At 35.4% G+C, this 72,089-nt stretch overlaps 2 protein-coding genes across 3 annotated transcripts; one reads left to right on the forward strand and one right to left on the reverse strand.

The window, feature by feature from the left end:
- The first annotated feature begins 31,097 nt into the window (after window positions 1-31,097).
- On the forward strand, window positions 31,098-33,742 carry LOC127134829 (uncharacterized). Of its 2 annotated transcripts, none has more exons than XM_051061832.1 (2): window positions 31,098-31,247; window positions 32,830-33,742. In XM_051061832.1, exon 2 carries the CDS (start codon window positions 32,907-32,909, stop codon window positions 33,555-33,557), a length of 651 nt encoding a protein of 216 aa, XP_050917789.1. In that variant the 5' UTR covers window positions 31,098-31,247; window positions 32,830-32,906; the 3' UTR covers window positions 33,558-33,742. The 2 variants fall into 2 exon arrangements, with proteins under 2 accessions (XP_050917789.1, XP_050917793.1); XM_051061836.1 differs by having other exon boundaries at window positions 31,117-31,257.
- A 2,141-nt stretch (window positions 33,743-35,883) lies between these two features.
- On the reverse strand, window positions 35,884-41,980 carry LOC127134672 (ent-kaurene synthase, chloroplastic). The gene is made up of 14 exons (XM_051061819.1): window positions 41,850-41,980; window positions 41,663-41,718; window positions 41,277-41,562; window positions 40,944-41,124; window positions 40,485-40,702; window positions 40,273-40,393; window positions 39,791-39,888; window positions 38,230-38,453; window positions 38,026-38,138; window positions 37,835-37,933; window positions 37,273-37,488; window positions 37,026-37,167; window positions 36,698-36,943; window positions 35,884-36,475 (listed from the first exon to the last, which is right to left on the reverse strand). Exons 1-14 carry the CDS (start codon window positions 41,899-41,901, stop codon window positions 36,131-36,133), a joined length of 2,397 nt encoding a protein of 798 aa, XP_050917776.1. The 5' UTR covers window positions 41,902-41,980; the 3' UTR covers window positions 35,884-36,130.
- Between the last annotated feature and the right edge of the window lie 30,109 nt (window positions 41,981-72,089).

Below are 72,089 nucleotides of genomic sequence, written 5' to 3' on the forward strand. Positions count from 1 at the left end.
ATCCAATTATTCATTCAACTTTGAAAATCCATTTCTCTTTCAATTTAAATCCAAAAATCATGAAACTTTTTCCATCATGTTCATGAGTGTGTCTGGTATTTAATTATGATTTTTAATCATTTTTTGTTTGACTGGATTTTAATTGACATGAAGTTTCTTGACATGTATGCATAATTGACACCCTTAGCCATTCCTTTTGTGAAATTGTCATGTTGCATCCAATGAGCTTGAAATTTTTTGTGGTGAAACTAGACTCATTGACCTTTGTTTCCATATAGAGTTTATGCATTTCTCATTTGTGATGTGTGAGCTTTGATTTTTTGAAGTGAAGTGTTGCATTTGGTACTACATGAATGATATGCATTTTCCCAATTTTTGTTCACATGCTTCCTCACATCCAAATGACCCAATTTTTTGCATGAATCACCTATCACATGTCTAGTTTGTGTATGAATTTTCTTGGAATTAATTGTGCTGGTTTTCCATTTGATTGTGAATTTTCTTCCCTGCCTAGTCTATGGTTGACTTTTTGTGCTACACATTGCCATTTCATTTGTGAAATTCTCACATCATATTGTATGACCATGAAATTTCATATGTGATAACTAGACATCTCAAGCTTTGCATTGGTGTTAATCTCACTCATTTCTCTGCTGTTTTCAAATTGATATGATTTTTTGAAGTTGACCCATGCTTGTTGACTTTCATTATGAATTTGGTTTGACTTCATGATTTTAATTGACTGCCTTCCTCTCATCCAAATGCAATGAAATTTGACATGCTTGCCATGCTAGGTGTTAGGATTGAATGTGATTTATTTGATAATTTTTGAGATTGTTTGGGTTGACTTTTGAATGAAGTCTTGCTGTTGACCTTTTTGTATGCCTCTCTTGCCATGCTTTGCATTCCTTGGTGTATGAAATGACAATGGTGCATGATTTGATTATGAATCCAATTGAGATTGCTTCTTAAATGTTTGAACATGAATTGGGTTGACTTTCCTTTGCTGTTTGACTTTTTTCTTTCATCTTTGACCCTAGGCTAGCCCTAGTGGTCTTTTGAGCTTACAATTGAGCTATTGTTTCAGGTTAAGCACCAATGCCTCAAAGATCATTCAAATTTGATTGAGTTGGATTGTATATATCATGTGCTAACCCTTGTTTTGTAGGTGTGACTCATATACTTGAGTCTTGTGCTATGCACATTGGTCCCTCTGTGGTTGACTGTTGTTTCATTTTCCTTTGATTTGAACTGTTAACTTGTCTACTAATAAGTTTGACTTTTTCAGGTACTTTAGTTGCTTAAGTTCCTTGAACTTGCTTTGCTTTGCTATTTAGCAATTGCTTTTGAGGTATAAACCTTTCTTCTTCATGTAGTCTGGAGACCCGGTCTGTTATTTGACCGGGCAAACTGTCTGAAGTCCTCCTTAAGAGGCAATGCCTGTGTGTGTTTAAAATTGTCCCAAGCAGGAAAAGTCCTTCAAGTAAGGCAATTGGTGGAAGGTAGGGATAAGCAATCTATTCCCCACTATTCAGTGTGTCCTCTCTTTGCTCCCATTATATGGTTGAAGCATTGAGATAAAAACCCAAGATCTAATCGAGTCAATAAAGGGGAAAGAGTTCCATCTTTCTGAACTCCCCCACTTTCTATTATTTGATGCTCTCTCTGATCTGAGATAGAAGCAATGAGGCACACCCCTCATCTCCTATTCATCTGCTTCACCTTAGCCTCTCAATGGCAAGGTTAAGAGCGACCTTCACCTATTACAGTGGACTTTCAAAGTCAAACCCTCTTGTGTGAGCCCCCCATTGTTTGGCTATAGAGTGTGCTGTTTGCTATTCATTGATTGATTGATTGCTTCATATGCACTTGTTTGCCTGTATGCTATGCATTTATCATCATCAATTGCCATTAATGCATGATCATCTCATTTGCTTTTGTGATGCTATCATTGTTGTTTGCCCATTGAGGACAATTGTAAGTCCATCTCTTTTGGCCATTTGCTCCTATGATATGGAAGGATAGAGTGTAAGACCTCATTGGTCACTCATAGCTTTTGTTTTGTTTGTTTGATTGTGAGGAAGCAATTGTAAGTCCCTGCAAGTTGGCATTTGCTCTCCTGTGATCATGTTGCATTGTTTGATTGTATGTGAGGATACAACTGTAAGTCCCTGCAAGTTGGCATTTGTTTCCTAGGATCATACTGTGTATGTGAGAGTAAGCCCAGACAGATTGGCATCTAACATCCATGTTTTGCTTTTGTTTGTTTATGTGAGGATGCAATTGTAAGTCCCTGCAAGTTGGCATTTGCTTTCCTATGATCATATGTTGGATATTGGTATAAGTCCAGACAGATTGGCATCCGGTATCCAAGTTTCATTTTGTTTTAGGAGATTAGTATAAGTCCATTGAGTGGCCTCTGATATCCAGTTTTGTTTTAGGAGATTGGTGTAAATCCATCTAGTGGTATCCGGTATCCGCTTTTGTTTGTGAGATTGGAGTAAGACCATTGAATGGCATCCGGTATCATTTGTTTGCTTACATTATTATTATTCATTGCCTATTCCAAAGGACACACTTGAATCATCTTCTATATGATTTCAAGAGGTGAACCTTCTAAGAAGTTTTACGATCCATCTTCATCCATTCATCCCCATTATGTCCTAAACCTTTTCATACTTTGATTTCAAACTTAACATAGATATTGTGCAAACATCTTCATGTTTTCCAAACTAAAAACCTGGACCCAAGTCCTTGACTTTTTTCAAACTTCATTTCATAATACTCATTTGAATTAATCTTAGTCATACTTTGACTCCATTTTCATAATCACAATCAATTAACTTCACCCATTCACTTGTTTTGGCTTTGTCCATTGTTAATCTTTTCACACATTAGCCATAGGTTTCAATTATCATTGTGGTTGATGTAAACCTCACCTTATCTTTAGTGAGTCGACTATAAGACTTCCGTACTGAAAACAGGGTTAACCCCTCTAGTGCGTCGAAGCTATCCTCACATGGTGGATGTTGGTCTTGGTCGAGTTTTCTCCCATTGATAATGAAAAGCCTCAGTGCTATTGTTTAAAATTGAATCCACCAACCTTTTGGAAATCTTTTAGCCGAACTACGGCGTTTTGATCCTTACCTTTGATGGAAGGTACGTAGGCAGCGGGTTCATCCGTTCAAACCCAATAATAAAATTGTATATTCTTTTCTCACCATCCCAATCATGTTTGCACAATGCTTATGTCATAACAAATAACAATTTAGTACAACAAGTGTGAAAAGGGCTCCCTAGGAGTACCTAGGACGTAGTGGGTGCCTAACACCTTCCCATTGCGTAATTTACCCCTTACCCAGACTCTCTGATCTTTTTATTAGTTTTCTACGTGTAAAACTTCTTAGGCTTTTGTTCGCTTTTTAGCCAGTCCTTTGGATAAATAAAAGTGCGGTGGCGACTCGAAAATCATTGTATGCTTTGCTTATGGTTTAATCGATAAATCATATAGCGACGAATACACCGCTACAACTTCTACATATCCTCAATGGGTGGCCAATATTATGCCTGTACCTAAAAAAGATGGAAAAGTCGAATGTGCGTGGATTACCGTGACTTGAATAAAGCTAGCCCAAAAGATGATTTTCCTCTACCACACATCGATATGTTGGTAGACAATACGACTAAATTCAATGTCTTTTCATTTATGGACGGATTTTCCGGTTATAATCAGATTAAAATGGCACCCGAGGATATGGAGAAGACAACATTCATCACACCTTGGGGACATATTTTGTTATCGAGTGATGCCCTTCGGTTTGAAGAACGCCGGAGCCACGTATCAACATGCTATGACTACCTTTTTTCATGACATGATGCACAAGGAGATCGAGGTGTATGTCGACGATATGATTGCAAAGTCGAAAATGGAAGTTGAACATGTAGAACACTTGTTGAAGCTTTTTCAGCGTTTGAGGAAGTACAAACTCCGCTTGAATCCAAACAAGTGCACATTTGGAGTCCGTTCCGGCAAGTTATTGGGCTTTATTGTCAGCGAGAGAGGTATTGAAGTTGATCCTGCCAAGGTCAAAGCAATACAAGAGATGCCTGCGCCCAAAACTGAGAAGCAAGTCTGAGGTTTTCTTGGCCGCTTGAATTACATTTCAAGATTTATATACCACATGACTGCCACATGTGTGCCTATATTCAAGCTCCTCCGGAAAGATCAATGTCATGATTGGGCCGAGGATTGCCAAAAGGCCTTTGATAGTATCAAAGAGTATCTGTCCGAGCCTCCGATTCTGTCTCCGCCTGTTGAAGGGAGACCATTGATTATGTACTTGACTGTGCTTGATGATTCCATGGGTTGTGTCCTTGGTTAGCAAGATGAATCAGGAAAGAAAGAATATGTAATATAATAGTTGAGTAAGAAGTTCACCGACTGTGAGTCTCGGTACTCAATGCTTGAGAAGACATGTTGTGCTTTGGCTTGGGCTGCTAAGCGTTTACGCCAGTATATGTTGAATCATACAACTTGGTTGATATCCAAAATGGATCCGATCAAGTACATCTTTGAGAAGCCTGCTTTAATTGGGAGAATTGCCCGTTGGCAGATGCTGTTATCTAAGTATGATATTGAGTATCAAGCTCAAAAAGCTATTAAAGGTAGTATCTTGGCTGACCATTTGGCGCATCAACCAATTGAAGATTATCAGTCTGTGCAATACGACTTCCCTGATAAGGAGATTCTGTATTTGAAAATGAAAGATCATGATGAGCCTACGCTTGATGAAGGGCCAGAGCCTGGTTCCCGATGGGGTATGGTGTTCGATGGCGCTGTCAATCAGTATGGAAATGGCATTGGGGCAGTGATTATTACTCCTCAAGGCACACATTTTCCTTTTACAGCAAGGATAACTTTCAAATGCACGAATAATATGGCGGAGTATGAGGCATGTATTATGGGTTTGGAAGAATGTGTTGATCTTAGGATCAAACATCTTGATGTTTATGGCGATTCGGCCCTTGTTGTTAATCAGATTAAGGGTGACTGGGAGACGAATCAACCTGGCCTCATCCCATATAGAGATTATGCGAGGAGGATTTCAACTTTCTTTACTAAAGTTGACTTCCATCATGTTCCTCGAGATGAGAATCGGATGGCGGATGCTCTCGCTACGCTTGCTTCAATGATTGCTGTCAATTATTGGAATGAAGTCCCAAAGATTACCGTGGTGCGCTTGGATAGACCAACTCACGTGTTTGCAGTTGAGGAGGTTAAAGATGATAAGCCATGGTATTATGATATCAAGTGCTTTCTCCAAAGTCAGACTTACCCGCCTGGGGCATCTGTTAAAGATAAGAAGACTTTGAGGAGATTATCTGACAGTTTCTACCTTAATGGTGATGTGCTTTACAAGAGAAATGTTGACATGGTTCTGCTCAGATGCGTGGATAGACACGAAGCAGACCTGTTGATGACTGAAGTCCATGAGGGTTCATTTGGTACTCATTCCAATGGACATGCCATGGCAAAAAAGATGTTGAGAGCAAGCTACTAATGGCTGACAATGGAGTCTGACTACTGCAAATACGTAAAGAAATGCCACAAGTGTCAGATTTATGCGGACAAGATTCATGTTCCCCCGACACTTCTGAATGTTATTTCCTCACCATGGCCTTTCTCCATGTGGGGAATCGACATGATTGGCATGATTGAGCCTAAGGCGTCAAACGGTCACCGTTTTATTCTCGTAACCATTGATTACTTCACCAAGTGGGTTGAAGCGGCATTGTATGCAAATGTGATCAGGCAGGTGGTTGTGAGGTTTATCAAGAACCAACTCATATGCCGATATGGTGTGCTAGACAAGATCATTACTGATAATGGATCTAACTTGAACAATAAGATGATGAAAGAGCTGTGTAGCGAGTTCAAGATTGCACATCATAATTCTTCTCCCTATAGACCCAAGATGAATGGGGATGTTGAAGCTGCTAACAAGAACATCAAGAAGATTATCCAGAAGATGGTTGTTACGTACAAAGATTTGTATGAGATGCTGCAATTTGCTTTGCATGGCTATCGTACATCCGTCCGCACTTCAACAGGAGCAACCCCTTTCTCCCTTGTATATGGCATGGAGGTTGTGCTCCCCGTAGAGGTCGAGATCCCATCAATGAGAGTCTTGATGGAAGCCAAGTTGACTGAGGCTGAATGGGTTCAGAGTCATTATGACCAACTGAATTTGATTGAAGAGAAGAGATTAACTGCCATGTGCCATGGTCAGTTATATCAATAAAGGATGAAGAAAGCCTTTGATAAAAAGGTCAAGCCTCATGTGTTCCGAGAAGGTGACCTCGTGCTCAAGAAAGTCTTGTCTTTCACGTCCGGTTCCAGGGGCAAGTGGACTCCAAACTATGAAGGTACATACGTTGTTAAGAGAGCCTTTTCAGGCGGTGCTCTGTTGCTCACAACTATGGATGAGGAGGATTTCACTCGTCCTTTGAATTCAGATGCAGTCAAGAAATACTTCGCCTAAAAAATAAAAATAGAATAGCTCGCTAAGTTGAAAACCCGAAAGGGCGGCTTAGGCAAAAATGAGCGTCTCGGTGGATTAAAAACCTGAAAGGGCGGCTTAGGCAAAAATATGCGTCTCAGTGGATTGAAAACCCAAAAGGGCGATCCAGGAAAAAGTTAGAGACATAAAAAATGAATATATATCCCGCTAGATTGAGTACCTCACCCTGGGGCAATCTAGGCAAAAATTAGGGATTTGGCAAGTAACTGCATCCTGACAAGACTTTGTTCTGCAACTGTCATCTATCAAAGATTCTCGCTCAGTCATCATCAACTGAAGTTCCGAATACAGTGGATTCAGAGTTGGTGGAGAAAAGGTCATTATGTTTAAATTTGTAAAGATCCATGGAGTCTCGCCATTTGCGGACTACCATTCTCTTAAATAAATTTGAGCTGTTATCCAATTCTTTGCACTCTTATTTGTTTCTGTTTAACAAATGTTTGCATGTTTTAATTTATGAATATCAGTGTTTTAAATAAATAAAGTTTTCATGAATAAACTGTTTTAAACAAAGTGAACATTCATAATGACGGAAAGGATAAGTGGAATGTCCTCAGTGCTTTCCCAAGGATAATATGATCACCAAAGGGTAAGACATTTGGCGTTCTTGCTCCTTATATCCTCTTCATCAACTTTCAATTGTCTCCTCAACCGAGCGCAGAAAGAATAATACATCATCAGCTTCCCAGAGAGCCTGGTATGAGAAGTTCTCCTTGACGGCAGTGGATTGATCTGTCTTATGGATTGCTTTCCCCTAGCAGGATTTTTGGATGTTCATCCAATACATTCCCGGTAGTTTGTTTGTGTATACATACTTGTTTCTCCCGCGGAGTTTTAGCAATCCATGATTGGTATATGGTTGATCTGTGAATGATCCCTTCTTTTCCAAATTTTTGCCTCGATATTTTAGAGATGTGTATCCCTCTATATCAGGCACTAGCATTTGTGTTTTATCATTTGTATGGTTGTCATCCCTTGTGTGGACTGACCTAAAATCCCTTATAGATTGATAAAAATTGATATGCTTTAAGTTGAGAATATTCCTTGTCTCATTATCCTGACTATCTACTCACGAGGAAGGTTGTCTTTCCCCAGCATGAGTAAGAATCTCCAACGGAGTAAGCATGTGTTCCTTGCAGAGCTACCTTTCCAGATGATTGTCTCCTCAGCAGGAAGTTGCCTAGTGCAATTGATGAAAGGCTTATTTCCCATTTCATTTATTTTGAAAATAGGTATCCCCGATATGTTGCTTGTTGATGAAGGATTCATTTCCAATTTCTCCAACAAGGGTAGTTTCCTCAAAAGCATTTACAGCTTGTCCCTAGTAGGGTTGCCAGATCAGAGTTTGATGTTTGTATCTCCTCTGAGTCTGAAGATTTCTTCTAGCATTAAGAGCTGGTGGTGAAAATGTTTATTTCCTTCCCCAATGGAGCAAAATGCTATTATTCCCCTTTATAGAGTTTCCTCTCCGGCAGATAAAAGGGAGTGTTTTGTTTTGATGTACATCTGATTGGTGGTTGTTCCCCACGGAGTTTCACATAATTCCTTAATAAGATTCCCCAGTAGAGTTTCTTCTCCGACGGATATTATTGTTATTTAAACCACCTGTCCCCAAGAGAGTTGATGGAAACTCCCCGATAGATTTTCTGCATCTTCCTTATGTTAGGATTGTTTGCTCCTGGAAGACTTCTCCTGTGTAGAGTGTTATCTCCTGTAGTTGGAAGCTTTGACTTTGCCTATCCCCAGCTATGGTTAAAGTCTTCCCTTGTTTACTCTTATTCCAAAGATAATCCTCATCAGAGTTGAGTTCTCTGTTTGATTATCTTCTTTCGCTGCTCCTGAATACATCTTCTTTGTATCTTCAGCGAGTGTAGCTTTCGGGATAGGGTTTGATATCCCCGATGATTTATTTTCATCCTTCTAGGGTTATTCCCAAGCTGAGTTCTCTAGTAGGCTTTGCCCTTCTTGTCGAGACGTTTGCCGAGTGTCTGTTCGTGATTCTTGGACTTGTTTGTGTTAGATATGTCTGTTTGTTAGCATTAATTATACATAAATCATGCATATACATGCATAATCATAGCATTTAGATATTCATGATGCATTCTTTGCCATATATCTTTGCTTGTTATCTCCTGCTATTGGTGAAATGTTCTTCCCCAAGAAGATGCTTGTGTCTGATCTCGCCACATAGAGTCAGACCCATAGGCAGAAAGTGTCTATCTTTCCTTCTTTCTTCCCCACTGAGTTATGTCCTCGTGGATGATTATTGTTTCAGTTTCCTCCCCAGTTGTGTATCGGGATGGAATTACTCCCCTGAGTTATATCCTCATTGGGTTGAGTCTTGTTTTTCTAGTTTGTTCCTTGATTGATTCCTTTCTTGTTATCCCCTACAGTTCCCTGTGGTTCAGTTGTTCAATTGCTCAGTAACCAGTAATTGTTCATCCTTTCCCCAACAGATTTTGTGGCCTTCTACCTAGTAACCGATAGTTGTAAATCCTATTTCTGTGGTTTTCTACCCAGTAACCGGTAGATGTAATCCCCTCTTTGTTGGTTATCTTTACCCAGTAATCGGTATTGATATTCCTTCGTTTTTGAGTATACCACCCAGTAACCGGTGATCTATCTCTTGGATAATTGCTTTTGTCAGGCAATTTATCCTTAGTGAGTCATCTTTCATTCACCCTTGTTTGGTGATGATTGTTTCTCCTTCTGATTGGTCATTATTTTATGCCCAGTAACCGGTATCCCGATGTCCTTTCTTTTCGGTCAATTTATCCTTTATTAACCCAGTAACCAGTTGCGGATAATCTTCCATGCGAGTATGTTATCTACGTTTTTACCCATATAACGGTAGTAGATAATATATCTCATGCGCTCTTCAGTCGAAGTCTTTTTCTTCCCCAGTCGAGTAAGATTCATATTTCCTTGTGGAATCGAATGTCCATCCTGTAAGTCGAGTTTTCTTTTTCAGCCCTCCTTTCGGATGATGAGTGTCTTGGATATGTTCCCAATTCACGCCTGGTTGGTCACCTATTAAATACCCAGTAACCGGTATCACTGGTGTTCCTTCCTTCTGCTCCCTATTATGACCTTTTGTCCCCTGTGGAGTCAGATTTTCCTGAGTTGAGATGTGCCTTTTGGGTCCTCCTCAGATGTTTCGGACGATTGATATCTTTCACCCTTATACCGGTCTTAGATATTCTTTCTCCCTGAGCGTGTTGTTCTCTCACCCAGTAACCGGTGTTTTGATAACATGTCTCTCTTTGATTTTATTACCCAGTAGCCGGTAATATCTCGTTGTTTCTTCCTCAGCTGAGTCCTTTGTGGACATCCCCGTCTGAATCCGGTTTTTTTTATCCGATGTATCCTTTGTGGATAGTTTTGTTGTATTGGCATATTCCCCAATACATGCATCTTTGCGTCAGCTCGAGTCTTTCCATTGATTTATTTTCATGGAATCCCTTCGTGTCTCCCAGCAAGTTTTCAAGTCGTGACCTGCTCACGCATTTTTACCTTATTTCCCCCAGAGTCTCTGTCTCTCTAGTGAGTGTGTTACTCCTATGGATCTTCAGTTCCTCCCGATTTCTTTTCCTTTGTGGAAATTATTCACCATGAAGATTTTATTTTGCATGCATACATTTGCATCATGAGGTCTCTTAGGGACCAAAATTCGTCTCTTTGCTATTATTTAAGCTCATTCTATCTCATCGAGACGAAGATTTTAACCTTCATATCTCCGGCTTGAATGACCTTAAATAGGGGCACCTGTAAGACCCTAATTTTGACCCTAAGATCCCTCATGGCATCATGTTATTGCACAAGTGCATTGCCTCAAGGATCATAGCATGTTTGGCTCCTTAACCCTAGGGTTGGGACTTGTTTGAGTGATTTGAGATCACCAAGCATGCTTGTATTGTGTTATTGCTTTTCTTATTTGATTACTAACCAAAAGCACAAAAATATGTCACTAACTCTTTTTGTTTTGAAGCTCAAATGATCATGTGCTCCACAATGCTCCTAGGAGGCTCCTAAGCCCAATGCAATGGCTAGATGAAGATGAGAAAAAGCATGACAATGGTCCACAAAGTTCCTAATCATCATATATGTATCCCAAGTATCTCAATTTTCCAATTTGATCAAGATAACCCAAACGGCTTGAAGATTTTTCCACACAATACCATGAAAGAGGGGAGACTTACACTCTCACTAACTAGAATGTTATGCCTTTTAAGTCATAAATTTAGCGCTATGTTAAGCAATCGTAATTGGACTTACGTAGAAGTCACAACTATTTGAGGTCGGGCAATAGAGTTTTGGTGTTAATGCATGTTAAGAGACATACTATTATGAAATGTGCTCATGAAACATACCACACACAAAAAGAATATGCAAAAGGTGTGGCCTAATCTCATCCATACTCATGTTAATTTTTCAATCAACTAGCTTTAGGACTTTGAGATATCATAGGTCAAATGAGATGAATGCATAAAGAAAGGGAATGAGATGAAGAGGGAGGGGAGTAGATGAAAACTCAAATTGATCAAAGGAGGACTTTTACCAAATTAATATCATTCATTCATTTTGGGAGATGGAATGTACATTCCATCAACCCCCTAAATCCAATGATATTAATTTGACAAAGTCAAATCAACCTTGACCAAGACCCAACAACAAGAGTCAAATACCAACAAGTCATCACAATTGGTCAACAAAATTATTTGGCATTTATTCCAATTAAAAATACTAAAATAATACATTTAAATTAAATATGGTTTGTCAAATTCCTAAAACCTCATCAAAACACCAAATAAATGGCCATGAGATTTATCATAGGTCAAACAAGGTCAAAGGACCTTGGAGAAAAAAATTCAGAATTTTAAAACACTTAAAAGTATTTTTAAACATTTAAAAACAAATGAAAAATCAATTAAATCATGAAAAATATTAATAATGATCCAAAAAATAATTTTAATTCAGAATATGAAAGAAGAAAATATTTGAAATTTTTTGGTGAAACTCTCATATTTTTTGGATCAATATTAAAATTAATATGAATTAATGAAAATCAAAGGAATAAAAATTAAAATCAAAAAATAAAAAAAACGTGGACCACTGATCTGCCTCATTAATTGAGGTGGCAGATCAAGTGGTGAGAAACGTGCGTTCCATGGTACACGCTAGTCAGTGCGCCACACACTTGGTCATCACAAACAACGTTCCTGATTAAAACATTTTAAATCAATCCAATGGCTCAAGACCATGCCACATCATTGCCGGAGCAAAGCGTCGGTCGTCTTCTCAGGCGACCTTGGCCGGACTGGTCCATTCATCACCTCATCAAAAATGAAAAAGGAGGACATGATCTGAAAGGAAAAATGGTGTAGATCACGAATATGACCTCAATTTTTAACTAACTCCTCACATATAGAAAGATATGAGGAGTTGAAATTTGAGGTATGTCAACTGAGTTGCTTCGATTTAACCTCTAAGCAACTCAATCTTCTTGCCTACATTGGCAGGACTTCAGACAATCAAAGAATCAAGAGAATTAAGCAAGATTGAGAGAGAATCGAAGAGATGAAATTTTCTGGAAAATACCTTCTATGCAGGTCTGGATTCAACTTTTCTTGCCTTGGCTCGTGCTTGATCTCACTCAGAATGCTTGCAGCAGTAGAATGAAAATCACAAAAGGTCTTGGATCCCTGGAGTTTTGAATCTCAAAACAGTGAGATCCAAACTCAATTTCAAGATGAAATTCTCAGGTTTATCCTCTCAAATGGAAGGGTTAGGGGTTTAGGATCAAAGTTGGCGCGAATGTCTCTTCAATTCTGATGCTAGAGGGCTCTATTTATAGTTGCAGCTCATGATATTTGCACCTTCAAATTCACTTTCCAAAATTGGCAATTGATGATGCATGGGTGCATGAGCGTGTACAGGCCCATGAGATCATTGCTTAAGGTCCACAAATGAGTGTGAGAGGGTCTGAAATCAACTTGGATTGCAAGGCAAGTGTGTGTGAAGATTTGAAGTTTGATCTTTGCCAAATGATGATACCATGTTCATGCCATGTGCAGCCCTAGTAATTCTTGTCCAAAATGGATGAACTTGGACTTTTTGGAAAGGTTAGATCAAGAGGAACAACTTTCATGTTTAACACTTTTCCATTTGAAGCTTGTATCATGATGAATTTTGAGGTGGAAATTTGGAAATTTCAACATGTTGAAATTTTTTCTAAGTGTCAAGCCATATATCTCAATATTCCACCTTGCTTAACTTTTTGTGAGCTTCAAATGAGAAACGTGTCTTCATAAAAATTGTAGCTCTTTCAAAGACCTTCAAAATGGTCACCAATTTCATGTCATTTAGATTTGAAATGATAAAGTTATGCATTTTTGAAGTTTGGAAAAATCACTTGTTCAATGGTATAGGTCAAAAGTGACCTATAATGTAGCCTCATATCACATGCTCATAAAAGTTGAATTAGCTCTCACTACCAACATAAAGGTTGAAGTAGACATCTTGAATTTGATTTTACAACTTGGAAATATTTCATCTCATAAAAATTGTGCAAGTTATGGCCTTGGGAAGTTGACTTTCAAATTAGGGTTTAGACAAAATGACCTATAATGTTTCAATATAGAAAATGATTTTCCAAGAAAAACTAGCTTTGGGTCTCAACATGAAAGTTGTTTGTAATGTAATTTATAGTAAGTTTTATCTTGGAATAATTTGCATATTATGAAAAGTGTAGGAGATAGGGTCTAGGGAGACCCAGTTTTGATCATATGAATTCATCTGGCCAACCACCATCAACCAACTTGCTAATCTTCAATTCTCTTGACTTTCTAGGCTCATGGTAGATCATATATGCATAAGATGATGAAATTTGAAGTGCCCCTTGAGAAATTTGATCAATTGGTGAGATAGCTTGTTGGAGAAGTTACTCAAGATACCCAGTCAAACTAGGGTTTCCAAGGCAAATCACCCTCAAACTCTTGAAGAAAACTTGATCAATGTAACATGTAGAAATAATTGGGACTCATATATGATGCTCATAATCATTCTTGAATCAATCCATGGTCGTGCTCTTTGTCATGAGGGTCTCAAACCCTAGATATGAACTTGATAGATCAATGGAGATCATGCCCTACCTACAAAAGAGTTAGGCAAATGCAAAGACATATTTTTGGTATTTTGGTTAGTAAAAATGATAAAATACAAGTATGATGCAATCACAAAGTTCTTGGTGATCTCTCCCAAAATAAACCCAATGAAAGAGAGGTAAGGAGGATGCCAATGTATGATCCCAATGCTAATGCTTATGATGAAATTGCATGAGGGATCTTAGGGTCAAATTTGGGGTCTTACACTATGCTTTTAGCCATAAAGTACTGGAATGCTCTGTCATATCTAATGACATAATCAGTACCAAAAGCTTCTAAGACTATTTCTTCCTCTAGTTTTGAAATTTTACTTTTCAAAGTAGAGTTCTTACTTTCTAAAGAAACTAATTTTTTATTTAGGGAAGAAATATCTTTCTCAAGCTCACTGCGAGTTTCAGAAGCAACTACTTGGACTTGTTTAAGGTCCTTGTACCTACTTTGAAGATTCTAGTACTTTTCTAGTATTTCAAAGATACATGATTCTAAATCAGAACGAGACAATTCAGAAAATACTTCTTCAGAATCAGAGTCTAATTCTAATTCTTCAAAATCTTCTAGATCAACTATAGTTACCATCAATGCAACGTTGGCTTGTTCTTCATCTGAATCTTCTTCTTCGGATTCTAAATCATCCCATGTAGCTATCAGCCCCTTCTTGCCTTTAGAAAACTTCTTCTTAGGCGTTCTATCCTTTTTCAGCTTAGGACACTCATTCTTATAGTGGCCTGGCTCCTTGCACTCAAAGAAGATAACCTCTTTACCAGAACCTTGCTTCCTCTGTCCATACGAAGAATCAGAACGACCAACAGTCCTTCTAGATACTCTAAACTCCCATTGCCCATTCTGCATATGTCTCCAGAGTCTGTTGACTTTCTTGGAGATCAAAGATAACCCATCATCATTTTTTAAGTCTTCATCAGAAACTTCTGATTCTTCCTTAACTTGATAAGCTTTTGTCTTTTTAGGCTTGGATTTTTGAGCAACTGATTTACCTTTCTTCTGAAGTTCATCTTCAACGAGTTCAATCTCGTGGCTTCTCAAAGAACTAACAAGTTATTCAAGACTAATCCTATTAGGATACCTTGATAACTTTAAATCAGTTACCATAGGTCTCCATTTTTATGGAGACTTCTGATTATCTTCTTGACATGGTCAGATGTAGAGTATCCTTTGTCTAAAACTTTCAGTCCTGCAACAAGCATCTGAAATCTTGAGAACATAGCCTTAGCGGTTTCACCATTTTCCATTCTAAATGCTTCGTACTTATGGATTAAAGCCAAAGCCTTTGTCTCCTTTACTTGAGCATTTCCCTCATGAGTCATTCTCATGGAATAAAAAATAGACTTAGTAGAATCTCTATTTGTTATCTTCTCATACTCAGTATAATAGATAACATTAAACAATATTGTTCTAGCCTTATGATGATTTTTGAAATCCTTCTTTTGTTGATCTGTCATAGCACTTCTTGCTATATTATTTCCTTCAGCATTAACTGGGTGATGTAGCCATTGACTACAAGATCCCAGAGATCAACATCGTATCCAAGAAAGAAACTTTCGATTCTATCTTTCCAGTGATCAAATTTCTCACCATCAAAGATTGGTGGTTTAACACTGTAGTGATCTCTCTCATTGTTGTTAACAATGTTAGTAGCGTTAACAGTGGCCATTGTTTCTCACACAAACTGAATTGGTACTGAACACGGTTAAGTGTTGATAATTTTTTTATCACAATCAGAATCGGAGCTCTGATGCTAATTGAAGGTGTGAAAACACAAGAAATGTGGGGGGGGGGGGGGGGGGGGGGGGTTATTTGGGTTTTAAAAACAAAAGCTTTTTACCAACTCAAGAACACGACTCAAATGTTAATAACAAAGAGATAAAAACACAAGTAATTTTATTCTGGTTCGCTTGAAACTCAAAGCTACTCCAGTCCATCCGCCAAGGTGATTTCACCTTATACACTAGGACTTAATCCACTATAATTAACTTATTACAATAATCACAAAGAATAACCTTATTTGTTTTCTCAAGGATCCGACTATACCCTAGTCTCCTTACGGAATCACAGAGAACAACTTTCTTTATCTTCTCAAGGATCTGACTATACCCTAGTCTCCTTAAGGAATCACAAAGAACAAATTTCTTTGTCTTCTCAAGGATCCGACTATGCCCTAGTCTCCTTAAGGAATTACAAATAACAAGTTTGAATCAAAGGTTTTGTGTTTACAAGATGCTTCTACACAAGAAGATTTTACACAAATGAAAAATAAACACTTAAATAAAAACTGTGTATAAAATTGATAGCTTTTCACAAAGAAATTGACTTCTCAAATTTTTGTAGCGCTTCCAGCTTTCTTGAAGTCTCAAAGTCTTACTTATATAGCATAAGAAAAGAGACCGTTGGAGGAAAAAATGGGGATACCAATAGAGCGACTTTCCACTATTGGATTGATGAAAGGAGTGATACAACGTACAGTCCTTCGCCCACAATTTCAGTGACATGTGTGATGTATAGTACTGTCCTTTGCCCACGATATTGGGTAGTGGAAGGAATATTTGATTTGTATTATGTACTATTTGATCACGTATACATTTTGATCTTATCTTAAAATTCATTGACTTCTTATGAAAGTTGATGAAGCATGAAATGAAGAAACATACAGCTGGATTCATAAACTTTAGAATCTTCAGTCAAAACCTTGACAACGTCAGTAGTCTTGCTTGAGATCTTCAGACTCTTTAGTCAGAACCTTCATAACCTCAACGTATGTCTTGAGATCTTCAGAATCTTCAGCTAAGTAACAAAATTTCATAAGCTTGCCATTCTTCAGAAGCTTGATGATCAGAGTCACATTCATAAGCATAAATCGAGAGAACGTCGCAGCAGCAACATAAGGTCTCCTCATAAACTTATTAGGAGTAAATTGGCACAGAAGCAGAAAGATCATTGCAACAGCAACTTGAACATCTTTTAGAACTTCTAATGATTAGCGCAGAAGCGGAATTGGAGCATAATGTTCAGAAATTGATGACGTTGCACGTCATATTCTCAGAATTAGAACTTGTTGTTAAAGCTACACAATAGAAAACCATTAGGGTACCAAAATTATTCTCACACAAATATAACATTGTTATCATCAAAACTCAAGGTGTAGATGCATAACTAAATCTTGTTCTAACCGGTAGGAATCATGTGGGTATTGTCAAGTTCGAGAAAGTGATGCAACAAGATCTGGCTAAAATTTTCCATCAATAGAAATAGATGGGGTACCAAAGATCTAAACAAAAATGGCTAGCTGATGGTGACGGGAATACTAAATTCTATCACATCAAAGCATTGCAAAGAAGGAGATCTAAGAATAATCAAGAATATTGGATAGAGGATGCAACTGAAATTAAAAGCATGTTTACAAACTACTTTTACAATCTTTATACCAGTGAAGTTAATGTTGATAGTTTGGATTCAAAATGTTTATTCTTATCCTCCAATCGAAGAGAATATCATCTTCAGCTTAATGAAGAGTTTAAGGATAAAGAAATAAAACAAGCAATCTTTGATATAGATCCTTGCAAGTCCACAAGGCTTGATGGTTACCCCGCTGGATAATGTTTGTAGTTTTATCCAGTATTTTTGGGCTAACCCTTGTGAGATATAAGAGATTAATCAAACTGAATTTTGTCGTATCCGAAAGATTAATACTCCTGAGCATGTTATACAATTTAGACCTATTGCGATATGTAATGCAATTATAAAGCCCTCAACAAAATTACAGTCAAGAGACTGAAGGTGTGTATGAACATAGTGGTTTCTCCAAATCAAACTGGCTTTATTCCTAATATGAACATTCATGAAATTATAGTGGTTGCTCAAGAAATTTCCCATAGCATGAACAAACTAAAAGGTAAGAAGGGGGTACTTTTCCATTAAAGTTGATTTAGAAATAGCTTATGAACTGGAAGTTTAGAGAGAAAGTGCTTATGGAACTCAATATTCGTCAACATATAAGGAGTATCATTATTGCTTCAATATCTTTTGTGAGCACGAGAACTATTTGGAATGAGCAAAAAGGAGATTTCTTCAATCTCAAGAAAGGGCTTAGGCAAGAGGACACTTTATCTCTTTACCTTTTTGTCTTGTGTATTGATAAGTTATCTCATATGATTATGGATATTATGGAGAAGAGAGAATGGGATGGCAAGAAGGTGGGGAATAATGGGCCTAAAGTGTCTCATATGATGTTTTCAGATGATTTGATTCTTTTTGGGAAAGCCACTGTTCAATAAATCACTTGCATCACCAAGGTCCTGAGGAATTTCTATGGATCTTCATGTCAAAGGGTTAGTGTGGATAAGTCTAGCATTTTGTTCTCTAAGAATACTCATACACACATTAAAAATCAGATTGTCCAAGTGTTTGGATTGAAAGAAACAGAGGAGTTTGGCATGTATTTAGGGGTGCCTTTAACAGGTCTTCACCCTAGAGTAAAGCATTATCAATACCTAATTGACAAAGTAAGGGCTCTCGCTAGTTATAAAGGTAAACATATTTCCTATGTTGGTAGAGTAACTCTTGCTAAGACTATGATAGAGGCCCTTCCAACTTATACCATGATGAGTAATAAAGCGTCTACTACATGCTTGAAGGAAATCCATAAGACTAAAAGGAATTTTATATGGGATCATAGTGAAAATGATAAAACTAATACATACTATTAGTTGGAAGGAAATTATTAAACCTAAAAAACTTGGAGGATTGGGCTTGAAAAATCTCAAAGAAACAAATGAGGCATACATTGCCAAACTAGGATTGGAGATCAAGTCTAGAGAAGATTCCTTGTGGTGTGAGGTGATTAATGGAAAATACATTAGGAAGTCTAAAGTCTTTACCAAATATTATGATTCAAGCCTTTGGAAACAAATCGTGAGTGTTTGACCTATGCTTGATAACATGTCTAAGTGGGAAGTGGGAAATGGTCAAAAAATCAAAGTCTTGTTAAATTACTGGGTTGATCAAGGAATCATACTCATTGATTCCGTGTTTACTCCTACTGATAACTGAGATCATGCCTATCTATTAACTATTATGTCTAACAATTAAAATTGGAACCAAACACTATTAAGAAATACTCTTCCTCATGATATGGTGGAAATAATTCGAGCAATAGAACCTCTACTCTGGATAGAATTGACTCTGACATGTGCATTTTGGGAGGAACTAACTTAGGATATTTTACAATATACAATGCGTTTGATCTTATTGTAGGTACAAGTAATCCAGTTCATATGGAGCATTGTAGTCTCATTTGGAAGTTGTCCATACATGAGAGAATCCGTAACTTTATCTAGATGATTCACCATAATGGAATTAAGACAAACAAGTACCTCAGTCAACTCAAACTAAGGGAGCAATATTGTGATGATTGCACTGATGATGAAGAGACTATTCTTCATGTTATAAGGAACTGCATACATGCTAAGCCAATATGAATACAATTGTTGTCAATATCTGACAATAACTTTTTTTTTGAATGTAACTTATCGGTTTGGTTGGCCCTCAACCTGCTGATTAATCATGGAGAAAAGGAGGCGAATTGGAAATTCGTTTGGGCCACTACTTGTCACCAACTCTGGCACGGGAGAAACCAGAGGATTATGTTTTAGATTTCGTTAGTCCATACAACATGGTTGATGATATAACGGAAAAACCCAGAAGTTATGATCAAATTATAGTTTTGCAGAACAAGATTCACCATAGAGCCATAACAACCTCTGCCACTGATTGGAAACAGCCTGAGAAGAATTGGGTTTGCATCAACACAGATGGCGCAGTAGCTAAGAACAAGGTAACAGGGTGTATAGGGATAACTAGGAACTGTGTGGGCAAGTAGCTGGGTGGATTCTCCAAAATTGTTGGTATTTGCAATGTCACAATCGCAATTATGGGGTGTTATGGAAAGATTAAAACTTGCCCAACCCAAAGGATAGAGATTCAAATTGATAATCAAGAAGCTGTTAATATGTTATTCATGGAAAAAAATGTCCATGTGAGTGGTATGAGCTTAATTCATAAAATCAAGATTGCAATAGAAGGCTTTTTGGAGGTTAACGTCTTGAAATTCACAGGGAATCTAATAAGAGTGTCAATGCTTTGGTAAAGTATAGTTTAAATCTTCATTGAGGCAATTTAGAGTTTATTGACTGCCCTAATTTTTTTGCTAAATGACATTACAAGCATTCATTGATTTGTTAGTTTTCGTTTTTAAGCTTTTTGTCCTCTTAAAACAAAAACAAAAATATATTATCAAAAATAACAATCAATAAAATATAATCTACTTAAATGTGACATTAAGAGATCATAATGGTGGAGAGAAAGAGATTAATTACTATACACTGTCAGTTTAAAATATTTTACACATTCGATTCATCATCATCACCCGTTTGTATTACTTTATAGAATTTTAAAATAAAAGTCAAATTTGTTTCAACATCCAACGACTATGATTAGCTGACAGTGTAAATTTTTTTTACACTATAATGTATTTCAATTAAATCCGGAGAGAAATTACAATTATTAGAAATAATTGTGGCTTGTGATTTCATCAAGATTATATGGATTGTGTTATAACTATTATTTAAGAAGAAAAAATGAATATTTAATTTTTAAATAAATTTAGATTAAACAAATATAATTAAATGACATGAAAAATATACTTAATAAATTTAGATTAAATAAATATTTTTAAACGACATGGAAAATATGATTAACCAGCTGATAATAAATATATCATATCATTTGTGCCACCTATTAAAAAAATTGACACATCATCACTTTTTTTTACCAAAAGGAAGAAAGAGTACCAAAATTGATAAAAATAAAACTGATTTCATAATAAAGTAAAATGAGAAGATCAAAAGTGGAACAACAATGTTACTCATTATCTAAAGTGGAACAACAATGTCTCAAAAATAAAAACCTTTTTAAGAAATAAAAATTGCTTGAAGGTTATTGTTTCCCCACACACATAATAGGATATTCTTATCGAAAATAATTTTATTGGGATAATTAAATTATTATTAAAATATTCCTTATAAACATACTTTAATGTTTAGTTAGGATATAAATATAAAATATAATTCAAATATATATAATATTTTTATTTAAAATTAAAATGATTTAAATTATAATTATTTTCAAGACTAAAAGAAAATTTTCAAAATAAAACTTCTGAAAAGTAATATAAATATTAAAAATTTTAGAAGTATAAATTGTTTACTCATCCATTCAAATTATGTCATATAATTTTTTTAATATCATTAATTAAAAAAACAAAATGATTTGATTTTCTAATATTTAGAATAATTATAACTTATAGAAAAATACTTTTTTATTAGAAAAACATTTATAACATTATAATAAATTTTTAAATCTTAAACGTTAACTAAACACTTTTCTATTACATTTAATATTTAAATTTTTTATAAACAGAGATTCATATGAACTTTTTTATTTGTTATAATTATGATTAATATAAGAAATTCAAATCATCTTTTGTTCAGTGTTAAATTTTAACTTGATAATTTTTGTTACAATGATTAAATTGTTACTAAAATATTGAGAGTCTTGTTTGATTTTAGAAGTAAGTATAGAATAACTTATTTATCAAATTAAATTATGAAAAAAATATATTTATAAAAAATGACAGATGCATTGTTAAAACAGTTTTGTTTATTAAATTAATTTTCTGAGTTAAGATTTTTAAGTAAATTTATTGATATAGTTTTAATACTAAGAAGATGAGTAAACAATTTATGTTACTAATTAATTTAAAATTATTATTAAGCAATTTTATTTTGAAAGTTTTCTTTTAGTCTTGAAAAATATTTATAGTTTAAATAATTTTAATTTTAAACAAAAATACTAAATATATTTGAGTTATATTTTATATTCATATCCTAAGTAAATATTAAGTATATTTATGAGAAATAATTTAGAAATATTTAATAATGATTTAGTCATTGGAATAAAATTATTTTTGTTAAGAATCTCTTTTAATGGAATTTTAAATATTAAGTTTAATAGAAAAAATTCAGTAAATTACTCTTTATTTGAAATTTTTTATTCTTAAATATTAGTTAAACATTTTTCTTTATAATTACCAATTCCTACGGATAACACTTATATATATATATATATATATATATATATATATATATATATATATATATATATATATATATATATATATATATATATATATATATATATATATATATATATATATATATATATATATATATATATATATATATATATATATATATATATATATATATATTAGGTTATTAAAAATTATTCTTTATCTTAATTATTAATTTATTTTAATTAATGATTAAAAATAGTCTATAATTAAATATGGGGAGAAAAAACAATTAGTTTTTCTAATCATGGATTGAAAACAAATTAATGGTCATGGAGTAAACTTTAATAATTGACTCTTATAGTAAGAATAAATAAATAAATAAATAAATATAAATAAATAAATATATATATATATATATATATATATATATATATATATATATATATATATATATATATAAATAAGTAAATAAATAAATAAATAAATAAATAAATAAATAAATATATATATATATATATATATATATATATATATATATATATATATATATATATATATATAATCAACTTATTCGAAGAGAAAATATTTTTATCTTACTTTAAATTAAATATAATATAATAATTAATAAAGTAAGAATATTAATTATATTAGATTTAATTTAAAAACTATGAGTTAAAAAAATTTAAAAACTTACGTTTGTAATAATTTTAACTCCACTCATATATATATATATATATATATATAATATATATATATATTATATATATATATATATATATATATATATATATATATATATATATATATATATATATATAATATATATATATATATATATATATATATATATATATATATATATATATATATATATATATATATATATATATTATATATATATATGTTTGTTAGGAAATATATTCGTACAATAATTATACATTGATTTCTTTTTCTCATTATAACGTTTTTAAAGTTTGAATATAACACTCATGATTATTTGTATAAGAGGCTAAGACTCAATTTTTCCCCTATAAAAACGCATATAATGTGTATATATTAAGGAATTAGAAAAAAAATGTATACAAGTGAAATAAAAAAACTTTGATTTATAATTTCTTTTTCAAAATAACCATAATTTTTAATTAATTTTTTGGAATAACCTATACTTCAAATAAAGTATAAAAATAATCAACTTTAAAAAAAAAATACGTAGCAAGAGGAGTAATCATGTTTGATGAGACATGTACTCAAAAATTATATATAGGCGCCATCAAGTATGGGCCACATGCAATTATTACTATTTTGTTTGGGGTTTTCTATAAGTATTGCATCCCTTCTTATTCATTTTCACCCATTTTCTAAGTCCCTCCCTCAATTTTTCTTCAAAATGTCATAATATATGTCACCTTATATTCGGTATGCCAATTTGATTCATTCAGCAGTATAGTCTCCGATGAAGATCTGACTCTAAAATACGGAGAGTTCGAGCATCTTCATAGGAGCTTGTTCCATTCGTTAGGTGGAGACATTGTAGACGGTGAAAAGATCAAAAGAATTCAAAGGCTTGTTACCGTGTATAACGACAATGGAGAAAATTGTTTCTGCGACAATGTTAAACTGATAGAGATTGTCGTATTTTGATGCATAGCATGGAGAAAATTGTCCTGATGGTTGTAATTGTATAAATATGATGTTTAGTCGTTGTATTTGTTTGTATTATTGTTTAGTTGTTAAAATTATTGTTTAGTTGTTGTTTAAATTATTGTAACTGGATCTTGTGATATTTATGAAATGAACATTGTTTTTAATATCAAATAAAATGGTGTCATATAAAATTATCTTGTGGTGCTTGCTTCAATATTGGGACAGTTTGTACGATTATATCCGAGCTGATGACATCAACTACATAATCTTACCATTTTGTTCGCCGTATCCATTTCGATTCCAATACGCGTGCTGTTAGGACGACCCTTTTTTCTTTCTTCGCATATCTTGATTGTGTCAAACTATCTCTCCTTGATATGAAGACCAATAATCCTCATTTGCTACCACCGGAAAGCTATTGTTATACATATTGCATAAGTTTATGACTTTGTAAACAACAGATTGTAAGTTGGAAGAGTCCTGACAAACCTTTGAGCATGCCACTATGACATGGAAGCAAGGCATACATAAGGCTTGGTACTTTCTACAATCGCACCAACTTCTATCTAATTATACTCGGTAGTATCCCTTTGGTCTCCCTTCATTGTGATTCGTTGTCTCATCTACACAGAATTTAAACAACAACTGAACAATAATTTAAACAACAATACAAACAAATACAATAACTAAACAACATATCTATGCGATTACAACCATCAAGGCAATTTCCTCACTGTTATGCATCATAATAAGACAATTTTTGTTAGTTTTAACATTGTCCCATGAACGACTTTCTCCATTGTCGTTGTACACGGTAATTGACCTTTAAATTCTTCTGATCTTTTCACTGTCTACAATGTCTCCATCTAACCAACTGATCAAGCTCCTCTGAAGATGCTCGAATGTCTCTATTTTCTAGAGTCAGATCTTCATCGAAGGTTTTACATTTTACTGTCGAATAAATCAAATTGACATTCCTCTTGTGAATATAAGACGACATATATGATGATATTTTGAAGAAAAATTGAGGGATAGACTTAGAAAATAGGTGAAGAATGACCAGGAGAAATGCAATATTTATTGAAAATCTCAAAGAAAGCAGTAGCCACTACTTGTGGCACATGCTCGTAGAGGATGCATGCATGCGGCACATGCAATAGCATGTTCTTTAAGCATGCGACATGCTTGGTGGCGCCTATGTACAATTTTTGAATGCATGCGCCATCACATATAGCTATTTCTCTTGCCACATATTTTTTTTAAAGATGATTATTTTGATACTTTATTTGAAATATAAAATATTTTAAATTAATTTAAAATTATGATTATTTAAAAAAAAATCATGATTTGTTGCTTGCTGAGTCATAAGGGTCGCGTCAGCAGAACAAATTCTTTTAATAAGCTCCACACATTACAATTAGTCAACATTTTGCTTCTCCGAAAGAAGCGGGTGCTTTTAACATGATACTACGAATTTTGATAACAAAATGAACATCACCTCATAAACATTAAGCTCTCGAATTTCTTTTGAATAGACCATCACATTATATACGTATAATTCAAAAAAACGATTCTTCATTTTATTATTGTTCATCTTTGGTGTATGAGGAGATTATTATATTCTGGTGATAAAGGTCTATTTGTGTCACTTTCTATAGCTTTTGCTTTGTGGGTCGAACCATAATGCTTATGACTTTTGGCCCATTGGGAGGAATCTACATGACACCCTCAATTTGAACATGTCACCTTCACATAATCTTTCATTTGACTATAACACTCATAAGCTAAAAAAAAATTGTTTTAAGATTTGCAGTCCACACGGGATATTTGCAAGTAAGTGTAGCTTTTAATTAGATTTATGCATTTATATTGATTTTTTAATTTTTTTTACTAGATATTCAATAAAAAAAAAGCATATTTACCAACTATTTTAAAATTGTCGGTGTCAAATTTTTGGTTTTATATCGACAAATTTGAAATATCTTGTATAATCTCAATTTTTGTGTGCATGCTAACAACAATTTAGAAATAATCGGTATGGATAATATATGTTTTTACTGGCAATTTTAACATTGTCGGTAAAAATACATATGTTCATATCGGATATTTATAAATTGTCGATAAAAACAAATACATTTGTACCACATATTTTAAAATTATCAGTATTTATGGGGTGGACCGAATATTTCAAAATCGTTTGTAAGTCAGTTTTTTTTTTTGTCTTTTTTTGTGTGTGTAGTGAGAAGAAAAGGAAGAGACGACAAGATCATATCTAGATTGATCAAAAGGACAGTTGTAGAGAGCTTCGGTAGAGGTGACGAAGATGATGAAGATAACCGTTTATAGACCACGGTAGGTAGAGTAGTCCCCATTGTTTCTCACTGTAGGAGGATTGAGTAATCTCGTGGACCATATACTCTCAAGCGTATATGAGGTAGATATGATCGGGCCATAGATCATGATATTGAGCCACATGTTATCGTTACTGATTAGGTTGAACTAGATGCTCAGACTGATATAAAGGCTCTTGTTTTGACAGATACAAAGGTGTCGACTCAAGCTGATACAAAGGCGTCTGTTCAGGCTGACACTGATGGAGGGTTCTCTGGAGGAACCAGTGGCTCTACCTTGCTCACTGGGTATGTCAATCATGTGACATCTAGATTATGGCAAGAGATGTATAAATATTTTAATGTAAGTTGTTTTCATTTATTAGGGATTAATCGAATGCAACCGATACTTTATGATTTATTTGTTGCAGGACCACACTCCATTAGAGGTCCCCACTCATGTGTCGAAGTTGAAGAAATTCTCAATAGTGCAAATGCCTGATCAGGTCAGGGTGATTGTTGATGATGTTGCATGATGCCATTTGTGGATTATTCATTCACCATGTTGCATAATGTAGGATGTACTATTTTAGCGGATAAGTCTCATTTATACACCGATGCCTAATACATATCCTTGTTTGCTGACTTTAAGTCTCTCCAATGGGCATGGGTTGTGATACTTTGATGATATTATATACTGCCCTTGGAGAGGCAAATGCCTTTGACACGAGATAACTTGTTGATCATATGAGTCTATTTCAAGTCTGAATATTTATTATATATTATTTATTTCCTTATTATTTATTAAAAACATTTAGTATATCTAGTTTTTTTTATTATGATCTATTTTACTGCAGTGTTGTGTATACGAGCATTTCCCGTGCATTTGTGGCAGGCGTGATTGTGGTCCTATCACTTATGGCTCTCCACGGGTCACCAGATGGAGTTCAAAGCATTCTCATTCAGGTGGTCTTCTAGAGTATATGAGGAGAACCGATACTTTGATCGTGAACAATGGCATATGGACAACATATGTAGACCATATAGTGCATCAAGGGTTCGATGACACTACCCTTTTTATGGTTTATCTGCGATGAGAGAGTTATGTGGCTACACATTTACCTGAGAGGTGCATGCGCCAATTTGGGCATGTTCAGGGCATTCCTAGACTAGTTCTTGATGTGCCATCTAAGGGCATTGATAAATGGTTTAGGTCTAACATTGTCAGTAATTCCATTGCTATTAGAGAAAATATAGTCTATGTATATTTTCATGGGGAATTCTAGATGGTTATTTAGTGTAATTTCCTAATCTTCCATTAACCATGACCATTTTCTAAGCAATGATTAATATGATGCTAATTAAGAGTTAAACAATAATTAAATGAACAATGACATGGTTAGGAAATTAAAGTTAATTTCAAGGGCAAAGATGTATTTTGGCCATACATCTATAAAAGGCTATGTGAAGCTAATTTCCTTAATTTCACACTTCTTTTCTCTTTCTAAAGTTCAGAAATTAGAGTGGAAAGTGGAAGAAAGAGAAAGCAAAGGGAGTTGGAAGACCAAGATGGGAGGTAGTGATCAAGTTTCACCAAATTCCAAGTGCATGTGAGAAGTTTTTGAAGTTCTTGGAAGATAAGGATCTAAGAAAGGCTTTTATCACCATCTTTTCTACATCCTCACTATCAATTTCTTCACCTTAAAGTTTTAAGTCAGGACTTATACAATTGAGGTGGGTTCTATTTAGAGTTTAATTTGGGAATTAGTACCACATAGATTGGGATTTGCATGTTTGACAATTAGGGAATGATTCTTGATTACATGATTAAGTATTGATTGTGTGAATTGTGCCCTAACATGATTTAGTTGCGTGGAAATGTTACATGATCGATTTCTCTTGCCTTAATAAGTGCTAGAAATGGTTATTGCTTGGTTAGAGCTAAGAAGATGTGAAATTGATAAAATACCATGAAATTGTATCTTGCATGATTATGAATGCTTGAATTTATGTTGCATATCTAAATTCCATCCACAACATGACTTGTTTGAGAAATTGCATGTTATGTGTGTGGATAGGGTTGATGTGGCATGTTTTGGGAATGAGTTGTATGCAGAAAACTGGGCATTTTTCAGTCTAGAAACTATGGTAATCGATTACCACATATTGGTAATCGATTACCACATATTGGTAATCAAGTATATGCATAAAATTGGGTTCTAAGTCCATTTTAGGGGTTGGTAATTGATTACCACATACTGGTAATCGATTACCACCGACTGGCCTAGAAATTTTTGAAGTAAAACTGAAAAAAACGTATCTTGAGTTTTGTAACTCATAATGCAATACGACCGGGTGCATTGGAAAGCTAGTTTAAAACTCTATCATACGGTGATGCTTTGACAATGTTTATATGCATTTATTCTATTTGTGAATTGGCTATGCCTTTATATGCTTAATTGTGTGTTATGTTTCTATGTGAAATGAACGAAAATAACATATCCTTGTGTATTACTTGTTGTGCTTCAATGATACGAGCAAGTTTCGTCTAAAGGTAATGGGAGGAAAACACTTGGAAAATCACTTGGATTGCTTGTGCAATATACGAAATAGGAACTAGTAATAAGAACGTATATGCATTTTGTGTTAGTATGCAAGATCAAGATCGATCGAATGAACCAGAAACCCTTGATGCGCATACGTGGTAAGTAATGCTTAGTGTTACAGATTGTTTGTGAGAAGTCAATCATTTGATTGATGATGATGATAGAGATAAACTCTATATTAAATCATTTAAGATATAAAATGAAATCTTAATGATGTATGTATATATGTTTCCCTTACCTAAAAGATAATACTTAGTAAAGTAAGGAAAGCCTAGGATAATTAAAGAATTCGACGTTGAGAAAAAACTCGATAAGGGATAAGTATGATGATTTTGGATACCACCTTGTTTAGCATGATCCTATTTGAAAAAGGGGCGGATAATTCCGGATACCACATTGGTAGACATAGAGGGAGAAGGTCATCTATAAATCCTATTTGTGTGGGCAATGGATGTGTGAAAGGCTTGATTCCTATGTCTTGCCTAATTTGTAGTTTGAAACATAAAAGAGTAAGTCCAAAAAGTAGGAAGGTAGGATACCCATGGATACCGCCTTAGCGAACATGATCCTTTTTAAAAATGCGACGGGTAATTCTAGATACCACCTTGGTGGACATAATCCTATGCGAAAGGGGGCAGAAACTTTCGTAAGAACCTACCTTGAGGGTAACAGATTAGTTAATCGTCTAGGGCATTCCAAACACTAGCTGGGCTAGAAGAATGTCGAGGTGATGCAATGTGGTTAAGATCTATAACTTCTATTATCCTACATGATAAGTGTACTTGGGATATCAATTTTTACGCGTTGTATGAAGATGTACACATATTACTATTCTAGCCATGTATTGTATGAGGTGTTACAGATAAAGTGGTACTTTAGAGTATCACACCCCCGCATCATCCCACTTGTTTAACTTGCAGATGATGTTGAACCTTCACATGTTGGATGACCTTTAGATGTCTGTCTTCACCGCCTTCACATAGTACAACTGACTAGCAGAGGCTGTAAATGATATCACTTCTTTTAGATAACCTCATGAGTTTGGTAAACGTAGATTGTGAGGTCTATACTGGGTTATCTTAGATAAGACACATTGTCGTGGTGGACTAGCATAGATTTTAATTGTTTGTTCATTATTTATTGTTGTTGATATTATTTTGGATTTATATTGAATTATTTGTATTTTTTGTTTTAACATTGTATTATTTGAAAATTAGTATTACATTAATGCGAGATGAACATAACTTAACATGAACATAACATGAACACGACTTAAACATTGATGGATGATTCAGGACGTTTCAACATCTGCAGAATATCGTCAATAGACCTCCCAACTATCGCATCCACCTCGAGTGGATCCTTTATTTTATATCGGCAAAATGTGCTCCACATAACTTTTAGGTATTCATCTGTCTTCAACTCAAACTTGTTGAATCCCATCTTCCTTTCATTATCAATTGATGGTGAACGATACTCGATCTTAACCATCCTTATGTTGTCTGGGCAACATAAGAGATTATCCAGTTTAAATTTCAAAACATCAATAGTGATGTCCCCTGTGAACCTAAAATCAATAGGAGGACTAAAGTACACAAATATGAGATACCAAAATTGAGACATTGCAAGATGTTTTTATTAATAACATATGAATCAGGTTTATACTAGTTTTAAATCATTAAGAATAATACAAAATATTGGTGCAATCACAACCCTACAAAAATGTTTGACAAAATCACATCCATGCAAAAATAACAATACCCAATTCTTAGGGATAGAAAAAAGTATTCGGTATACCGATTTTTTTAAAACTTCTAGTAAGCCATATATACGCACCATATATTTTAAATAATTCAGTAAAATTACATATTGGATTTTTCTTAAAAAAAATTTTGCGTATGGGAGAAAACTTTATAAGGTTTTGAATAATGAAAAAAATGAGAGAAATATTTTATCATTATCAAAATATGTGGGGATGAATGTTTAAGTAAGGGGGTGATATGTATATTTTATAAGCTTCCATTTGGTTTCCATTAAGTTGGAATATTTAAGAAATTTTAAGGCCTAGTTTGGTCAACAAAATAAGAAAAAATAATAAAATAATCTATCATATTAATATGCACTAGCAATATAATATAAAAATATCTTACGCGGTACTTAATTATTAAATTTTTAAGAATATAGATATTTTACAAATTCAATTAATATATAGTGATTCAAAATTTTGCAAGTATTTAACTTTTATTGTAATCACATGTTTAAAATGTTTGTGAAGCACTGGTAACATAAGTTTTTTAAATTATCAATGCATAACAACTAAACTCGATCTAAATATTGTAATAAATAATTTATAAAACTTGTATAATTTTATTTTTAAAAGGACCCTTTTTATTTTATATAATATAAATAAATAAAATAAATAAAATAAATTTAAACAAAATATTATTAAAAATTTAAAACTAGAAATATTTTATTTATTAAACAAATTATATATAATTTTCTCAAAGTAGTGTATGTTATCTAGCATAGATAGGGTGTAATCAAGAAATTGAGATTGTAACCAGAAAAACTCAAATGAAAAATAGACAAGCCCTAATAAAAGCCCATTATCATTCACAAAAAAAGAAAAATAGATTTTAAAAATTAATTAATTAATTAATCAAAACCCTACTCAACGAAACTCAACAGCTCCATCAAAACGACACTGCATTTCGCACTGAACTGAATTCGCCGGAAAACGCAGCCGGAGCTCGTCGTCGGCCGCCTTAAACTGTGAGAAGGTTCGTCCAGGTTTCCCTTTTCTCTTCTTAGCTCGAATTTTCGTTCTCGTCTACTGTTACAAGCGCGCGATTCCATGATTGCGTGCTAAAGCAACGCGATTGATAGCATAGGAATCAAGGTTATCTGTTTTTAACTGTAGTACTAACATATGGATCATTTTTGGTGTTATTAAAGTGTATATACTGATGTTATTATAGTGAAATTCGAGTAAGAATGGCCAATGCTTTCTGAGTATAGGATTTTTGGTATTTTTACTGTTTGTAAAAGTTAGAGGAAGTTTTAGTTAATTTAATTTTAGTTTTTGTAATTTGTGTTGCTGCAAAATTGCGTCCCCAAACTGCTATTAGAATTTTGGGGATAAATTCATCAAATTTACTTTTTTTTTAAAAACTTTTTTGTCTTTTATTTAAGGGTAATGTTATGTTCTTTCTTGCTCAAAGATAATTGTTTTGGTATTCTTCCTACTTTTAATTCAGTTTTGTTTTATTCTTCCTCTATCCTTAAGTTTAATTACTCTATACTTAAGTTTTTTTAAACTAAGTATCACGATCTCTTGAATTTTGTGTACTAGTCTATTTTTGAGTTTTTATGTACACTAGTTTTTAGTCTTTGCAAATAACATTTTAGGGGGTCGGTGCTAGGCAACACTATCTGATATTAACAACATAGCTCTATATTAAAATCTTTAATCATTTAGAGACTGAGAAGCTTGTTTTCATTTATTGATTGGAAAATGTATGTTAGATAGTGGTTATGTTGCTTTTAAGGGTTCGAACCCTAGACTTCGGACTTGAAACTCATCCGGTGGTCTTCTGCACTCACCGACCAATTTATCTACTTGTGTTAGGACAGAGAAGTTTTTTGTGATTATAAGATTTTTTTTAACTGAAGAGTAGTTCTCAATGATTTTTGGTAAACTATGGCAATCTTCATGCCTCAACTTTTAGTTTTCGTTCTGCCTTTTCTTTTTCATTATGTCTGTCTTGTTTGCATCAGTACATCTAAATGTGCTGTAGGATCAGCTAAAATGAATTTAACGATACAAAAAAATATAACAAGCAAAAAATAGTACAATAATTAAAATAATTAAAAGCATAGCATGTTATCGACCTTTTGTGAACTTCAAGTTATTAAAATTTAAGTAATTACACCTACACACACTACTTTTATATTTGTTGATGTCAAGTATTAATAATAGAATATAAAGCAAAGAGCTTAAAGTGAGTTAGATCAGAATCAGTCCTATTCTTTTACTATAGATTTCTTTGTAAATGAGGACATTGCAAACGTATTATTGTTGTTAGTCACCTTACGGGGTTTTGAAAAGCAAAAGCACCTTTGGCTTACTCCGTTGCCTTTCTATTGCTGTTTTGTTTGTCATGTGATCTGTGGTTTCTCGTGTTTCGTGTCTTGTTGATAGTCATTCTAATATTTCTAATTTGTTAAGTTGTTGATTTTGAGATCATCCATAACCTAAGAAGACGCAGTGTTGGGTCCATCTTCATGACTTTGTAAAATATAAATCAGTTCAATAAGCCTCTGATGATAATATTTAAACAAATGCTCTGCTGCATCTTTCAGGATTTGTGCTGGAATAGAGTTCGCAATGTACGTTGAATGAGCTGATTTGCCAATTCAGAGATCTTTACAAGCCAAGAATGAGCTTGCTTTTGAGAATAAGACATTGTTTACCCAATGGTTTGTATAGGCAACCTCTTTATGGACGCATAGTAGGTTTGAATGCTAGGAAATTAAATGTATTTTCAAGAAACCTTGGTCAAGCGGCGAGAAAAGAGGAGGAGGAGGACGTAGAGGAAGTGGAAATTGATCAGAGAAGTCTCCCGGCTGATTTTGATCCTGCAACATTTGATCCCAATGAGAATCGCGGCCCTCCATCAGAGAGAGTTTTCAGGCTTGTTGATGAAGTGGCGTCTCTAACGCTAGCTGAAGCTGCAGAATTGGGTCTTGTTCTGATGAAGAAAATGGGTATAAAGGAGATGCCTAATGTGGGATATTTGAAAGCCGGGACTGCAAATTTGGCTGGAATGGCAGCAAAAGCCTCGACACCAGTCAAAGAGGAGGTAAAACCAGAAAAAACTGTATTTGAATTGAAACTGTTGTCCTATGAAGCAGCTTCCAAAATTAAAGTCATCAAAGAGGTCCGGGGCTTTACGGATTTAGGTTTGAAAGAGGCAAAGGATCTAGTGGAAAAAACACCTTCTATTATAAAGAAAGGCGTTTCAAAGGTAGAAGGAGAACAGATAATAGAGAAACTGAAAGCACTTGGTGCAAATGTTGTTATGGAGTGAAGTAGTATTGTGTTTCTTAGAGATATGTTTCTTCCAATATTCAAAAGTTACCTGAAATTTAGTAAATTTTGTAATGTTGACTGAGGATACTGCAAATTTTTGTAGCGTTGTTGTCTACGATGTTTCAATCATTTTCTGCTGCGATGAAACAATATCCCTCCGATGGAATAAAAGTAACATTGATACCTCTTATAGTGATACAATTTCAGTGACATTACTTTCTACCAGCAAGTGTTTTATGGACTTGTTTCTTTATCAATTGTACTTTGCCGTGCTTAGTACCACTCATGGATGCTCAAAAGCTGTTTGAAGTTTACCTTAGCTTTTGAATGTCTTTCCATTTTAAGTTGAGTCTGTTTTGCTGTTAACTTTATTCAATATACTTTTCAATATCCATTTTGCATGGACAAATTTTGCATCTGCTATTTTGTCCCTGCAGGTTTCTGAACAAGCAGATGCTTTGGCTGTTCTTTTGCCCAAAAGATTGGAAACAAGCTTTCAATTGCCTATTAATTAGCCACCTATGTGACAATGAGTTTCTGGATGGCGGCAAACGTCATTTTCAAATTAGTACTCCAGAATTTGGGATCATACAACTATGTGATTTTTATAGGCTGATTTTGCTGCAAATTGTGCAGCCAAAGAAAACCTTTTCTTGACCTGTTCATGTCCCTTTGTAAAATCTCCTTTTCCCACCTTTGTCACGCCTCCTTTGTTGTTGTACAAGTCTATCAATGTTTAAGAATTTGTTCAAATTTTCAATGTTTTTTTTTATTAAGCTGGCAAGATCATTAGAGAGTTCATCAACTATCGATGAAGTTTAACCACTTTTGATTTTACTCATCAACAATCTTAAGCAAGCTAGTCAACCATCAGATGACTATTTTCATCCATAAGAGTATGTTTGGATTGATGAAGCATAACATAGCTGAAGGAATGGAACATACCTTAGTGGAATAGAAAACAAAATATAGATCTCACACTATTGTTTGATATTTTATTAAAAAAATTCTCATTTCGATTGTATACATTCCATCAAATTTCATTCCACTCCATTCATTATTTTTAAATTCAAATAATAAAATCTCATTATTTACCACAAATCCAAACATATCCGAAGTCTTTTCACCTTCCTCCAGTTTCTCATTGTCTAAATGCTTATGTTCAAAATCTTATAAAAGTTTATGAATTTCTTTTGCAAACACTTTAACTCATTGGTTAGGTTGTCAATAGCGCTCTATAGTGGCATAGGCGAAGCGGCATGGTCCTTAACCGCGGTTTCGTAGCGGCACAATAGTAGTGCTATAACGATTTGATGGTTCTTATTCTCAATTTAGGACAAATTTGTAAACCTAAATATTTTTTAAGAGCATATTTGTCTTTCCTACTTTTTTTTATCTAATATTCAATCCCGTGTTTGCTTCTTCACATAAAATGATTTTTCTGTTCTCCCTCACCTTTCCGTTTTTCACTCTTCTTCACCATTTTCAATTATTCTTGTTGTTAGTCATTGTTTTATAGTGTGTTTGATTTGACTTTTGGAATGACCAAAAACAATTTTAGAGGTGTAAAATCGATTCTGAAGTGATTTTGAAATATTTGATTCTTCTAAAGTAAAATTGATTCTGCCTCCAGAATTGATATTACTTGAAGTTACAATTAATTGTTTTTTTGTTGGTCTGCTTCTGTCTTACTTTGTTTCTCTTATAATAACAACCATGACATCATCATTTTCGGTCTCTTAATAGAATTCCATCTTCCAATTAGAAAAATTATTTGTAACTTTTGTAAATATCAAAGCAAGAAAATAATTGTTTGTGATTTTTGTGGAAGAATAAGAGTTTAAATTAAGTGAAGAATAAGATAATATAAGTATGGTGAAATTTAGAAGTGAAGATGAGACAAATGTAATTTAAATTTTTTATTTTATTTACATATCAAGTGAAGAACAAATAGATAATATTGAATGTGATTTAACTTTTTTATTTTGTTTACATTTAAAATTTGGTTGTCATTTCAAATACTTTTATAATTAAATTTTGATGGCAATTCATTTTAATGAGATATGTATGTTATAATTTATGTTTACCATTGAAACTTTACTATGTAAATATATGCTGTTACAATTTCAATTTTTAAGTATTCATGCATATGTTGGAATTTATATTTATCATGTACAACTGTTTTTTAACCTTCACAATATCATTTCGAAATTTTGATGCTACAAGCTGTTATTGTAGATTGGATAGAATGTTGGAACTTTTAATAAGTTCACCATAAGCTTTCTTTTTAATAAAATTAAAACTATCATGACCAAACACAACAATTAATCAAAACTCAATTCTTTTAACATCAATTATTCATAATTTTTCTTAAGCAAAAATAGTGTGCAAAAGCATCCCTATAGAGAAAGTAGACTTCAGCCTTATAAATAATCTGCATCATACCAACCAAGAATGAATAATAATATAAAAAGAAGAAAACAAAATTATATGGGCATAAATCAAACCCATCCTCTTCCTGAGAAACACTAAAATTCATCAAAAGTAATTGCAGCTCTAGCTTTCACACCACTAGTGCTTTTGAGAGAGGGTGTTGTCTTTAGAATCTACCAACAATTCATTTAGAATGATTGGTTCTTTAAGCACTGCATTAACAGTAGAGTGCATCTCATTTGATGTAAATCCATCATCCTTAATGTAAAATAGGTTCAACACTTTCATCATTTTCCAAAACAAATCCTTGCAATCTCTTGGAACTAAGCTGCCTTTTTCCTTCAAAACTAATCTCAGGAGTTCTCTTCTCTTATCCTCAATAACTCCCTTCATCTTATCAACGGCGTCTTCGTAAGTAACAACTCCATCACTATGAATCATATGCAAACTCACCGCATTTAGTTTTCCTTCCTCAGATTCTCTCTACAGCATAGAGACAAAAAAATATAAGTCACCACCAATGAAGCAAGCACTAACATAGACACTGACACCGACACTAACATATTGACACCATTGATAATTTGAAAAAAATGAATAAATTGAACGTTAGTCAGATACTGACACGTGTAGGACACCGAACACGCCAAACTCATACCACAAAGGTGACACGTCATGGAAAGAGAAGGAATGAACTGAATTATATACCTTAAAACCTTGAATGTCGTTGAGAAGACGCCCGCAGGTGCTCATGGTCTTGAAAAGATGATTCAGTTCCTGATTTTCAGCAACATCATCTGAAAGCTTAGGTCCAACAAGATAGAGGGCTGGAAGAACAATTGGTCCTAAGGCAAATGATACGTATGCATTTTGCATATAATCATCCATTGTTGGGGTGGCATTGGTTCTCAACCACTCAGCTTCGGTAAACATAGACTGCATCAAATCTAACCACTGCAAAGCAAACAAAGTCAATCCATTAAGAAAAATAACATTAGTAGAAAAATGCAGGCAGAAAGATGAAGAAACATCTCACAATCTTGATAACATTGTCTTTCACATTGCGTCCTTGCCGCTCGACAGATTTCTCTCCAATCTCACAAATTGTGCTACGAACTGCAGAAAATATTATCTTAACCGCCTCAGAACAACAAACACTACTGACATCTACATCCCACCTGCAGTTCCATAACCATAATATTACTAATTGTTCCGAAAATTTTGAGAAAGAATTCAAAAGGAAATCAAGAGATGGCACGGTTTAATTAAGAATAGGTATATACTTCTCAACTAGCTGAATAAGGTTCTGTTGCTCTTCTTTAGAACTCCCGACATCAAAGAAGTCATCAACAACTGTTGTGAGCACCCCGTTTTTGGCCCAAGATATGCGAGCATCAGTAAGTTCGGGGGAAAAAGAAGTGGCTGCACTGGAGAAGTAACAATACGCCAGTTTCTGCCTTGCAAATTCTAGTTTGTCTAGTCCGCTTTCAACAACCCACCTGCATATGATAGACATTAGTTATATCTAGCTTGAGGAAATGCACGATCGTTTTGGATAAACTTTCTAGAAAGCAAATCATATGTTATGTTACAGCTGCTTTTGGACCGGATTATTTTTACATTAAAAGCTAATTTAATCTTGAAAAAAAAAAGAGCTTTAGAAATATAGTGTTTGTCATTTTTTAGCTTAAAAAATATTTTTGACAAAATGATTGAATTTGAGTTAAATAATAATAAAATAGATAAAATTATCAAAGGTCTCCTATTTGATAGTAACTTTTTTTTCTTTTAAGGAGACATATATTCATATCTGAAATTTTAGAAAGAATCAAAAGAAAGATATACCTTGAAAGTTGTTTCAACTCTTCTCTGTGAATTGATTGGCAGAGATTGAAGTCTCCGACAGCTAGCTTCAGAATTTCTTGGTTTGCAAGATTGCAGGATCTGTGTCGACAGACAATCAAGAATTTGACCACAGAAAAGATAGGAATGAAAAAACGAAACCTTAGATGAAAAACAAACTAGTGGAGGTGTACCTGTATGATGTTTTTAAAATCCTTGTTTCGTCTACATTATAATGCTCCACTGATCTCCTGTTTAATATCCGCTCCAAATTCGCATGATGTGGAAACTTTAGAACATCATTGACCTAAGGTGCAAAAACATCGCAGTTTTCAAGATGCATTGTAATATTGTATATATGCAGTTAAATTTAATGAAAGATTGAGATAATAAACTACCTCGTTATCAACATAAATACGAAGTTTATCCGCATACAACTGGTAACCAGAAGAATCCTGCTTCAAAAGATTTCTTGTCCAAGAACTTTGTTTTACTAAAATTGATTCTTCTGGATGTATAATGACTTGTGAAGCCCTATATAGCTCTAAAACAGCACTAGCATCCTTCAAGTACCCTTTCAAGGAATGGGGAAATTTATCTTCTGAATATTGATAAAATGGATCTGCAAAGACAGAATACAGCTCAGCTTCTTTGTATTTTATTTCATCTATAAAAAAAATTATAAACTACTTAGCACATATTTGCACAATTAAGTTTGGTTAAAGTGAGTTTGCTCAAACTGATTTATGTTTGAGTAACTTCTCTCAAACCTATGTATGATAGTTTTGCATGTGTAAATCTAGGTTGTTAATCTCGGATAGCGGCGCGTAGCGCTGGACCCCCAAAATGCTATAGCGGCATAGCGGATAGCGGGATGACCGCTAATGTGAGCTTTAAAAACCAAGGTAAATACTTAACATGAATACATAAATACTTAAAATAAATTCCAACGACATATATAATGCCTTAAAAACAGAAGTTGCAACAACATACATAAATTCCATCAGCACCACAATATAAGTTCCCATCAAAATCAAATCATTAATGTGCTCAAAATGACAAATCAAATTATAAACATAAACAAAATGACTAAATCACATCTGTCTCATCTTCACTTCTAAGTTCCACCACATTAATATCATCTTGCTCATCACTTGATTCAATTTCAAACTACTCCTCTTCCACCTCCAACTCCTCATCTCCAAATAGACGAGAGATTAGCAAAACACGGGAGAAATAGATGTGAATGGTTGAGAAAGTAAAGAAAAAGATGAATAGGTGAACAGGAATGTGGAAGAATGGATGAGAAAGATCCACGGCTTGCTGATTTTTAGGTTGAGAAGAATGTGGAAGAAGCAAATTTGCAGAGAGAACAACATATTAGATCCACCGTGTGCTGATTTGAGTGAAGAGAGAATTGGAAATGACCTAGAGCATCACTAGGAGCTTTATATTAGTCAAATAAAAGGGAAAAATACCATTTTTCCTTGAAAAGATATTCAAACTTACAATACTGCCCTCATTTTCACAATAGCGGTTGGTAAACCGCTAAAGAACCGCTATAGCGCTGCTATTGCACCGCCACGACATCATAAATAGCGGACGCTATTTCCGCTATGGAGGATAGCAGTTAGCAGCCCAAAAGCGTGGCGCCGAGGTTCCGTACTGCTACGCTATAGCGCTATAACGCGCTATCGACAACCTAGGTGTAAATACAAAAAATCGTATGACTTTTATAATGTGTATAAGAGATATAGGGTAATATGGTAAATGAATGAAACCTCTCAAACAAAAAAATGAAAATGAAAATGTAACATGAATCTTGCTTCTATAAAGGAATCAAGGAATTTACCAAACATATAATCAAAGTCCATTTGCTTAAAGAAAAGTACTTTTACTCTACATGTAATTTGCCAACTACAAACTAAACATGCATTTAAATGTTACAAATGATCTAACCTGAAGAGACATCATAACCATTGAGACGCAGCATTCGAAATGCCATTGCACAGATTGTGGGGTCTAAAAATATAGTTTCTTCTCCTTGTAGCCAATATCTGTTTTTTCACGAATTAAATGTATGAAGATATCCAATTGATAAAAATGAAAAGTTTCTATGTATGCAATAATGTTTTCAAAGTTATGCCTCATTTAGATAAACAACTTATTTAAGCGCTAATAGTACAAGTGCTTATGTGCAAGCTATTTCTATAACAAAACATAAAACAATGTCAAATTGTTTTCTTATATGCTGTTTCCATAAGCTATTCCAAACAGCTTCACGGGTGCTTATATTACTACCTAATCTCAAATAAACTAATCAAACAGACCTTTACCATATCAATACTTTTATCATATATACATACATTCTTTCCTACTTCTCTAGCTACTGACATTGTATTTTACGTTAACAGGAGCATGCATCTCAAATGTATTATTACCTGTATGTTTCATCCAATACACTTCGAATTTCTTCTTTGAAATGATGATTAATCCCCAACCTTTCAAGACTATCAATCATATAAAGACGGGCATATATATCCAGAGGATAAGCCGCGGGAACTGAGTTTTTTTAAAACAAAAAAATAATAATTAATGCACAAAAGGTAAGTGACTAAAATAAATATGAAGGAACATAAGTCTGAAAATGAACCTGCATTCCCAAACTTTTGTAATACTGATTGGAGGTAACTAAGACAGTCAGCATTCTTTATGCGATGAAAAGCAGCTGCAGTTGTAGCTGGTGAATTAAATAAAGATCCATTCTTTCTTTGATACTTCATGATTGTATTCATGTCCGGCGACTTCAACATTCCTTCCGACACATATGCTAGATATGCTCTCCACCCTTCTGAATTGCTTTCAGAGCCTCTATATCAAGACAAATGCACCACAAAGAGGTCAGATTGGAGAATACTTTTCGTAAACCTCTCGTTCCTAGGGAAAAAAGGTCACGGTAATCTGGAGTTCGGCCTGGAGAAAATTAAAGTTTGACCGGAATTTGTTTCAGCCAAACTCCGGTACTCTTGATTTGACCTTATTTGAAGCTCATTAATCACTTGAGGCCAACCAGCTTGCAGAATTTAGGCAAAATGAAAAATAAGACATATACCTTTGAAGCTCTGCGTCTCTCTTTCGGATCATTGCTTCCAAGCTTGTGGGTCGAATTGGAAGATTAATGCCCAAAGTTTGTGCATATTCAACCAAAGAAGGAAAAAGTATATCAAATCCTATGGGATGGTGTTGCTTGTGATCATTGATTGAAGTAAAGTTTGACTCAATAAAATGAAGTCCTGCAAACATATCAAGAAAACACATCTATATAACAGACGAAAAGTCAAGTGTAAATTGACGCATGAACAAAAAGACAACAGATTTCGCAATGTCAAATAGCAATAGATACAATACAATGTATATCATGTAACAATTCTGAAAGCGGAAGTACCCTTATTCATCTTATCTTCACCAATCCCCCATTGCTTTAACGCAAGGATACATGCTAAGGTAGACAAGAGAGCATCATTCTTCAACAATGGATGGCGATCCGGAAGACCCCAAGAGCCATCCACAAGTTGATTATCCAGCAACCAATTCAAACACTGAGGGAAAAAGGGTGTGTGCGGCGAAGTCGAAGAAGGAATCATTGCCACAAAAGCAGTATCATAGGAAGAAATTGAAAGCTCAACCTTATTGAACATGTTCTTGATTTTTTCTTTACTGTCTTCAAAACACTACAAGCAATAAAACCCATTTTATTTCCTTACTTCCTTCACTAATTTTTACAAAAACTATATATATATATTAGAAAAAACTTAAGAAAATGCGTCATACCAAAGCTGTAGTAGTGTTCATATTCTTCTTTACCGTTGACGTAATCATAGAAGAATCTGTTAAGAAGAAAAATAAATTGCATGGCCATTCAGCATATAATATAGCAAAGTTTGAAAATCACTACCAAAGTATAAGGACATCGAGAAAAAATACCGAAAATTCAAGAAAAAAAAACGAAGAGAGAGACCTGAAGTTGATGAAGTGCAAGAGAGAGGAGTGATGAAGCGTGAAAGAGACATGATGATTGTGAGACAATGTGGAATCAATAGTTAGAGTTTCAATTTCAAGGGCAATTTATTCTACAATGTGTCAGGGTCGGATAATCTATTGTACCCGCGCGAAGGTTAGAGTGCAGTTTAACAACTTTTAACCGTCAGATAAATCAGACCGCGCAAATAATGCCACGTGTCCAATGATGTTTTTTAACAGAAAATGAAAACAAACCATCAAGCAAAGAGAATGATACACCAAGAGACTACATGGGCACTCAATTCTTCCATGTAATGAATTAAAATTCAATTTTTAACATGGAAAATATATTATTTTATATAAAAATATTAACAATTAGATTAATTAAATAAATATTTTATTATTTTTTCATAAAATATAGTATATTTTCAGGATGTAATTTTATACTCTAAAATTTAAATAATATAAATTTTTTTATAAACATACACTTTTGGAAAAAGTTAAAATATCTATTTAAGTATGTATGTAAATTGTTCTCTTTATATTATATTTAAATATATTATATAAAAATTAATTATTATGTACTGTCTATGTAAAAAAATTTATAACAGTTCTTTTACACTGTCAATATATTTCAATTAAATTCTATATATATATATATATATATATATATATATATATATATATATATATATATATATATATAAACCATTGATATTTTTAAATTGATTGGGAGTATGAAAAAATGGGATTGATATTTTTTTTGTCATCTCTTATGTTTATGATTTTTTTTTTGAATTTCTTTTTTAAATTTGTATTTTGAATCAAACGCAATGTTGTTTTTCCGGGAATTTCATTGCAAAACAAGTTATGTTTTTTTTTTCACATTTCATTTTTTTTTCGTTTACCGGTAATATCATTTCTCTACAATTTACGATTTTATGTTTGTGGATATATTCTATTATTGTCGTTATTATGTGTTTTATTATATGTTTCTTTTTGGGTTAAATGTTATTTTATTTCTTTGGTTGTCATGGTGTCCACAAACAAATCACCTTGATTATATATTTACTTCTTATATCATCATAGACACCAAATATCAAAGTTGTGAAAATTTGGAAAATAAAATTGAAGATTTGAATGGAAATCTTAGTAAATTTATCAAAGATCATGATAATTAAGACATGATTTTATCTAATCAAAGAGGAACATATAATAAAGCTGGTTTAGATTATTAACATGAGAATAATGTCAATTTCTTCAATAAGTTTCGTCGTGCTAAAACAAAATCCAATAAAAACATATTTAAGCGTAATTATTGTGAGAGGAATAAAGATATTCCTCCTTATGGCTTAAAAAAAATTATGACTTGAAATAGACTTACAAAATTTCTTTTCAATTCTCTAATTGTCATATAAGCTATTCATTAATACAAAAGGATGTGAAAAGACCGAAACAAGTCCAAAAAAGACTTATAGAAGTTGAATTCCTGCTTACTAATGGAATAGGACATATGGTTAATTGATTAGAAAATTTTAAAATTTAATATTTTTATGATTAGACACTTCATCTAATCGATTAGAACTTAAAAAAAACATTACCATCTTCATCGGATAGTTGTCTATAAAAGGTACCTCCATTTTCCTTTTTCATTAATCCCTTAAATCTTTGTATATCCTTTTACTTATTGTTTGTTTTTCTTTTACTACTTATTATACTATCTCATCGTCATACACTCAAAAGAATCTGAACCTCTTTAATATATATATATATATATATATATATATATATATATATATATATATATATATATATATATATATATATATATATATATATATATATATATATATATATATATATATATATATATATATCTCAAGAAGATGCATAAGGATAGCATAATCGATTAGAACTTAAAAAAACATTGTCATCTTCATCCGATAGCTGTCTATAAAAGATACCTCCATTTTCCTTTTTCATTAATCCCTTAAAGCTTTGTATATCCTCTTACTTATTGTTTGTTTTTCTTTTACTACTTAAATCTTTATATATATATATATATATATATATATATATATATATATATATATATATATATATATATAACTGATCAAGAAGATGCATAAGGATAGGATAATGAAATCTAACCCTAACAATCCCATTTCACCTGGGAAACCCTATTTCTAATTATCGTTATTTTAATTTTAGTTATCAACCAAACAACTATTCCAAGAACATGGCTTAAAATTATAAGAATTATTCAACGACTTTTAAATATCGCATTCGTACCTCCGAAGACAATAACACAAATAGATATTACCTTTGTTCAAATAATAGGTGGTGGCCTCCATACCAGAAACAATACCAAAGGTGAAACGGTCTAAGAACACTGACAAGAGCTTCGTCGAAAAGCATGTCGATCTCCAAATCTTATCCATGGCAGTTGATGGTCTCAGAATAAACAGTCATATGCACAATTAAGAGTGAATGTCATGAAGTTGGTCTGAGAGATTGCAAAGTGATAGGCCAGTAAAACATGTGTATGAAAGAAGGGGTAAAAAGGAAAGAGGTAATTGAGTATTTGGAGAGATGGTAGTGGGGTTAGAAGGAAAGAAGGAAGTTATAACTAAATGTACATGTGACCGTCTGGGAGTGGAGAGTGCGAATGAAATGATGATTGACGTGAATGACGAAAAATTGGTTAAAAAGGGGCAGGGACACGTGAAGAGAGTAAGCTAGTTTTGGAGTGGAAAAGGGGTGTCGAGGAGTGAGCGTTCACCTCAGCAAAGGAATTGCTCATAGTGAGGGTGTAGTTTTCCTTTTTATCATTCTGCAAGGAGCTAGTTCTCCATTCACTGTTATAGTTTCCTTCTTTCTATAGAGGCTTTCCTCAGTCATATATTAATATACCATCCTTGTTCACTCATTCTCTTAACATTATTATTCTATTAGTTGGTATTCATAGCACAATCTAGGTGCATATGGTAGCAACGAAAATGGAATTTATCAAAATTTTAGAGAAAAAGGATAGAGGAGATTCGTCTAGAAAATTAATAGTTGTTGGATGATGCGATGATGGAGTTGCGTGCGTTGATTACACAACAAAACAACAATCAGCGTGAGGATGACGGTGTTGTTGCACGTGAACACCGGCTAGATCGCAAAGAAGGGAGGATGAGGTGTTTGGAGGTTCCGTATTTTTCTGGTGAAGATCCTTACATGTAGATTTATTGTGTTGAATGGTATTTCACAATCAAACACATTTCAAAGGAAGAGAGGGTGCTTTGGGCCATGTGTGTAAGAACCGACACTTACATGTTCTTCTGTTGGGATATGGAGGTAGCAAAGAAGATGCAGAATTATAGGTGCAAGAGGAGGTGAGAGCATTATAACTACATATGGGTAGTGTGGCAGGAATGACTTCAAAGAAATCTATGAAGTTATGGGGGAAAAGTTCAAGGGAAACCAAATATGGTGTTAGTGGATTCTAGAGCTTCACATAAATTTATTTTGCAAGAGATGGTAGCTGAAATAAGGATTAACCTGATCCTAATTTGGAATATGTAGTTGAATTAGGGGATGGTCATAAGGTGCGATAGAAGGGAGTATGCAGAGAATTGGAATTGGAATTACCCAATCTGATTGTGATACACAACTTTTATTTATTTGATTTAAGAGGAGTGGATGTAGTGTTGGGTTATGTCTGGCTTGAAGGGTTAGGAAAGTTGGAGGATGATTTTAAAGAACATGTTATATGGATGACGATGGACGACAATAGGGTGGAGATTAGAGACGATCCCCAACTATTAAGAACATTAGCACCGTTGAAAATGTACAAGGAATTGTAAAGAGGCGATGAAGCTTTTTATATCGAGTTAGGAATAATGCAATTGTATTCTCAAGAGCTTTAAGGGGAAATGGAAGAGTTGGAAAAGGTGAAGAATGATTATGGTGATATTTTCTAGGACATTGTATGTTTGCCACCACATAAAAGTTGTGACCATGCAATTGAAATCAAATATGGTTCCCAAATACCTAATATTCATCCTTACCAATATCCACATAACCGAAAGGAAGCTATTGAATCTTTTTTGAAAGATACGATGACAACGGGGCTGATAAGGCCTAGTGTAAGTCCATATGTTAGCCCTTTAATTATTGTGAAGTAAAGGATAGAAGTTGGCGATTTTGTACGGATTATAGGGCTTTATATAATATTACCATTCCTAAAACATTTCTTATTCCGGTAATTGATGAATAGCTAGACGAGTTGTGAGGGGCAGTAGTATTTTCTAATCTTGATTTAAAGTCAGGATACCATCAAATTCTAATGAAGGAGAGTGATATACCAAAAACAACTAGTAGGACTCATGAATGGCATTATGAGTACTTGGTGATGCCCTTCGGGTTAACTAATGCACATTCTACTTTTCAAGCATTGATGAATGATATTTTTAAGCCCTATTTGATGAAGTTTACGTTGGTGTTTTTTGATGACATCTTAGTATGCAGTAGCTAATGACTTCTCGACAAATGTACTGATAATGTCGAAGTAATAAAAATATTGAATCCACAGGGACTTCCTCCAAGCATGACAAAATGTGTGCAATTAATTAAAAATAGTAAAAGGGGGGGAGGGGTCGAGTTTCTGAGTAAAAAATAAATAAACGAGTAAACAATGTCACGAAAGCGGTCAGGTTGTGTTGTAGAATCCCATATTCCTCTATTATTGATGTTTGATGCCCTGTATGAATGATCTAATAATTATAACCTCACGACGAATTAACAAAATAGTTATAGTCGATCCCTCACAAAATAACTCACTAACCACTACTCGGAGCATTCTATCCCTTGTACACCAGCGTAAGTATGGTTAGACGATTTATAGAACACTAATTCTCTATACCATTACTCAGGGTCTCCTATCCCTATTCAACCAGCGTAAGTACACCAATTGCCCTAGGTCCAACACATATACTAATGGTTAGTATTCACTATATGCCCAAAATCAGATTAAAAGAGTATCTCACATAAAAAACATTACAAACAAGAAGCAATTGAATAAGATTATAGATCAATAGGTTCATACAATCGTCAAATCAACATAGAATCCAACAAAATATAAATAGGTTTATCATAACACAATCTAACCTAGAGAGTGTAGATACTCATAGTATAATTAAAAATACCATAATTGATAGATGAAAATAACATAAGTAGTCCCTTGAAGTGGTGATCTCCAATGACTTCAAATGCTCTCAAAATCTCTACTCGTGCTCTCAAATTCGTGCTTCAGTCTCCAAATTTTGTAACCCTTATGAAAGTGCAAAAAATCTCCTTTTAAAGGACTCAAAATGGACCAGAACGCGTCATAAAAAAGCTCTGAAAAGTGATCATCACACACGTGATACCCTGCATCGCGCGATGTCGCTTTAAATGCGTTATCGCATGCACGATGATATACGTGATTATTCCAGCAGATGCACGCTTTTGCTCCCTTTTCACTCCAATTTTCACTAAGTCCATAGTTTTCACAATTAGCTATTTTTTTCTTATTTTTGGGTCATTCTTCATCATTTTAGCTCAACTTTCACTTGTTTTGCTTCGATTCTTTGACTAAATATATGGAATGACGGACTGTCATCATAACCCCAAACTTGAATCGTTGCTTGTCCTCAAGTAAATCGCCTACAACTGCACATTTCAACAGACAACAAGTGTCATACTAACAATTGAACATCACCAAATTAAATATTTCTTTTACCTAACCATTGTTCTAGCTCCCAACTTCTATTTGGAGAATTCGGAAAAATGTCCTCAACATTGACGAGTACTCAACCAGTCTCTCAGCTCACTATAACTCACATAATGGATAGGATGACCTCTCAATCAACATGAAAAATCACTTAAACTTAGCTTGATCATGTTCGAATAGAGTTTATCATAGAAATCACTGCACACACATTAGAGGACTTTTTAAATTATAACTTGGCTTATGTTAGGATAGGATATTTTTTAGGAAAGTAGGTTTAAACCTTTGGAGTTAGGTTCCTAGTTCTCTTTCTATTATCACATCTCTTTGTTCTTTTTTTGAGAGTACTAGAGAGTTTTGATCATTTTTATAATATCATTCTTTTCTTTTCTCATTCTTTTTTTTTTGAAATAATTATCTTTTTCCACTTCTTTTTCAAAACAACTTTTGAAATTTTGGATCATATTCTCTAGTACCCCAACCCCAAACTTAAAACTTCGCTTCACTTCCAAGAGCAATATCAAACTTAAACTTTTTCATATACTTTAATAAATGTACCTCTACCTAACCCCAAAGAGAGGGTGGAAAGAAAATATCTTTCAAGTAATATGGCTAAGAATTTCAGGCTACATCATCGAAAGAAAGGTTTAGGCTCAAAGTGGTTAGCAATGGATATACCTATTACTACGTCGTGGTTTACAAAGGTTCATAGTTATTAAACAAAAAGTTTCCTCAATGTGTGTTGGTCAAATCAGATAACTTAATCGGAAATAGATCAAACCAGATAAGAGAATAATGCATGGATGCACTCATAAAGAAAGAAAATTGAACAATAGAAATATTTGGCTCAAACCTTACTTGATAAGGTATCTGTAGGTTGAGTATAAATCCAATGATTATTTTCTCATCCTTCTCATTCAAGTTTTTAGTTGCTATGGTGATGATCAAGTTTCTTTTGGATCATCTGTTCAATGCTAAAGTGCTAAAGTTGCAATCTAAAAGAAACAAAACAACTACAAACTTGTTTATTAAATACAACACGGGTCTTCATGGAAAGGTTATTCTTAAGTAGTTACTTCCTCTTGAGCTGGTCTTGAATAAAAATAAAATAAATTCTGCAAAACAAAAAATGATATTTTTTTTGATGGGTTGCCTCTCATTTGGCGCTTCTTTTCAGTCAATAGCTTGACGATAGAAATCAAGGGTCCGACAATATTAGGGAGGCGTTTCCACTTGGAATATCTCCTCCATGATAATGCTTAAGTCGTTGGCCATTCACTCTAAATTTTCTCAAGTCACTTGGATCTTGAACTTCAATAGCCCCACTCTGACAAACATCGATAACTACAAATGGTCCTAACTGTAACACCCTTCTAAAATACCCCAAATTTAAATTAAAACATCAAAACATAAATCAGAGTAGATATGCAATTTAAGGGTGTCACACTTGACACTTCACACCGTTTTCCAAAATATCCTGTCATGCTCATTTATTTAATCAAAATAAAACATTTGCATAATTTGCAGCGGATAAAGTCTAACAACAATGCAAAACATGTAACACATTACATGTAAACTTGTTCAACAATCATCAATGAAAAACAAGTAAAACATCCCGTCCCGATGTTACATCTACCAGAGCATGACCCACTAAGGAACTACACTAGACTCCAAGGACTAGCTTCTACTCAATCACTGCTCGTTACCTGAAACATAGTTGTAAGGGTGAGTTCCTCAATCGATATAATAAGCATTATAAATTATCATGTAATGTTAAGTAAGTTAACACATTCAATCACCCTAATCAGATCACACAATCAGTAACGGCAATATCAACTCCAAAATCATACTCAACACAATCACCAAAACAACACGTATAATATTGGAATACATCCATTCATATTATACGCCACACATACATACATTATGCAATGAGACTCCATGCATGCGGTACCGACTATTCGTGAACATATAGTTCAACCTCACCGATCAAATCCAAATACGGCTACCAAGCTCACTAGTCCCACTCATTTGAGACCTAGTGACTCACTCACTAATTCCTCACCATGGGAATTAGCTACCACCCCAAGGGCTATGATATGCACGCTAACCACCTAGCATGCAAACATCAACAACAATCCACAATAACTCACTCACTAATTCCTCACCATGGGAATTAGCTACCACCATAAAGGCCATAATATGCACGCTAAATCAACTAGCATGCAAACATCAACAATCCACAATGAACATATGCTCACACTCTAAGCCATAAACAGTCCATTCACAATTGCATACATAATAGATACATTCACAACATTATGCATACCATCATACATCATCAACATATTTATCACATAATCATATCATGTCATGCCATATAATCAAACACAGTATTAGCACACTCTACTAATACCTATACTGCTCAAAACAACGGGAAATGATCCCTACTCTATCATACATCAGCTAAATTACCTTACTCAGCTGAACAACCAAAAAACTGCACAACAACAGCTCAGAAAAATCACAATTCTGCCCATACGCGTACTGCCTAGTCCCATACGCGTATGGCCTATTTCTCAGCCAATCCCATACGCGTATCACCTGTCTCATACGCGTATGCTACGCGTACCACTTCCCCATACGCGTACCAACAGAGACCAAACCACGTTCAAAACATCATCTTCCTCATCCATACGCGTATTGCCTAGTGCCATACGCGTACCAGACCATCTCATACGCGTATTGCCTAGTGCCATACGCGTATGACCAGAAACCAAATTTCCAGATCTGCTATGGTTTTCTCTGCTACGAGATTCCTCAGATCCAACCTTCCACAATCCAATTCTTACACAACATTCATTCATATCATCTAACACAAATCATACCCTATTCAATTTCACAAATTCTAACATTATTACATCTAATTCCTACGAATTTCCTTCAATTATAATCCAAATTTCGTTCATCCAAAAGTTCACAATTTCATCATGCATCATTCTAATCAGAGTCAAATCAATGGTTTATCACTACCCATTACATGTTATCCCATAATACCCATTAAACGATGATAAACCCCCCCTTACCTGAGTTAATCCGGCAATCCTTCAGCTTTAAGCTCTTCCTCTCTTCAACCCTTGTTCTCTGGCTCTTTTTCCACTTTTCTGTCTCTTTTTCCTTTTCACGTGAAATAACCCTTTTTACCAAATGGGACCTTTTCTAATTCCAACTTTTATTCCAATAATAATAATAATAATAATCCAATTATTTAATTAAATTAATAAATATATTATTAACTTAAATTAAATAATTATCATATTTTTATCGGGGTGTTACAACTCTCCCCCACTAAAAGAGTTTTCGTCCTCGAAAACATACCTCAAGTGAATAACTCAGGATAAGACTCCTTCATTTGACTCTCAAGTTCCCAAGTCACATTGCCACCTGCCGGTCCTCCCCAAGCTACCTTTACCAAAACAATCTCTTTACCCCGCAACTGCTTCAACTCTCGATCCTCGATCCTCATAGGTGATGTTTCAACAGTCAGGTTATCTCTCACCTGTACATCATCTACTTGGACCACATGCGACGGATCAGGAATGTACCTCCTCAACTGAGACACATGAAAAACCTCATGCAAATTCGCAAGTGACGGCGGTAAAGCGATACGATAGGCTACTTCCCCTATCCTCTCCAAAATCTGATAAGGACCAATAAATCAAGGTGTCAACTTCTTCGACTTCAAAGCTCGACCAACCCCAGTTATCGGAGTAACACGAAGAAACACATGATCTCCCTTTTGAAACTCAAGTGACTTCCTCCTCTTGTCGTGATAACTCTTCTGACGACTCTGAGCAATCCTCATCTTCTCCTGAATCATCTTAATCTTTTCCGTAGTTTGTTGAACAATCTCCGGTCCAACCACATCACTCTCACCGGACTCATACCAACATAAAGGTGTCCGACATCTCCTACCATACAAAGCTTCAAACGGTGCCATACCAATGCTCGAATGAAAACTATTGTTGTAGGTAAACTCAATCAAAGGTAAATAACAATCCCAAGCACCTCCCTTTTCCAAAACACAAGCCCTCAAAAGGTCCTCCAGTGACTGAATCGTCCTCTCAGTCTGACCATCAGTCTGCGGATGATATGCAGAACTCAATCTCAGCTTAGTTCCCAAAGCCCTCTGCAAACCTTCCCAGAACTTCGATGTAAATCTAGGATCTCTGTCCGAAACAATACTCGACGGAATACCATGCAAACTTACAATCTTTTCAATATACAACTCAGCTAATCTCTCTAACGGATAATCCATTCTGATCGGAATGAAATGAGCCGATTTTGTCAATCTGTCAACAATCACCCAAATAGCTTCAAAATTCTTAATTGTTCTCGGTAAACCAGAAACAAAATCCATACTGATACTATCCCATTTCCACTCTGGAATAGCCAACGGTTGCATTAGCCCAGACGGCTTCTGATGCTCAATCTTCGACTTCTGACAAGTCAAACAAGAATAAACAAAACTCGCAATTTCTCTTTTCATTCCCGGCCACCAAAATAACTTTTTCAAATCATGATACATCTTCGTAGCCCCAGGATGAATACTCAAGCCACTAAGATGTCCTTCCTCAAGAATACTCTTCTTAAGTTCGGTAACATCCGGAATACACACCCGATTACCAAATTTCAAAACACCATTCTCATCAACTCTGAATTCACCACCTTGACCTTGATTCACTAGAGTCAACTTATCAACCAAAAGCACATCGGATTTCTGACCCTCTCTAATCTCATCTAGAATACCACTCGTTAACTTCAACATTCCCAATTTAACACTATTGTGAGTACTCTCACACACCAAACTCAAGTCTCTAAACTGCTCAATTAAATCCAACTCCTTAACCATTAACATAGACATGTGCAATGATTTCCGACTTAATGCATCAGCCACTACGTTTGCTTTACCCGGATGGTAATTCAAACCAAAGTCATAATCCTTCAGAAACTCTAACCATCTCCTCTGTCTCATATTCAACTCTTTCTGATCAAACAAATACTTTAAACTTTTATGGTCACTGAAAACTTCAAATCTTGACCCGTACAAGTAATGCCTCCATAACTTCAGAACAAATACCACAGCTGCCAACTCTAAATCGTGCGTCGGATAGTTCCTCTCATGAACCTTCAGTTGTCTCGAAGCATAAGCTACAACCTGCTTATTCTACATCAAAACACCACCTAAACCCAACAATGAAGCATCACAGTAAACCTCAAATGGTTCCAACGAACTTGGTAATATCAGAATAGGAGCAGTAGTTAACCTTCTCTTTAACTCTTGGAAACCTTCTTCACATTTTGAGTCCCAAACAAACGCTTTCCCCTTTCTAGTCAACATCGTCAACGGTAACGCCAACTTAGAAAATCCCTCAATGAACTTCCTATAATAACCTGCAAGTCCAAGAAAACTCCTTATCTCAGAAACTGACTTCGGAGCTTCCCACTTAGATACCGCTTCTATCTTAGAAGGATCAACAGCAACACCACCTCTTGAAATCACATGACCAAGAAAACTAACCTCTTCTAACCAAAATTCACACTTAGACAGTTTAGCAAATAACTTCTTTTCTCGCAGAACTCCTAAAACCACTCTCAAATGTTCAGCATGCTCTTCTTCAGATTTCGAATACACCAAAATATCGTCAATAAACACCACAACAAACTTGTCTAGGTACGGATGGAAAATCCTATTCATATACTCCATAAATACTCCAGGCGCATTAGTCACACCAAAAGGCATTACAGAATACTCATAATGTCCATACCTTGTTCTGAAAGCAGTCTTCTGAATATCCTCAGTTTTCACACGTATCTGATGATATCCCGATCTCAAATCTATTTTGCTGAACACACTCGCACCAACCAACTGATCCATCAAATCATCAATCCTCGGCAAAGGATACCGATTCTTGATCGTCACTTTATTCAGTTGCTTGTAGTCCACACACAACCTCATAGTACCTTCTTTCTTCTTAACCAACAACACTGGTGCACCCCACGGCGACACACTCGGACGAATAAATTTCTTATCCAACAGATCTTCCAGCTGACTCTTCAATTCAGTTAACTCAACAACAGACATACGGTACGGAGCCATCGATATCGGCCTAGTACCAGGTACCAAATCAATCGAGAACTCAACTTCACGCTCTGGCGGTAATTCATTCACTTCTTTAGGAAACACATCAGGAAAATCACACACCACGGCTAGATCGCCAATCACCAGTTTATCTTTAGCCTCCAAAGTCGCTAACAGCATAAACAACTCTGCCCCATCTGCTACTGCCTCATTCACCTGCCTCGCTGATAGAAACAAACTCTTTCCTTCCTCAATCTCAGGAAAGATCACAGTCTTATCAAAACAGTTGATATAAACTCGGTTAAACACCAACCAGTTCATACCCAGGATAACATCAATCTGCACTAGTGGAAGACACACTAGGTCCATCCCAAAGTCTCTACCAAAAATACTCAAAGGACAATTTAAACAAACTGAAGTAGTAGTCACTGAACCCTTCGCAGGAGTATCAATCACCATACTTCCATGCATCTCAGATATCTCTAATTTAAGTTTCACAGCACAATCCAAAGATATAAAGGAATGAGTCGCACCTGTGTCAATAATAGCTACAAGAGGAAAGCCATTAATATAACACGTACCTCGGATCAAACGATCATCTGCAGAAGTCTCAGAACCCGATAAAGCAAAGACCTTGCCTCCCGACTGGTTCTCTTTCTTCGGCTTAGGACACTGTGGACTGATATTACCCACCTCTCCACAGTTAAAACAAGTCACAGTCTTCAACCGGCACTCTGCAGCCAAGTGACCACCTTTTCCACACTTGAAACACCTCTTCTCAGTACTGGTACACTCATGGATACGATGTCCAGCCTGACCACATCTGTAACACTTAGCAGGGGCACTGGAGTCTCCCCCACTAGGTCTCCTCATCCCACTCTGCCTCTGGAAACCCTTGCCAGCTGCATACGGTTTCCCACGATCATTCTGATTCTTGCCTTTCCTATCAACCCTTTGCTGATAGCTCTCTGCTCTAGCCTTGGTATCCTGTTCAAAAATCCTGCAACAGTCAACCAAATCAGAAAACACTCTAATCCGCTGATACCCAATAGCCTGCTTAATCTCGGGACGTAACCCGTTCTCAAACTTCACACATCTTGAAAATTCCCCAGTAGCCTCGTTATAGGGAGTGTAATACTTCGACAGCTCTGTGAACTTAGCAGCATACTCAGTAACAGACCGGTTACCCTGCTTCAATTCTAAGAACTCTATCTCTTTCTTTCCTCTGACATCCTCTGGAAAGTACTTCCTCAGGAATCTCTCTCTGAACACCGCCCAAGTGATCTCAGCACTCCCAGCAGCTTCCAACTCAGTGCGGGTAGCAACCCACCAATCATCTGCTTCCTCTGACAGCATATGCGTACCGAACCTGACCTTCTGGTTATCGGCACACCCCGTCACTCGGAAGATCCTCTCGATCTCCTTCAACCACTTCTGAGCACCATCTGGATCGTATGCTCCCTTGAACATTGGAGGATTATTCTTCTGGAACTCACTCAGTTGACGAGCAACTCCCATTCCCACAACATTCGGATTCCCTCCAAGTACTCCAGCTAGCATACCCAGAGCCTCAGCAATCGCAGCATCGTCTCTACCTCTCCCAGCCATCTCTATTCTGAAAGCCCAACAAGCTAAAACAATAAGTACTGATAGGGTTACACAACACCTATCCCGTACAGGGGAACAGAATAATTACGACCCGACTCGACCGACTATGCTCTGATACCACTAATGTAACACCCTTCTAAAATACCCCAAATTTAAATTAAAACATCAAAACATAAATCAGAGTAGATATGCAATTTAAGGGTGTCACACTTGACACTTCACACCGTTTTCCAAAATATCCTGTCATGCTCATTTATTTAATCAAAATAAAACATTTGCATAATTTGCAGCGGATAAAGTCTAACAACAATGCAAAACATGTAACACATTACATGTAAACTTGTTCAACAATCATCAATGAAAAACAAGTAAAACATCCCGTCCCGATGTTACATCTACCAGAGCATGACCCACTAAGGAACTACACTAGACTCCAAGGACTAGCTTCTACTCAATCACTGCTCGTTACCTGAAACATAGTTGTAAGGGTGAGTTCCTCAATCGATATAATAAGCATTATAAATTATCATGTAATGTTAAGTAAGTTAACACATTCAATCACCCTAATCAGATCACACAATCAGTAACAGCAATATCAACTCCAAAATCATACTCAACACAATCACCAAAACAACACGTATAATATTGGAATACATCCATTCATATTATACGCCATACATACATACATTATGCAATGAGACTCCATGCATGCGGTACCGACTATTCGTGAACATATAGTTCAACCTCACCGATCAAATCCAGATACGGCTACCAAGCTCACTAGTCCCACTCATTTGAGACCTAGTGACTCACTCACTAATTCCTCACCATGGGAATTAGCTACCACCCCAAGGGCTATGATATGCACGCTAACCACCTAGCATGCAAACATCAACAGCAATCCACAATAACTCACTCACTAATTCCTCACCATGGGAATTAGCTACCACCATAAAGGCCATAATATGCACGCTAAATCAACTAGCATGCAAACATCAACAATCCACAATGGACATATGCTCACACTCTAAGCCATAAACAGTCCATTCACAATTGCATACATAATAGATACATTCACAACATTATGCATACCATCATACATCATCAACATATTTATCACATAATCATATCATGTCATGCCATATAATCAAACACAGTATTAGCACACTCTACTAATACCTATACTGCTCAAAACAACGGGAAATGATCCCTACTCTATCATACATCAGCTAAATTACCTTACTCAGCTGAATAACCAAAAAACTGCACAACAACAGCTCAGAAAAATCACAATTCTGCCCATACGCGTACTGCCTAGTCCCATACGCGTATGACCCATTTCTCAGCCAATCCCATACGCGTATCACCTGTCTCATACGCGTATGCTACGCGTACCACTTCCCCATACGCGTACCAACAGAGACCAAACCACGTTTAAAACATCATCTTCCTCATCCATACGCGTATTGCCTAGTGCCATACGCGTACCAGACCATCTCATACGCGTATTGCCTAGTGCCATACGCGTATGACCAGAAACCAAATTTCCAGATTTGCTATGGTTTTCTCTGCTACGAGATTCCTCAGATCCAACCTTCCACAATCCAATTCTTACACAACATTCGTTCATATCATATAACACAAATCATACCCTATTCAATTTCACAAATTCTAACATTATTACATCTAATTCCTACGAATTTCCTTCAATTATAATCCAAATTTCGTTCATCCAAAAGTTCACAATTTCATCATGCATCATTCTAATCAGAGTCAAATCAATGGTTTATCACTACCCATTACATGTTATCCCATAATAGCCATTAAACGATGATAAACCCCCCCTTACCTGAGTTAATCCGGCAATCCTTCAGCTTTAAGCTCTTCCTCTCTTCAACCCTTGTTCTCTGGCTCTTTTTCCACTTTTCTGTCTCTTTTTCCTTTTCACGTGAAATAACCCTTTTTACCAAATGGGACCTTTTCTAATTCCAACTTTTATTCCAATAATAATAATAATAATAATCCAATTATTTAATTAAATTAATAAATATATTATTAACTTAAATTAAATAATTATCATATTTTTATCGGGGTGTTACACTAACCACTAGGACTTCAGCTTTCCCGGAAATAATCTCAACCGTGAGTTAAACAATAACACTTGTTGGCCCACTTGAAAATTCCATCGTACAAGTTTCTTGTCATGGTACTGTTTTGTCCTTTCCTTATAAATCAACGCATTTTCATACGCGGATAGTCGCATTTCCTCTAATTCATCCAACTTCAATAACCTCTTCCGATCATCCAACTTTTCATCAAAATTTAGGAACTTCACTGCCCAATATACTTTATGATCCAATTCGACCGGAAGGTGACATGTTTTCCCATACACCAATTGATATGGGGAAAAACCTAAATGCATTTTGAAAGTTGTTACGTATGCCCATAGGGTGTCATCCAGTTTTGTTGACCAATCGTTTCTCGATGCTGCCACAATTTTCTCCAGGATTTGCTTTAGCTATCCGTTGGATACTTCCACTTAACCGCATGTATGTGGATGATATGGTGTGGACACCTTATGTTTAACATTATATTTCTCCGACAGTCTTTCCAAATACCTATTGCAAAAACGTGTCTCTCCATCTCTGATAAGTACCCTGGGTACACTAAACCTGGCAAAAATATTCTTTTTCAAAAAATTATTAACAGTTCGGGCATCATTAGCACTACAAGCATTGACTTCCACCCATTTAGTGACATAATCCACACATACCAGAATATTAAGATACATATTTGATTGGGGAAATGGACGTATAAAATCAATTCCCCAACAATCAAATGGTTCCACCTCAAGCATAATATTCAAAGGCATTTCATTTCGTTTGGAGATGTTACTTATTTTGTTACATTCGGAGCATGTAGACACATGTAACTTACAATCATTAAATAGACTAGGCCACATAAACCCACTTCGTAGTATCTTAGTTGCTATTCTCTCTCCATTATGGTGTCCCCCATATGTGAGCTATACCAATGCCACACAATTCTATTTGGTTCTCTCTCTACTTGCAACACACCTGTAAAGTAAACCATCAGGGCTTCTCTTGAACAAATATGGATCACCCCATAAATAAAAGTTAGCCTCTTTGTAGAAGTGTTTCCTTTGCTTCCAGGTGTATTCTTCTGGGATGACATTTGTCACTTTATAATTTTCCATATCCCTAAACCAAGGTATTTCACTAATTGCCATCATATTCTCATCCGGAAAGGTCTCAGTAATACCTTGGTTATTTGTGGTTACTTCAGCATTTTCTAACCTTGAAAAGTGGTTTGCCGCCATATTTTCTACTCATTTTTTATCTTTGATTTCCAAATCAAATTCTTGTAATAGAAGAACCCATCTTACAAATCTCGGTTTGGAGTCACTTTTGTTGAATAAGTACTTCAAAGCTGCATAATCTATAAAAGCAATAACTTTGGAACCAATTAAATACATGTGAAGTTTTTGCAAAGAAGATACTACCGCTAACAATTCCTTTTTAGTGGTGGTGTAATTAACTTGATTATCATTTAAAACCTTAATAGCATATTAAACTGCATGAAAACATTTCATATGTCTTTGTCCAAGAACTGCCCCAACCGCATAATCACTTGCATCACACATAATTTCAAAGGGTAGCTCCCAATTAGGAGACACAATTACATGGGTGGTTGTCAATTTATTTTTTATGACAGAAAAAGAATTTAGGCATTCTATTTCAAAGTTGAATTCATTTTCTTTGATCAACATGTTACATAAGGGTTATTGAAAATTTTGAAAAATCTTTAATGAACCGCCTATAAAAACCTGCATGACCTAGAAAATGTCTCATCCTTTAACATTTACTGGGGGTGGAAGTTTTTTTGTCATTTCAATCTTGGCTTGATTGACCTCATTGCCTTTAGCAGAGATTTTATGTCCAAGCACAGTGCCTTTCGTTACCATAAAATGATATTTCCCCAATTTATAACCAGATTTGTCTCGGTGCATCTCTTAAGGACATCATTCAATCGATCAAGACAACTATCAAAAGATTTACCAAAAACAGAAAAATTATCCATAAATACCTCTATAGAATTTTCAACCATGTCAGGAAAAAGAGAAAGCACGCACCTTGAAACGTTGTAGGCACATTACATAGGCCGAAAGGCATCGTCCTATATGCATAAACTTCAAATGGACATGTGAATATGATTTTTTCTTGATCATCAAGATCTACAACAATTCGGTTATACCCCAAATCCATCTAGAAAATAATATTAAGATTGTCCAGCTAGTCTCTCTAGAATTTGGTCAATAAATGGAAATGGGAAATGATCCTTCCGTGTAGCTAGATTTAACTTGCGATAGTCAATGCACATTCTCCACCCTGTAATAGTACGAGTTGGGATTAATTCATTTTTTTAATTACGAATAACAGTGGTGTCACCTTTTTTTGGAACTACATGCACTGGACTTACCCAAGAACTACCAGAAATAGGATAAATCATACCTACTTCAAGTAACTTAAGCACTTATTTTCTTACCACTTCCTTCATGGATGGATTTAAACATCGCCAAGGTTTAACAACTAGTTTAAATTCTTCCCGTAGCTTAATTTTATGCACGCAATATGCTAGGCTAATTCCCTTTAAATCTGCTACATTCCACCCTAATGCTCCTTTGTTTACTTTCAGGACTAGTATCAACTTTTCTTCTTCAATTTTTGACAGAGTACTACTAATAATTGCAGGATGCCTATTTCCTGGACTTAGAAAAACATTTCTGATGCTCGAGGAGTTCTTTTAGTCATTGTTCAGTTGGTTTCTCCTCACTACTTCCTCATAATTCTTTAAATTTTTTATAAGCACGGTCTAGGTGTGTTGCTTGCAATTGTAGAACCAACTCCTTTACCTCAATATCATCATCATCATCTTTCCCTTTTTCCTCAATAGATTGTACCAAACCTTTCTTCATTGGTGATGAAAGATTCTCTTTCTTCGAAACATTTTCTATCAGTTAAATCAATTTGGTAACACTGTAACTCTTCATGCACATGTTTCATGGGTTCAAACACGTTAAATATTACATGTTCTTTATTAAACCCGATAATCAATTCTCCTATTTCTACATCAATCAACGCTCTCCTCGTGGTGAGGAACAGTCACCCCAATAATAATGGTGTTTCGTCATCTTCCGGCATATCCAAAATGAGAAAATCCGCGGGAAAAAGTAAATCACCAACCTTTACCAACACATCCTCCAAGACTCCATAAGGATAAGTGATAGAACGGTCGGTCAAAGTCAAAGTCATTTTTATAGGTTTCGGCTCCCCACAATTCAAATTTCTCATCATAGATAGCAACATCAAATTTATGCTAGCTCCTAAATCATAAAGTGTTTGTCCTATATTTAATGAACCTATAGAGCAAGGGATTATAAACCTACCTAGATCCTTAATTTAGGTGGAAACCTACATTGAATGATAACAATACATTCTTTTGCTAATGCTACATATTCATTGTATTTCCATTTGCGTTTATCGTTCAACGATTCTTTCATGAATTTAGCATACATCGACATTTGCTCTAAAGCCTCACAAAATGGAATATTGACTTGTAAATCGGTGAGCATCTGCATGAACTTCTTAAACTGTCATACCTCCATTTCCCTCTTTGGCTTCTTCTTATTTAACGGGTATGGTGGTTTGATGTAATCAAGTAAAGGAGGATTTGGTTCATTGATGATTTGATTTTTTGTTCTCCGAAAGGGTGAATCTTTATCATTTGCTTTATCAAGTGTTTCCCCTTTCTCAAGAGTCTCATCAGAAACCTCATCTTCTATAGGTGTGGAGTTTGGTTCCTCAACATTATCTTTTCTTTGTTCAACTATGGGTTTCTGTTTGCTAGAAGCGGAGGGAATGCTGTAGCTCCTTAATTCTATCACGTCATAGTTTCCTTTTTTCTCGTGTCACTAATAAAACCTGCTTGGATAGGTTAGATATTATCCCGTCTAATCTTTTTATTGTCTCCTCGTAATTTTGTTTCAACAAGTCCTGCAACTTTTTCATATCCAAGAATTTGTTTTGTGTTGTTAATATAAATTGAGTTAAGGTCTCTTCCAACAATAATATATTGAATTGTGTCTCTGTTTATGTTGCTCTTAGATTGGAACTCACATCTACGGATTATACTTCTGCTATAAGTAAGTCTACAATATAATCACCTACAAAATGCTCTTGCCCACAGTCAGTACATAATACAAATATTACCTCGTTTGAAGATTTCTACGTGGTGCCTATTGTATCCAACTTTTGATTTAATACTTCCAGCTTGGTGAGAAGTTTCTCGTATATTCACTATGAGATTTATTGTTGGTTTCTAGTGTGTTCAATCCTTTGGTATTTGCAAAGTTGTACTCATTTAGACTTATCTTATCTATCATCTCTTTTACCCGCAGTTCAGTTAGTGTTCTTATTGTCCCACATGTAGATGCGTCTAAAAGCATTTGAACTTGTGCTTGGAGGCCCTTTACAAAATTTTGCATTTGCTCCATGTCACTCATATTGTGATCGGGGCATTTGCATATCAATAACTTAAACCTCTCCCAAGCATCGTAAAGAGATCCAGTCTCTTGTTTCTCGAATTGCGTGATATTAGCTTTTCTTTCTATGAATTATGCTGTAGTGAAGAATCTTTCCAGATATTTGTCTTCCAATTCTTTCAAAGTTTTGATTACCCCATTTGACAGACATTGTAGCGGTGTATTCGTTACTATATGATCTATTGATTAAATCATAAGCAAAGCATACAAAGATAGAGTCGCCACCGCACTTTTATTTATCCTAAGGACTGGCTAAAAAGCGAACAAAAGCCTAAGAAGTTTTACACATAGAAAACTAATGAAAAGATCAGAGATCGGGGTAAGGGGTAAATTACGCAATGGGAAGGTGTTAGGCACCCAAAACGTCCTAGGTACTCCTAGGGAGCCCTTTTCACACTTGTTGAATGAAAATTGTTATTTGTTTTGAAATATTTATTGTGCAAACATGAATGGGATGATGAGAAAAGAATGTACAAGTTAATTATTTTTGTGTTTGAACGGATGAACCCGTTGCCTACGTACCTTTCCATGAAAAGGTAAAGGATCAAAACGCCGTAGTTCGGCTAAAAGATTTCCAAAAATTAGTGAATTCAATTTTAAACACAAGCCCTAAGGTTTTACGTTACCCATGGGAGAAAACTCAACCTTATAAAACAACAAGTCCACCATGTGAGAAAAGCTTCAACTTGCTAGTGAGGGGTTAACCCTATAATAAGCAAGGAAGACTTACAATTTAATCAACTAAGGACAAGTAGGTGAGATTAACGTCAACCAACTAGGATAAATCAAACCTATGGCTAATGTATGAAAACTTAACAAACATGGACAAAGCCACAAAACAATTGAATGAGTGAAGTTAATTGATTATGGGTATTCACAAAAGGATGGTCAAAGTATGATTAAGATTCAATTCAAAAAGAAGTATTAACAAAAGTGGAGTTTGAAAATCAAGGACTTAAGGTCCAAGTTTCTAATTTGGAAAGACATGAAGATGTTTGCACAACATTTATTTCAAGTTTTAAAAGCATGTGTGAAAAGATTTAGGACATAAAGGGATGAATGGATAATGGATGAAGGAATGTAAAACTTCTTAGAAGGGTTCACCTCTTGAAATCATATAGAAGATGATTCAAGTGTGTCCTTAGGAATAAGCAATGAACAATAACAAAAGCAAACAAAGTGATACCGGATGCCACTCAATGGTCTTACACCAATCTCACAACAAAAGCGGATATCGGATACCAATAAATGGATTTACACCAATCTCCTAAAACAAACATGGATATCAGATGCCACTCAATGGTCTTACACTAATCTCCTAAAGCAAAACAAACAAAAGGGTGGATACCGGATGCCAATAAATGGTCTTATACCAATCTCCTTAATATGATCATAGGAATACAAATGCCACCTCACAGGGACTTACAATTGCATCCTCACATAAACAAACAAAAGCAAAACAGGGGTGTCAGATGCCAATCTATCTGAGCTTACTCTAACATCCACAGTATGGTCCTAGGAATACAAATGCCACATCACAGGGACTTATAATTGCATCCTCTCATACAACAAACAAGGTGCATCAACAAAGAGTAAAGAGGATATGAGTGACCAATGGAATGGTCTTACACTCTATCCCTTCCATATCATGGGAACAAAAGCCAATCTACATGGACTTACAATTGTTTCCTCCATGGGCAAACAAACATAGATCACAAAGATATGCAATAATGATCATGCAAGAATGAACAATCAATGATGATGAATGCACAATGGCAAATAAGCAATCATGTTCAAATGAACCAAACAATCAATCAAACAAGTTCAAGTAGCACACACTATAACCAAACAATTAGGCTCAAACAAAGGTTAGACTTTAAAAGTCAACTGGAATAGGGTGAATGGTGCTCTTAACCTTGACATTGAAGGGTCAAGGTGAAGCAGATGAAAAGATATGAGGGGTGTGCCTCATCACTCTTATCTCTGGTCAGAGAGAGTATTGAATATCAGAAGGTGTGGGCGTTCAGAAAGATGGAACTCTCTCCACAAGTTAGACTCTATAGATCTTGGGTTTTTACTCACTATGCATCAACACAAGTAGTGTGAGCAAGGTGAGTGACTCACAGAATAGTAGGAGATAGGCTAAATATCTCTTGTATCTACCAATTGCCTCAAATGAGGACTTTTCCTGCTTGGGGACAAAGTATAAACAAGCACAAACATCGCCTCTTAAGGAGGACTTCAGACAGGTGCCTGGCTAAGTAACAAGCCAGGTCTTCCAGACTACATGGAGACAAGAGATTCTACCTCAATGCAAATGCTTATCAAGCAAAGCAATGCAAGTTCTCAAAAGAACTGAGCAACTAAGGGTACCTGAAATCAATCAAATATAATCAGCATCCCAATCATAAAATCAAAACAAACAACATAAGAACCAACAAACAATGTACAATCAAACAATGCAATGTGCAAAGCACAATCAACTCAAGTGAGCCAAGCATCCTACAAAATAAAACAAGTTAGTTCATAATAAGCAAATAAACCAAACTCAATCAACTTGCATTAATCTCCTTAAAGCATTTGCTTCTTCAACCTGAAAATCACATTCAAACATGAGAAACAAGACCACTAGGACAAGCCTAGGGTCAAAAGGAGATGAAAAATTCAAAACAGCAAGTGAAAATTGATCACAACCAAGATAAATCAATTAAGAAGAAGGACCAATTGGTCTCACATCAAAACTATGCACCAAATTCATTTCATACACAATTTAGGTCAAAGTAGGCAAGTGTGAACCACATATGAGCAAACAGAAGGATTACAATCAAACCAATACCAAAACAGCTCAATAAATTCCACAAAATTCAAGTCCAAACAGAACACATTCAATGAGCAGCATATCAAATTTCATGCTATTTGGACAAGAGGAAGTAGGGAAATTAAATCTAAGAAGTTATGGTATGCAAAAATCAACCCAAACAAGGTCACAACTCATGTACCAACTTCAAGCAAGTGTAAAACATAAATCAAACATGAGAAATGAATGGGACTAAAGCCAAGATGAAGTTAAGCATGTTAAGAACCACTCCACCAAATTTCATCTTCATGTGATAAGGAATGAGAATTTTACAAGTCATGTAAGTTGATCACTCAAGAAAGTTCACAAAAGTGGTAAACAGCAAACAAAAATGCCAATCAAATAGGAAATGTATCAACAAATCCTACAAAAAATCATGGTTAAACCTAACATCTAGATGTAATCACATGCAAAAATCCAGGGCAAATGACATAGCATAGGCATGGAAACAAAATTCATGAACATGGCATAACATAGTGTGACACACATTGTCACACTCAACTTGATCACATCATATCTCTCTAACCAGAAACTCAAAAATAGCAAACTATACATCAAAATCACCAGAAAAGAGTCAAGAATAGCCATGTAAAATTTCACACATTTTGGATAAGGCATCATTATTTCATGAATGAAATGGCAACACATACACATAAAGCATACATGATCAAAACCTCTAGGCAAAAGCAAAAATCAATCAGGCACAACATTGGTTATCATACCTAAAAAAAACTAGAGAGAATTTGGAGATGAACACAAAAATCCTCACTCAAATTGGATCAAAAATGAATTAATTATGATTTTTAGAAGTTTGATCAAGAAATGAAATAATTATTTAACATTTAAAATGAAATAATAGGCGCCAGTGGCAAACTTGTAATTATGAGAAGCCAGGGGCGAAACGCCCCATTTCACTAAAAGCGGTGGCGCTGCGTGATTGGTCAATGCACGCGGGAAACAGGTTTTCAAATCCAAAGCCAGGCAATGAAGATCAAACGCGAAATATGGAAGCGTTCTTGAGTGTTCATCAGTTCATCATTTCCAGAAAATCCACATGAACAAATTTGCACGAAAATTATCATGCCATATATGGTTGGAACCGACATTCAACAAGGATCACGAATATGACAATGAATTCGTCCAGAAATCAACATATGAAAAGATTCGATCGAAAAATGTTTTGACACATAAACTTTAGATCCAGATTTCTCCATGAATATTGGATGGATTCGCACGATTCAAACGTCATTCTACTCTATGTTGCACACTCTACCTAAGCCACATGTCAATTCTAGCAATTAGAGGATTCGAATTCTCACCTTCTTGATGTGCAGCTCGTGATTCTGGTGTTTTCGAGGCTTGGAAGTTGCAAACAGAAGTTCAATGGTGGTTAGGCAAGTGTATGAAATGAATCTTTTAGCTCAACAGTGCACGATGATGATGAACTTGCAAGCTGCCATGGATGAGCAAGGTTTTCAACAGCTGCGAATTCCAAGTATTCTTCACCAATTGCCTTCAAACAGATCTTCAAAATCACCTGTAAATGATGAACAACGCAAAAGAAAGCAGAAAGAATGGAGAAATCTTGATGAATGAGTCAAAAAAGTGTGAAGAGAAAATGTGAGAATTGAGAGAATTTGTGAATTTTTGGATTTGATCTGAAATTGTGATTGTGGATTCTGAGTTTTCTGTTAGGATTAGGCCTTTATAGTACCCCTTAATCCAATGCCTTAATCATGTTTAGCATAATTGGAGTGATTAGCAAAATTCTCATGTTATGCACTTTGGCCAATTTGCCCTTTTGCACTTAAGACCAATGGAACAGTGATTTTTCTCTTGCAGCACACCACAAATCATGTTTGGAAATGGTATGAATAGGCTTGGTGTGAAAATTCCATGTACTTTTGAATTTGACCTTTTTTCCCACCAATTTTTAAATAGTTCACTTGAAAAATGACCTTTTTATGTGAAGGTTTTTGATGAAATGTGATGATGGATTTGGATAGTACACATCAAATGTGGTTTGCTCAAAAAAGAATCAACCAAATTGGCCTTTCCATTCAAAAGTTATGGCACTTTGAATTTCAACTTTTTCTGAAAATGATTTGATCATAACTTGCCAACCACACATGAGAAATGAGTGTTCTTGGACTTTTTGGAAAGGTGAGAGCAAGATCTTCAACTTTCATGTTGGACAAAATTTCATTTGAAGCATTCTTGGACATGTAATTTTGAGGAGAAGAACTTTCCATTTTTGGCAGGTGAAAATTACAGGTCATTTCTATTTTTGGAAACTTTTTGTCTGACTTCAAATTCTTCAACCTTGATCTTTGAAATGCCAAATGAGACTTGTATGGACATGAATGAGGTCTTTCTAACCATCTCACACCTTCAAATCCCTGATTAAATGCATAGTTGACCACAGTTGACTTTTCTAGGGTTTTGGTTGACTGAGCCATGTTCTGATGAATTCCAAACCTCTACCACATGAGATCTTGATTCAAAATGATATCACAACTTAAATGAACTCTTGATGAATGATCATAGTGCCCAAATTCTTCAAGAATGGCCACTATCCATTGCACAATGGCTGATTTTGACTGCCTTGACCTAGTTTGCTTCATCTGTAAGTAACATGGTTAGATGACAATATTTTTGTACTTTTGGTTAGTAAACAAATGAAAAGCAATGATATACCAATTCAATACATGCTTGGTGATCAAGAACCACACTCACAAAATATCCCACCCACTAGGAGGGAAGCTAGGGTATGCAATGATCCTTGAGGCTATGATATGATATGATATGAGCCATGAGGGATCTTAGGGACAAAATTGGGGTCTTACAGATGCCCCTATTTAAGGTCATTCTAGCCAGAGAAATGAAGTTTAGAAATCTTCATCTCGACGCGGTAGAATGGGCTTAAATAATAGTAATGAGACAAATTTTGGTCCCTAAGAGACCTCATGATGCAAATGTATGCATGCAAAAGACACAAAACTCTGTGGAGAATATGATTCACACAGAAGAAAAGACGATCCATCGGAGTAATACACTCACTAGGAACAGAGACTCTACAGGACTCTTATGGGGATAATAAAAGAAAAAGAATGCGTGAGCAGGACACGACTCCGAGTTGGGAAAACAGAAGACTGACACAACGTGAACATGACACGACTCTGATTAAGGAATAACAGAAATCAGACTGGAGACCTCACTGGGGAAGTGAAAGGACTCACACTGGGAAATAAAATATTCCAAAGGACAAACCTCCGTTGGAAAGACAACAAGCTGACTCAAATTATCCACGAAGGATACTTCGGATAAAAATCCGGACTCGGACCAGGAAAAGATTCACAAAGAATCTTCCTGTCGGGGAAATGCATATACTGGGGAAAACGCCAATACAACAACGGGTAAAATCACAACAAGAAATCCACCGAGGAATGTCTAACACAGAGACTTTCCTGGGGAAAAGCAACAAGAGTGAGGTGTTACCGGTATAAGGGTAACAAACTCAGGAAGAATGAATATCTAAGACCGGTATAAGGGTGAGAGATATCAATCAACCAACATCTGAGAAAGACCCGAAAAAGGTACATAAAACTCAGGAAAATCTAACTCCACAGGGGACCGAGGTCAAAATAGGGAGTAGAAAGGGAAGGAACACCAGGGATACCGAAGTATATAATAGGTGACCGACCGGAATGTGAATTGGTATATACGCCAAGACACTCATCATCCGAAAGGAGGGCTTGAAGAAGCAAATCGACTTATAGGATGGATATTCGAATCCACAACGGGAAGACGAACCTTACTCAACTGGGGACACAAACCCAAAGAGTGCATGAGATATAATATCCATTACCGGCAGACCGTGGATAAGAATACTCGCATGAGATATATTATCTATTAGCGTCAGAACGTAGATAATAAACTCGCATGGTAAGAAACACCAGAGATACCGAGGTATATAATAGGCGATCTACCGAAATGTGAATTGGTATATATGCCAAAACACTCATCATCCGAAACACAAACTGGTTTAAAGGATGGATATTCGATTCTACAAAGAATACGAATCTTGCTCAGCTGAGAAAAATCAACAAAGGACTCCAACCAAAGAGCGCATGAGACATATTATTCATTACCGGCAGACCGTGAATAATACACTCGAAAGGAAAAGACACCAGAGATACCGAAGTATATAATAGGTGACTAACCAAAAAGAGAGACAATCGATACCAAGCATCCGGGTAAACGAAAGACAACTCAAGGATAAATTGCAAGCACCCGACAATTATCCAACAACAAAGAAATATTCGACTCCGCAAAGGGAAGAACGAATCTTACTCGACCAGAGAAACACAAAAGGCTTCAACTGAAGAGTGCATGAGATATATTATTCATTACCGGCAAACCGTGAATAATATACTCGCATGGAAGATTATCCACAACCGGTTACTGGGTTAACAAAGGATAAATCGACCGAAAAGAAAGGCATCGGGATACCACAACTAGGTATATAAAGATGACCGATCAAAGGGAGCAACAACATTACCAACAAAAGGGTAAATGAAAGAAGACCCGCTGGGGATAGATTGCAAGCATCCGGCAATTATCCGCAGGAACTAGCTAGGAATACATTGATAAACAATCAATGATCCGGGGAACAAATCACTAGCAAACGGTGACAAGACCCACTGGCGACTTCAAAAGGGATAGCATTGCAAGCATACGACAATGATCCAGAAGACTAGCTGGGGATACAAGTGCTTACTCAAGAGCAACTACCCAGAAGAAAGGAGGAATATCAACATCGAACAACGAATGAAGATAACCACAACGAGCAACCATCATCGGTTAGGATGAACAACAAGGTTAACTCTGCAAAAGGGAGAAATTAGGGTTTATAACTACCGAATACGGGGTAGAATACCAAAAATATGGCTGGGGTAAAATTGCAAGCAACTGGCAATTATCCACCCGTACCACAAGGCACAAACTCCGCTAGGGAGAACGACCACAACATGGGATTTACAACTACCGAATACGGGGTAGAAGACCACAAACTCAACTGGGGATAGAAATCACCACAGGGAGATACCAACTCTGTTAGGGAATAAAACCACAACAGCAGAAAATCCACCAACAACCAGAACGAACCACAAAGGGTTACCTCTGCTAGGTGAAAAGAGATAGGACTTACAACTACCGAATACGGGGCAGTAGCCATACTCTGGTGGGGATAACCACAAATTAGGGTTTACATCTACCGAATACTGGGTAGAAAACCAACAACTCCGCGTGGGGATAGAACAAATCACAAATCCGCACGGGAAACAAAAATAGGGTTTATAACAAACCACACACTGCTGGAGAGCAGGAAAATAGGATTTACAACTACCGACTACTAGGTAGAAAACCAAAACTCTTGCCGCGGAATAAAGGTATATAACCACCAATTCCATCAAAAGGGCAAGGAAAATAGGACTTACAACTACCGGTATGAGGGTAGAGGCCCAAAAACTCCGCTTGGGGAACAACCCACTGGGAAGCACAAGATAGTTGACAAAATGCCAATTCGGGAATATTCCGAAAAGACAGACCAAATCAAGACACGTCCAATGAGGATATAACTCAAATAGGAACATCCATCCCAATATATGTGTTGGGAGGAAACGGAAGAAATCGTCATCCACGAGGGTATATCTCAGTGGGGAACCGCAGAAGGAACGACAGACACTTTCTGCTTACGGGGCTGACTCTATATGGAGAGATTTTAAACACCCGACATCTGCTTGGGAAGATCTATAAAGAGATATATATCACCCATTGCAGGAGACACAACAAACAAAAGATATATGGCAAGTAATGCAACATGAATATCTGAATGTTTATGAATATGCATGAATATGCGTAAATTATGCTTGATGAATGCTGATAAAACAGACATATCTAACACAACAGGTCCAGGGATCAAACGCCCGGTATTATACTTCTAGGGGAAAAACCAACTGGAAAGCCAATCTGCCGGAGATCTACATGCTATAAAGCAAAGATCTGCGGGTACTGCTAGGGAAGCAGAGGATCAGAAATATCAGGAAACACCAAATCTCTGAGTGATGGATCAGCAAAAGTCCCAACCAAGGCACAGAAAGTCACAACGGGCGGACAGCCACCAAGACCAATCTGTTGGGGAACAGGAGAAAATCTCAAAACATCTGCAGGGGATCTCCGTATCAACTGAGAAACAAAAGCCACTGCAACTCCAAACAACTCCGGGGAACAACCCACTGAAGGAGAACAACATCACCCAAGTAGAATCTAACTGCATAAGCAACTCTACTGGGGGAAAAACTATCACCCACCCTCTTGGGGAACAACCCACTGAAGGAGAAAGCACCACACAAGTAGATTCTGCAACAAGCCACTCTACTCGGGGAGAACGCACATCTGACGAATCACATCAGTAGATTCTGTAATAAAAGCTACTCTACTGAGGATCAAAAGCAATCGGGAAATCAATCCACTCTCTGGATGACGGAGCCATCAACCGACCATACTGGGGGATTGAAGGAGGTTCAACAGGCAAAAACTGCCACAACAACCACTCTGCAGACAACGCTGGAGAAAGATGGATGAAAATACTGGGATATCAACCCAATCACCCACGGAGTAGGAAAATAAATCCTGCTCTGCTGAGGAGAACAAACACTTTGATGGAGAGAAAGCAACAACTCTACTGGCAACTGCACTGGGAGGGCGTGACAACCACTCTGCTCGCGACTGCAATGGGGATATCAATAACTGCTCTGCTCGCGACTGTGCTAAGGAGACAAATAAAGTTTGGGGAAAGTGACGGGACAATAGGAATCAAACCATTAACCGCCAAATCTTCCACAAGGAAAGCACCCATGTTGGGGAAGATTGCTGTTGGAGAAAACTGAATCTTCAACAACATTCTGCTTGCGATTATACTGGGGAACAACCCCACCAACGACTCTGCTTGAGGAACAACCCCACCAAAGATCTGGAGAAAGAGGATACAACCAAACCAGGAATATGAACCAATGTCTTACCTGTTGGGAATCATGCCACCCTTGGGAGAGCACTGAGATATTCTTGATTATCCTTTCGACATTGTGAATATTCACTTTGTTTAAAACAACAATTTTGAAAAATTTGATTTGTTTAAAACAATGATATTTTGTCAATTAAAACATGCAAAACATTTGTTGAATTGAAACAAAT

The sequence above is a fragment of the Lathyrus oleraceus genome, chromosome 1 (assembly GCF_024323335.1).
Source record: "Lathyrus oleraceus cultivar Zhongwan6 chromosome 1, CAAS_Psat_ZW6_1.0, whole genome shotgun sequence".
Taxonomy (NCBI): Eukaryota; Viridiplantae; Streptophyta; class Magnoliopsida; order Fabales; family Fabaceae; genus Lathyrus; species Lathyrus oleraceus.

What these genes read in the sequence shown, in the direction of transcription:
- LOC127134829 (XM_051061832.1), top strand. Translation starts at nt 32,907, where the DNA reads ATGAGCTTGCTTTTGAGAATAAGACATTGTTTACCCAATGGTTTGTAT.
- LOC127134672 (XM_051061819.1), bottom strand. Translation starts at nt 41,901, where the DNA reads ATGTCTCTTTCACGCTTCATCACTCCTCTCTCTTGCACTTCATCAACT. An exon ending in GTATTGGATGAAACATACAG is followed by an intron (nt 39,889 to 40,272) that starts GTAATAATACAT and finishes GTGAAAAAACAG; the next exon opens with ATATTGGCTACAAGGAGAAG. An exon ending in CTTATTCAGCTAGTTGAGAA is followed by an intron (nt 37,168 to 37,272) that starts GTATATACCTAT and finishes ATGGAACTGCAG; the next exon opens with GTGGGATGTAGATGTCAGTA.